Below are 72,089 nucleotides of genomic sequence, written 5' to 3'. Positions count from 1 at the left end.
ACCCTCACAGTCCCCATGTCAACACCACAACTAGACCCTCACAGTCCCCATGTCAACACCACAACCAGACCCTCACAGTCCCCATGTCAACACCACAACTAGACCCTCACAGTCCCCATGTCAATACCACAACCAGACCCTCACAGTCCCCATGTCAATACCACAACCAGACCCTCACAGTCCCCATGTCAATACCACAACCAGACCCTCACAGTCCCCATGTCAATACCACAACCAGACCCTCACAGTCCCCATGTCAATACCACAACTAGACCCTCACAGTCCCCATGTCAATACCACACAACTGGACCTGGAGAGAGACCAATACATTATCCATGTTAAAACCACAATGAGAGGTCAACAACAGTGTGTATAGATATACAATGCATAGATATAGATATGCATGTGTAGAGATATGAGATATGATAGGAGTGTGTATATATATAGATATATATTTAGAGATATGATAGGAGTGTGTATATATATAGATATATATTTAGAGATATGATAGGAGTGTGTATATATATATATATATATATATATTTAGAGATATGATAGGAGTGTGTATATATATAGATATATATTTAGAGATATGATAGGAGTGTGTATATATATATATATATATATATATTTAGAGATATGATAGGAGTGTGTATATATATATATATATATATATTTAGAGATATGATAGGAGTGTGTATATATATATAGGAGTGTGTGTGTGTGTATATATATATATAGGAGTGTGTATATATATATATAGGAGTGTGTATATATATATATGATTGTGTATATATATATATATAGGAGTGTGTGTGTGTGTATATATATATATGATTGTGTATATATATATAGGAGTGTGTATATATATAGGAGTGTGTATATATATATATAGGAGTGTGTATATATATATATATAGGAGTGTGTATATATATATATATATATGAGTGTGTATATATATATAAGAGTGTTTATATATATAGGAGTGTGTATATATATATATATAGGAGTGTGTATATATATATATAGGAGTGTGTATATATATATATAGGAGTGTGTATATATATATATAGGAGTGTGTATATATATATATATATTTAGAGATATGATAGGAGATATGATAGTGTGTGTGTGTGTGTGCGTGCGTGTGTGTGTGTGTGTGTGTGTGTGTGCGCGTGCGTGCGTGTGTGTGTGTGTGTGCGTGTGTGTGCGCGTGCGTGCGTGTGTGCGTACGTGCGTGTGTGTGTGTGTGTGTGTGTGTGTATATATATATATAGGAGTGTGTATATATATATATATTTAGAGATATGATAGGAGATATGATAGTGTGTGTGTGTGTGTGTGTGTGCGTGTGTGTGTGTGTTACCAGTATTCTGAGAGCAGACCTGCTCTTGGTGTGACTGGTAGTCCATGCAGCCTGCCTGCTCCTCCAGATTGGGACAGGGCTCTCCACTGTTCTTGGGCTCCTGCACAATGTGGCGCTGCCTTGAAAGATTGATTGAGTGATGAATTTTGGGTTAAAAAACAAACAATTTAATTGTATCCTTTAAAACATTTAAAAATTAGGACACTAACACATCTAACACAGGAATCACCTGTTCCTCCTGGGCCCTATGGCACACTATTCCCTATGTAGTGCACTACTTTAGACCAGGACCCTATGGCACACTATTCCCTATGTAGTGCACTACTTTAGACCAGGACCGCTCCAGTGACTCCACGCAGTCACCACACACGACTGGGCTGGACAAAGAGACAACATAGATGCACTGGGTCACTCCCCAATGGCACCCTATTCCCTATGTAGTGCACTACTTTAGACCAGGACCCTATGGCACATTATTCCCTATGTAGTGCACTACTTTATACCAGGACCCTATGGCACCCTATTCCCTATGTAGTGCACTACTTTAGACCACAACTCTATGGCACCCTATTCCCTATTTAGTGCACTACTTTAGACCAGGGCCCTATGGCACCCTATTACCTATTTAGTGCACTCTTTTAGACCAGGACCCTATGGTGCCCTATTCCCTATGTAGTGCACTACTTTCTATGGCACCCTATTCCCTATTTAGTGCACTACTTTAGACCAGGACCCGATGGCGCTCTATTCCCTATTTAGTGCACTACTTTTGAACACTCCTTCTTCACTCCTGGATCTGCAGATTGGCTGGGTGAGCAGCAGTGGAGGCTCCTCAGAGGATAATGGGGAGGACCATCCTCCTCAGTGAAGTTCATAAAAATAAAAGTCGTAAAACATTTAATTTTTTAGATAAAACTATACTAAATATAATCACGTCATCAAATAATTGATTAAAACACTCTGTTTTGCAATGAAGGTCTACAGTAGCCTCAACACTACTCTGTAGGGCAGCACCACGGTGTAGCCGGAGGACAGCTAGCTTCCATCCTCCTCTGGGTACAGTGAATTCAATACAAAACCTAGGAGGCTCATGGTTGTCACCCCCCTTCCTTAGACTTACACAATAATTATGAAAACTTCTAGAAGACGTCCTCCAACCTATCAGAGCTCTTGCAGCATGAACTGACATGTTGTCCACCCAATCAAAGGATCAGATAATAAACATATTACTGAAAGCATAAGCTATGGCTAGCTAGCACTGCAGTGCATGACATGCGATGAGTAGTTGACTCAAAGAGATAGAAAGACAATAGTTTAATAGTTTTGAAGGAATTAATTTCTTCCAAAATGAAGGAGAAGCAAAAGAGAAATAGAGAGAGAGATTCCTTCATGTTTGTTTTTTCATTTTCAGTTTCACTTAACGTTACTTATCTAGGAAATGCAGCTAGCTAGTTTATCCTACTGAAACAACCTACTCAAACAGAGGGATGCTATGTTAGCTAGCTGGCTATAACAGAGGGATGCTATGTTAGCTAGCTGGCTATAACAGAGGGATGCTATGTTAGCTAGCTGGCTATAACAGGGGGATGCTATGTTAGCTAGCTGGCTATAACAGAGGGATGCTATGTTAGCTAGCTGGCTATAACAGGGGGATGCTATGTTAGCTAGCTGGCTATAACAGAGGGATGCTATGTTAGCTAGCTGGCTATAACAGAGGGATCCTATGTTAGCTAGCTGGCTATAACAGAGGGATGCTATGTTAGCTAGCTGGCTATAACAGAGGGATGCTATGTTAGCTAGCTGGCTATACCAGAAGGATGCTATGTTAGCTAGCTGGCTATAACAGGGGGATGCTATGTTAGCTAGCTGGCTATACCAGAGGGATGCTATGTTAGCTAGCTGGCTATAACAGAGGGATGCTATGTTAGCTAGCTGGCTATAACAGAGGGATGCTATGTTAGCTAGCTGGCTATGACTATCCAAAACAACACTGGAACTTCCAAGTCAAGGTAAGGCTTTAGGTTTTACTAATGTATTGCCACCAGGGCCCACTATTGTAACTGCTTACTGACAGTACACTGTAACGTTACTGCATGATTGTAGTGGGTTTACTAACACATTAGATCTATTAGCTATGCTGACTATGATGTTACTTTAGCAAATATGGTGAGAACTATGTAGGCTGTTTGTCTTGGAAAGGTTTTCCGCCTGGTCACATACAGCTGATGTGTTGTGTATTGTAGTCCACAAGTGAAGGGAAGAGGTGATAGGAGGAGAGAGCATGGATGCAAGAAGGAATACAACGTGGCTGCTATGAAATTGAACTGTGTTTACGCGTGATCAGGGGTGTATTCATTCCGCCGATTCTGTTGAAAAACGTTTATTAAACGGAAGCAAACGGAACAAAACGGAAATAACCATACCTGAATTTGTTCAATAGAAACTCTTGTTTGTAAATGTTGGACGAACGATAGGGAACATTAGAGTATCATGTAGTATCCTAAACCTATTGATGTTACATTGAACTGGGTGAATGGAATATGTCATTACATTTTCTGTAATAGAAATTGTCCTCCCACCAGTGGCGCCACTGACCGCCACTGTTGTGCAGGCTTGTGTTCCAGCCGAGCACTAACACACCTGCCTGATTCAACTCAGCAACAAATCACCAAGGCTTTGATTCGCTGAATCGGGTTTGTTCGTGTGGTAGGTTGGAACAAAAGATTTCACACCCTGTAGTTGAAAACCCCTGAGGTGAAAACATAGACGACCAGGGGTCTGGAACTCACTAAACTATCCCTGTTTGACAACCAGGGGTCTATAACTTACTAAACTATCTCTGTTTGACGACCAGGGGTCTATAATTTACTAAACTATCCCTGTTTGACGACCAGGGGTCTATAACTCACTAAACTATCCCTGTTTGACGACCAGGGGTCTATAAACTATCTTTGTTTGACGACCAGGGGTCTATAACTTACTAAACTATTGACGACCAGGGGTCTATAACTTACTAAACTATTGATGACCAGGGGTCTGTAACGTACTAAACTATCCCTGTTTGACGACCAGGGGTCTATAACTTACTAAACTATTGACGATCAGGGGTCTATAACTTACTAAACTATTGACGACCAGGGATCTGTAACTTACTAAACTATCCCTGTTTGACGACCAGGGGTCTATAACTTACTAAACTATTGACGACCAGGGGTCTGTAACGTACTAAACTATTGACGACCAGGGGTCTATAACTTACTAAACTATCCCTGTTTAACGACCAGGGTCTGTAACTTACTAAACTATCCCTGTTTGACGACCAGGGGTCTATAACTTACTAAACTATTGACGACCAGGGGTCTGTAACGTACTAAACTATTGAAGACCAGGGGTCTATAACTTACTAAACTATCCCTGTTTAACGACCAGGGGTCTGTAACTTACTAAACTATCCCTGTTTGACGACCAGGGTCTATAACTTACTAAACTATCCCTGTTTGACGACCAGGGGTCTATAACTTACTAAACTATCCCTGTTTAACGACCAGGGGTCTATAACTTACTAAACTATCCCTGTTTGACGACCAGGGGTCTATAACTTACTAAACTATTGACGACCAGGGGTCTATAACATACTAAACTATCCCTGTTTGACGACCAGGGGTCTATAACTTACTAAACTATTGACGACCAGGGGTCTATAACTTACTAAACTATTGACGACCAGGGGTCTATAACTTACTAAACTATACTCTTAAGACTGAAGAATGTAAACCAGGGGTGTGTACAGTTCGCTCATCCAACTGCTCAATATTCTAGAAATGACACTCAATCAATGAGAGAATGATTTGGGGAGAGTCCCAAATGGCACCCTAGTCCCTGTATAGTGCACTACATTTGACCAGAGGATTAGTGTTCTGAACAGCGTCGAGTGGTCTAAATGTAACTAAGGCTGAATGTAACTAAGGCTGAATGTAACTAAGGCTTAATGTAACTAAGGCTGAATGTAACTAAGGCTGAATATAACTAAGGCTGAATATAACTAAGGCTGAATGTAACTAAGGCTGAATGTAACTAAGGCTGAATATAACTAAGGCTGAATGTAACTAAGGCTGAATGTAACTAAGGCTGAATGTAACTAAGGCTGAATGTAACTAAGGCTGAATGTAACTAAGGCTGAATGTAACTAAGGCTGAATGTACCTAAGGCTGAATATAACTAAGGCTGAATGTAACTAAGGCTGAATGTAACTAAGGCTGAATGTAACCTAGGCTGAATGTAACTAAGGCTGAATGTAACTAAGGCTGAATATAACTAAGGCTGAATATAACTAAGGCTGAATATAACTAAGGCTGAATGTAACTAAGGCTGAATGTAACTAAGGCTGAATGTAACTAAGGCTGAATGTAACTAAGGCTGAATATAACTAAGGCTGAATGTAACTAAGGCTGAATATAACTAAGGCTGAATGTAACTAAGGCTGAATGTAACCTAGGCTGAATGTAACCTAGGCTGAATCCAGTCATCGACCCATTTAGTCCGTTCTCTTTTCAATGCTCTCCTCACGCTCTCTGAGTACTGGGTCTTTGATGTTGGCCGTGTGTGTGTGCGTGTGTGCGTGCGTGTGTGTGTGTGTTAGTGTGTGTGTGTCAGGTATCAGGTACACTCAGCTTGTCCGACCCCGACTCCTACAGCACATGCTGTTTGTAAATGTATAACGATGTGTCCCAAATGGTACCCTAATAAGTGCACTACTTTTGACCCGGGACCCATAGGGATATGGTCAAAAGCAGTGCACTACATAGGGAATAGGGTGCCATTTGGGATGCAAACACTCTCTGGCCAAGTACATTACATGAACTATTAGAGGACAGAGGTGAAGGGTAAATGGTAAGTGGAATTAGAGTCTGTAGTGTCCAAACGGTTCGATCTACAGACCACTGAATGGAAAGGGGAGATTCTCACAAACACATTGGTGTTCTCCGTTGTGCTCTACGGCCCCTACAAGAGTCACGGGACCCGTCTGAAGTTAACTGGTAACCCGTTAAAAATTTTAAAAAATGGAAGTGTAGAGGTAGTTTTGTGCCACAAAAAAAGAACTTAAATATGTGTAAAAGAAAAAGTATAATATAAACATACATACATTCAAGGGTTTGCTACATTGTAGAATAATAGTGAAGACATCAAAACTATGAAATAACACATATGGAATCATGTAGTAACCAAAAAGTGTTAAACAAATAAAAACATGTTTAATCATTTAGATTCTTCCAAGTAGCCACACTTTGCCTTTATGACAGCTTTGCACACTCTTGGCATTCTCTCAACCAGCTTCACCTGGAATGATTTTGCAACAGTCTTGAAGGAGTTCCCACATATGCTGAACACTTGTTGGCTGCTGTCCCTTCACTCTGCGGTACAACTCATCCCAAACCATCTCAATTGGGCTAAGGTCGGGTGATTGTGGAGGCCAGGTCATCTGGTGTAGCACCCTATCATTCTCCTTCCTGGTCAAATAGCCCATACACAGCCTGGAGGTGTGTTGGGTCATTGTCCTGTTGGAAAACAAATGATAGTTCCACTAAGCACAAACCAGATGGGATGGTGTATCGGTGCAGAATGCTATGGTAGCCAAGCTGGTTAAGTGTGCCTTGAATTCTAAAGAAATCACAGACAGTGTCACCAGCAAAGCACCCCCACACATCACACCTCCTCCTCCATGCTTCACGGTGGGAACCACACATACAGAGATCATGCGTTCACCTAAGACGGTTGAAACCAAAAATCTCAAATTTGGACTCATCAGACCAAATGACAGATTTCCACCGGTCTAATGTCCATTTCTCATGTTTCTTGGCCCAAGCAAGTCTCTTCTTCTTATTGGTGTCCTTTACTAGTAGTTCCTTTGCAGCAATTTGACCATGAAGGCCTGATTCACGCAGCCTCCTCTGAACAGTTGATGTTGAGATGTGTCTGTTTCTTTAACTCTGTGAAGCATTTATTTGGGCTGCAATTTCTGAGGCTGGTAACTCTAATGAACTTATTCTCTGCAGCAGAGGTAACTCTGGGTCTTCCTTTCCTGTGGCGGTCCTCATGAGAGCCAGTTAACTCTAATGAACTAATCCTCTGCAGCAGAGGTAACTCTGGGTCTTCCTTTCCTGTGGCGGTCCTCATGAGGGCCAGTTAACTCTAATGAACTAATCCTCTGCAGCAGAGGTAACTCTGGGTCTTCCTTGCCTGTGGCGGTCCTCATGAGAGCCAGTTAACTCTAATGAACTAATCCTCTGCAGCAGAGGTAACTCTGGGTCTTCCTTTACTGTGGTGGTCCTCATGAGAGCCAGTTAACTCTAATGAACTTATCCTCTGCAGCAGAGGTAACTCTGGGTCTTCCTTTACTGTGGTGGTCCTCATGAGAGCCAGTTAACTCTAATGAACTTATCCTCTGCAGCAGAGGTAACTCTGGGTCTTCCTTTACTGTGGTGGTCCTCATGAGAGCCAGTTAACTCTAATGAACTAATCCTCTGCAGCAGAGGTAACTCTGGGTCTTCCTTTCCTGTGGTGGTCCTCATGAGAGCCAGTTAACTCTAATGAACTTATCCTCTGCAGCAGAGGTAACTCTGGGTCTTCCTTTCCTGTGGTGGTCCTCATGAGAGACAGTTAACTCTAATGAACTTATCCTCTGCAGCAGAGGTAACTCTGGGTCTTTCATTCCTGTGGCGGTCCTCATGAGAGACAGTTAACTCTAATGAACTTATCCTCTGCAGCAGAGGTAACTCTGGGTCTTCCTTTCCTGTGGTGGTCCTCATGAGAGCCAGTTAACTCTAATGAACTTATCCTCTGCAGCAGAGGTAACTCTGGGTCTTCCTTTCCTGTGGTGGTCCTCATGAGAGCCAGTTAACTCTAATGAACTTATCCTCTGCAGCAGAGGTAACTCTGGGTCTTTCATTCCTGTGGCGGTCCTCATGAGAGACAGTTAACTCTAATGAACTTATCCTCTGCAGCAGAGGTAACTCTGGGTCTTTCATTCCTGTGGCGGTCCTCATGAGAGCCAGGTAACTCTAATGAACTTACCCTCTGCAGCAGAGGTAACTCTGGGTCTTCCTTTCCTGTGGTGGTCCTCATGAGAGACAGTTAACTCTAATGAACTTATCCTCTGCAGCAGAGGTAACTCTGGGTCTTCATTCCTGTGGCGGTCCTCATGAGAGACAGTTAACTCTAATGAACTTATCCTCTGAAGCAGAGGAATGAGTAGGTGTATCCAAACTTTTGACTGGTACTGTATATATAAATACTGTATATGTATATGTACTCAATTTGATAGTAGTAAAGGCCAAATTCAATATTTTATCAAATTTGTATGTATTTTTTTGTACCTAAAAGGGTCCTAAAGTTATAAATCAGACTTAGACGTACAGTGGGTATATAGGGAATAGGGTGCAATTTGGGACGCAGCATAATGATGACAATTACTACTGTCCTGACCCCATCCAACCTCCTTACCTGTCCTGACCCCATCCAACCTCCTTACCTGTCCTGACCCCATCCAACCTCCTTACCTGTCCTGACCCCATCCAACCTCCTTACCTGTCCTGACCCCATCCAACCTCCTTACCTGTCCTGACCCCATCCAACCTCCTTACCTGTCCTGACCCCATCCAACCTCCTTACCTGTCCTGATCGCATCCGTCCTTACCTGGGCACTCGGTGGGGTAGTCATAGCAACAGTCTTTGGTCCTGAGGCAGCCCTCGTCGCAGTAGCAGGCTCTGTATACCCGGTCCATCCTCCAGTCTGTCGTTACACAGGTGATGTCAGAACCTCCGCAGCACTTCCCAGCACACCCCCCTTCCACCAAGATGTGGTACAGTCCCAGCACGACAGCAGCCACCAGCAACAACACATAAGCCACAGACGATGCCATCATCAGCACAGAGATACGGGGGGATTCCCCAAGAGGTCAATATCGTCTCGACACAATTAGGATGTGTGTGTGTCGTCTCCTCGGTGTGTGTGCATCCTTTCCACAGTATGTGTGTGTGTGTGTGTGTGTGTGTGTGTGTGTGTGTGTGTGTGTGTGTGTGTGTGTGTGTGTGTGTGTGTGTGTGTGTGTGTGTGTGTGTTCTCTACTAGTGTGTTTTCAGATCGCAGCTCTTCCACGCTGTCAATGTGGAGGGCACAGATCTCAGTCCTCACCAGTCCAGCCAGACCAGTGAAACCCAGTCCAGCCCCAGACCAGAAACCCAGTGAAGCCCCAGACCAGTGAAACCCAGTCCAGCCCCAGACCAGTGAAACCCAGTCCAGCCCCAGACCAGTGAAACCCATGTCCCCAGACCAGCTCTCAGAAACCCAGTCCAGCCCCAGACCAGTGAAACCCAGTCCAGCCCCAGACCAGTGAAACCCAGTCCAGCCCCAGACCAGTGAAACCCAGTCCAGCCCCAGACCAGTGAAACCCAGTCCAGCCCCAGACCAGTGAAACCCAGTCCAGCCCCAGACCAGTGAAACCCAGTCCAGCCCCAGACCAGTGAAACCCAGTCCAGCCCCAGACCAGTGAAACCCAGTCCAGCCCCAGACCAGTGACCCAGTCCAGCCTCCAGACCAGTGAAACCCAGTCCAGCCCCAGACCAGTGAAACCCAGTCCAGCCCCAGACCAGTGAAAGCCCAGTCCAGCCCCAGACCAGTGAAACCCAGTCCAGCCCCAGACCAGTGAAACCCAGTCCAGCCCCAGACCAGTGAAACCCAGTCCAGCCCCAGACCAGTGAAACCCAGTCCAGCCCCAGACCAGTGAAACCCAGTCCAGCCCCAGACCAGTGAAACCCAGTCCAGCCCCAGACCAGTGAAACCCAGTCCAGCCCCAGACCAGTGAAACCCAGTCCAGCCCCACACCAGTGAAACCCAAGCCCCACAGTAACACACAGCTCACAGTAATACCCACACACACAGCTCACAGTAACACACACAGCTCACAGTAATACACACAGCTCACAGTAACACACACACAGCTCACAGTAATACACACACAGCTCACAGTAATACACACAGCTCAGCTCACAGTAATACACACAGCTCACAGTAACACACACACAGCTCACAGTAATACACACACAGCTCACAGTAATACACACAGCTCACAGTAATACACACAGCTCACAGTAATACACACACAGCTCACAGTAATACACACACAGCTCACAGTAATACACACAGCTCACAGTAATACACACAGCTCACAGTAATACACACAGCTCACAGTAATACACACAGCTCACAGTAACACACACACAGCTCACAGTAATACACACAGCTCACAGTAATACACACAGCTCACAGTAATACACACACAGCTCACAGTAACACACACAGCTCACAGTAGCACACACAGCTCACAGTAATACACACAGCTCACAGTAACACAGTAACACAGCTCACAGTAACACACACACAGCTCACAGTAACACACACACAGCTCACAGTAACACACACACACGGTCGACTCTGCCTGCTCCAAACACACAGTTCCCACATCAGTCAGTCACTCACAGCTCCGGATTGTCTGGTGTCTTTTTCTGCCCCAACCGCTCAAAGACTCACCACAGAACTCTTGAGAACTTGCTTTTCTCTCTGCATCATCCACTGAGTCCCTCCCTCTCTCTGTCCCTCTCTCTGTCCCTCCCTCTGTCTCTCTTTCTATTTCTCTCTCTCTCTTTTGCTCACTTGCTTTTATCTTCTCTCTGTCTTACTTTCACACCCTTTGTTCTCTAGTTTCTATCAGAGTGAAAGAGGCTGTGTCCCTCTCTCTCTCTCTCTCTCTGTCTCTCTGTCTCTCTCTCTGTCTCTCTCTCTCTCTCTCTCTTTCCCTCTCTCTCTGTCTCTCTGTCTCTCTGTCTCTCTCTCTCTCTTTCTTTCTCTCTCTCTGTGTATCTGTCTCTCTCTCTCTCTTTCTTTCTCTCTCTCTCTGTGTATCTGTCTCTCTCTCTGTCTCTCTGTCTCTCTGTCTCTCTCTCTCTCTCTCTCTCTCTCTCTCTCTCTGTCTCTCTGTCTCTCTGTCTCTCTGTCTCTCTTTCTTTCTCCTCTTTCTCTCTCTCTGTGTATCTGTCTCTCTCTCTCTCTCTCTTTCTCTCTTTTCTCTCTCTCTGTAAACCTATAATTGTTTGTGTTATTAGTTTAATCAGACTATGTTTGTCTATTGTTGTGTTAGATGAAAATCAGGTCAAATTGACCAGTTTATTCAGATATCCAGGTAATTCCAAAGGGTTCACCAACTTTTTCTTGCTGATGTATATACCAGGCGGTGTCAGAGGAAAGTACATCACCGGGGTCAAGCTTCCTGCCATCCTGACCTCTATACCAGGCGGTGTCAGAGGAAAGCCCCAAAACTTGTCAAAGACTCCAGTCACCCAAGTCATAGACGGTTCTCTCTGCTACCGCACGACAAGAGGTACCGGAGCACCAAGTCTAGGTAGGTCCAAGAGGCTTCAAAACAGCTTCTACCCCCAAGCCATAAGACTGCTGAACAATTTATCAAATGGCCACCCAGACTATTTACAATTACCCCCACCACTTGTTTTTACACTGCTGCTACTCGCTGTTTATTATCTATGCATAGTCGCCTTACCCCTATGTATAAATTACTTAGACTAACCTGTACCCCCTGCACATTGACTCGGTACCGGTACCCCCTGTATATAGTCATTATTGTTATTTGATTCTTTTATTTTTTTAATACTATCGTTTTTTAAAAAGTAAATATTATATGAACTCGATTTTCTTAAAACTGCATTGTTGGTTAAGGGCTTTTGTAAGGGAGCATTTCACATTAAGTTCTACACCCGTTGCATGTGACAAATAACAGTTCATTTTATGTAGATGTTTTTTCGCCACTATTATGATGTCATGTCCTGTGTGCGTGGACGCGTTTATCTCTGGTCCCAGAAGAATAGTAAACGGACGGAAATTGGACCAACTGGAGACATTTTTGTTAGTCCCCGCGAGGTCAAATGCTATTTTCTAGGTGGTTTAGGGTTAAGGTTAGAATTAGTGTTAGGGTTAAGGTTAGGAGCTAGGGTCAGTTTTAGGGTTAGAGATAGGAGCTGGGGTCAGTTTTAGGGTTAGAGATAGGAGCTAGGGTCAGTTTTAGGGTTAGGGTTAGGAGCTAGGGTCAGTTTTAAGGTTAGGAGCTATGGTTAGGTTTAGGGTTAAGGTCAGTGAAAATAGGATTCTGAATGGGACTGTGTTGTACCAAGCTGGTAAACATGTTCTCTAGACATAGAGGACATGCAATATACCTCTCTCTCTGCTCTAGCTCCTCTCTCGTTGTGCTCAGATGGTCTCTGAGGTCAACAGTTGTCTGACTCAGTTTGTCCATTCTGCTTTATCATTTAGCAATAGATGCTCTGCTCTCCTCAGAACTGTTTCTTATAGTTTCTGGACAGTGTCCTCCTCTTGAAGCTTGTTCTCTCTGAGTTCTATGACCTCTGCTTCGACTAGACAGAGGGTGTTGTGAAATTGTTGCATAGCAGGTGTTCTTGGTGTTGTCGACATGTCCTTGGCTCTGTCTGCTGCAGGTGAGGTAGGTAGAGGGACACTGAGGGCTTCTTGCTGGGTCACAGAGACTGTTGAGGCCTGCTTTTCTCCATCATCTCCCTCCTTGACTTTTTATTTATTTTTAACTTAACACTTGCACCATATCATTTATGAATTAGCAGTAAGCTGTATGTGTTGTTGTTGGCATTTTATAATCTCTATATTTTCTAATCACCAATTTGGGGATGTATTTGGGGATGTATTGTTTGGGAGATGAGTTACATTCTATTCTCTTTTCTGCAGGTTTAGAATGCAAAAAAAAGTTTTTCTTTGTCATTATCGGGTATAGTGATGTCATTATGGGGCATAGTGATGTCATTATGGAGTATAGTGATGTCATTATGTGGTATAGTGATGTCATTATGGAGTATAGTGATGTCATTATGGGGTATAGTGATGTCATTATGGGGTATAGTGATGTCATTATGGGGTATAGTGATGTCATTATCGGGTATAGTGATGTCATTATGGGGTATAGTGATGTCATTATGGGGTATAGTGATGTCATTATGGGGTATAGTGATGTCATTATGGGGCATAGTGATGTCATTATGGGGTATAGTGATGTCATTATGGGGTATAGTGATGTCATTATGGGGTATAGTGATGTCATTATGGGGTATAGTGATGTCATTATGGGGTATAGTGATGTCATTATGGGGTATAGTGATGTCATTATGGGGTATAGTGATGTCATTATGGGGTATAGTGATGTCATTATGGGGTATAGTGATGTCATTATGGGGTATAGTGATGTCATTATGGGGTATAGTGATGTCATTATGTGGTATAGTGATGTCATTATGGGGTATAGTGATGTCATTATGGGGTATAGTGATGTCATTATGGAGTATAGTGATGTCATTATGGGGTACAGTGATGTCATTATGGAGTATAGTGATGTCATTATGGGGTATAGTGATGTCATTATGGAGTATAGTGATGTCATTATGGGGTATAGTGATGTCATTATCGGGTATAGTGATGTCATTATGGGGTATAGTGATGTCATTATCGGGTATAGTGATGTCATTATGGGGTATAGTGATGTCATTATGGGGTATAGTGATGTCATTATGGGGTATAGTGATGTCATTATGGGTTATAGTGATGTCATTATGGGGTATAGTGATGTCATTATGGGGTATAGTGATGTCATCATGGAGTATAGTGATGTCATTATGGAGTATAGTGATGTCATTATGGGGTATAGTGATGTCATCATGGAGTATAGTGATGTCATTATGGGAGTATAGTGATGTCATTATGGGTATAGTGATGTCATTATGGGGTATAGTGATGTCATTATGGGGTATAGTGATGTCATTATGGGGTATAGTGATGTCATTATGGGGTATAGTGATGTCATTATGGGGTATAGTGATGTCATTATGGGGTATAGTGATGTCATTATGGGGTATAGTGATGTCATTATGGGGTATAGTGATGTCATTATGTGGTATAGTGATGTCTTTATGGAGTATAGTGATGTCATTATGGAGTATAGTGATGTCATCATGTGGTATAGTGATGTCATTATGGGGTATGGTGATGTCATTATGGAGTATAGTGATGTCATTATGGGGTATAGTGATGTCATTATGGAGTATAGTGATGTCATTATGGGGTATAGTGATGTCATTATGGAGTATAGTGATGTCATTATGGAATATAGTGATGTCATTATGGGGTATAGTGATGTCATTATGGGGTATAGTGATGGCATTATGGAGTATAATGAAGTCATTATGTGGTATAGTGATGTCATTATGGGGTATAGTGATGTCATTGTGTGGTATAGTGATGTCATTATGGGGTATAGCGATGTCATTATGGGGTATAGTGATGTCATTATGGGGTATAGTGATGTCATTATGGGGTATAGTGATGTCATTATGGGGTATAGTGATGTCATTATGGGGTATAGCGATGTCTTTATGTGGTATAGCGATGTCTTTATGTTGTATAGTGATGTCATTATGGGGTATAGCGATGTCTTTATATAGTATAGTGATGTCATTATGGGGTATAGTGATGTCATTATGGGGTATAGTGATGTCATTTTGGGGTATAGTGATGTCATTATGGGGTATAGTGTCTAGATTGATGGGGGGGGGGATGATTGAATCCACATAAACGCTGGAATCAACATTACTCTAAATTCATCCAGTAAGTCCCGGATGTTAAATCCACGTTCCCCCATCACCTCAGCCACATCACAGACTCCACAAGAGGCAACAGCCACTAGATATTCTACAGTTTTGCATAATAGTGGCTGTAAGTGTAAGGTCAGGAGAGTGATGGGTGTGGAGTCAGGAGAGTGATGGGTGTGGAGTCAGGAGAGTGACGGGTGTGGAGTCAGGAGAGTGACGGGTGTGGAGTCAGGAGAGTGACGGGTGTGGAGTCAGGAGAGTGACGGGTGTGGTGTCAGGAGAGTGGAGTCAGGGTGTGGGAGTCAGGAGAGTGACGGGTGTGGAGTCAGGAGAGTGATGGGTGTGGAGTCAGGAGAGTGATGGGTGTGGAGTCAGGAGTGATGGGTGTGGAGTCAGGAGAGTGATGGGTGTGGAGTCAGGAGAGTGATGGGTGTGGAGTCAGGAGAGTGATGGGTGGGTGTGGGGTGTGGAGTCAGGAGAGTGATGGGTGTGGAGTCAGGAGAGTGATGGGTGTGGAGTCAGGAGAGTGATGGGTGTGGAGTCAGGAGAGTGATGGGTGTGGAGTCAGGAGAGTGATGGGTGTGGAGTCAGGAGAGTGATGGGTGTGGAGTCAGGAGTGATGGGTGTGGAGTCAGGAGAGTGAGTGGGTGTGGAGTCAGGAGAGTGATGGGTGTGGAGTCAGGAGAGTGATGGGTGTGGAGTCAGGAGAGTGAGTCAGGAGAGTGATGGGTGTGGAGTGTGGAGTCAGGAGAGTGATGGGTGTGGAGTCAGGAGAGTGACGGGTGTGGAGTCAGGAGAGTGGGTGTGGAGTCAGGTGTGGAGTCAGGAGTGACGGGTGTGGAGTCAGGAGTGACGGGTGGAGTCAGGAGAGTGACGGGTGTGGGTCAGGAGAGTGACGGGTGGGAGTCAGGAGAGTGATGGGAGTCAGGAGAGTGGGGTGTGGAGTCAGGAGAGTGATGGGTGTGGAGTCAGGAGAGTGATGGGTGTCAGGGAGTCAGGAGAGTGATGGGTGTGGAGTCAGGAGAGTGATGGGTGGGAGTCAGGAGAGTGATGGGTGTGGAGTCAGGAGAGTGGGTGTGGAGTGGGTGATGGGTGTGGAGTCAGGAGAGTGATGGGTGTGGAGTCAGGGTGATGGGTGTGGAGTCAGGAGAGTGATGGGTGTGGAGTCAGGAGAGTGATGGGTGTGGAGTCAGGAGAGTGATGGGTGTGGAGTCAGGAGAGTGATGGGTGTGGAGTCAGGAGAGTGATGGGTGTGGAGTCAGGAGAGTGATGGGTGTGGAGTCAGGCGCAGAGAGCAGAAGTTTCACAGGAAAACAACGCTTTAATGTCCACAGATAACAGGAACAGGTACGAACATGAAGCCAAAACACAGGCACAACAAACCCCAAAGACCACTGTTACCAAGATACCGGACAGCGAAAACCCAACCTGAACCATACACCTCTTACGTACAACGACAACAAGCACAAACACCAGCAGGCTAAACCAACTTAAATAACACCCATCCCAAAACCCCAACAAGGAACAGGTGAAAACAATTAGACAGAAACCAACGAAAAGGAAAAAGGGATCGGTGGCAGCTAGTAGACCGGCGACGACGACCGCCGAGCGCCACCCGAACAGGAAGAACAGTGAAGAACAGCTCCCGCACCGCTCGGGGACGACCCGGGGGGCGAGGCGCAGGGCAATCCGGATGGAGGCGATGGGACTCCCTCAGCATAGGTGGATCCAATATGTCCCCCACCGGGACCCAGCACCTCTCCTCCGGCCCGTACCCCTCCCAGTCCATGAGGTACTGCAGGCCCCTCACCCGGCGTCTCGAGTCCAGAATGGCCCGTATCGTGTACGCCGGGGACCCCTCGATGTCCAGAGGGGGCGGAGGGACCTCCGGAACCTCACCTTCCTGCAGGGAAGCTCTGAGCTCAAAGCCATAACAAAGCCTATTGCCTCACCTGGCTTTTTAAGCAGGTGTCTGTGCCTCAGCCTATCGTTCAGCTGTCTCCTGAAACAATTTTATACAATCTGAAACTTCTTCGTTTTGAGACATTCATATACTAAACTTCTTGAAAAATCTAGAAAGTTAATTTATTTGGTTCTCATGCGGTATCTTGCTAGCAGCTGCAAATGAAGATGTTGGCTGTCAAAAGTAATTAGCTGTTATTGACAGAGAGAAGGTGATGGTTGTCTTGGTAATTAGCTGTTATTGACAGACAGAAGGTGATGGTTGTCTTTGTAATTAGCTGTTATTGACAGACAGAAGGTGATGGTTGTCTTGGTAATTAGCTGTTATTGACAGACAGAATGTGATGGTTGTCTTGGTAATTAGCTGTTATTGACAGACAGAATGTGATGGTTGTCTTGGTAATTAGCTGTTATTGACAGACAGAAGGTGATGGTTGTCTTGGTAATCAGCTGTAATCAGCTGTTATTGACAGACAGAAGGTGATGGTTGTCTTGGTAATTAGCTGTTATTGACAGACAGAATGTGATGGTTGTCTTGGTAATTAGCTGTTATTGACAGACAGAATGTGATGGTTGTCTTGGTAATTAGATGTTATTGACAGACAGAATGTGATGGTTGTCTTGGTAATTAGCTGTTATTGACAGACAGAATGTGATGGTGGTCTTGGTAATTAGATATTATTGACAGACAGAGCTGTTGGTTGTCTTGGTAATTAGCTGTTATTGACAAACAGAAAGTGATGGTTGTCTTGGTAATTAGCTGTTATTGACAGACAGAGCTGTTGGTTGTCTTGGTAATTGACAGACAGAAGCTGATGGTTGTCTTGGTAATTAGCTGTTATTGACAAACAGAAAGTGATGGTTGTCTTGGTAATTAGCTGTTATTGACAGACAGAGCTGTTGGTTGTCTTGGTAATTAGCTGTTATTGACAGACAGAGCTGATGGTTGTCTTGGTAATTAGCTGTTATTGACAGACAGAGCTGATGGTTGTCTTGGTAATTAGCTGTTATTGACAGACAGAGCTGATGGTTGTCTTGGTAATTAGCTGTTATTGACAGACAGAGCTGTTGGTTGTCTTTTTCCCAACAACAAACAAAAACATGAATCAGAAACAGTAAATCTGATTTACTACCAATCCCTCCTCAATTACTACCAACCTCCTCCTCAATTACTACCAACCTCCTCCTCAATTACTACCAACCTCCTCCTCAATTACTACCAACCTCCTCCTCAATTACTACCAACCTCCTCCTCAATTACTACCAACCTCCTCCTCAATTACTACCAACCTCCTCCTCAATTACTACCAACCTCCTCCTCAATTACTACCAACCTCCTCCTCAATTACTACCAACCTCCTCTTCAATTACTACCAACCTCCTCATTAAAACTCCTTTTTCAACCACTCTGCAAATGTCTTGTTAACAAACTAGTCGGTTAGGACATCTACTTTGTGCATGACACAAGTCATTTTTCCAACAATTGTTAACAGACAGATTATTTCACTTATAATTCACTGTGTCACAATTCCAGTGGGTCAGAAGTTTACATACACTAAGTTGGCTGTGCCTTTAAACAGCTTGGAAAATTCCAGGAAATTATGTCATGGCTTTAGAAGCTTCTGACATCATTTGAGTCAAATGGAGGTGTACCTGTGGATGTATTTCAAGGCCTACCTTCAAACTCAGTGCCTATTTGCTTGACATCATGGGAAAATCAAACTAAGTCAGCCAAGTCCTCCAAAAAAATTGTGGACCACCACAAGTCAGGTTGGGAGCAATTTCCAAATTCCTGAAGGTACCATGTTCATCTGTACAAACAATAGTAAGTATAAACATCATGGGACCACGCAGACGTTATATCGCTCAGGTCTGTCTCCTAGAGATTAACATACTTTGGTGCGAAAAGTGCAAATCAATCCCAGAACAACAGCAAAGGACCTTGTGAAGATGCTGGAGGAAACGGGTACAAAAGTATCTATATCCACAGAAAAACGAGTCCTATATCGACATAACCTGCAAGGCCGCTCAGCAAGGAAGAAGCCACTACTTCAAAACCGCCATTAAAAGCCAGACTACGGTTTGCAACTGCACATGGGGACAAAGATCATACTTGTTGGAGAAATGTCCTCTGGTCTGATGAAACAAAAACAGAACTGTTTGGCCATAATGACCATCGTTATGTTTGGAGGAAAAAGGGGGAGGATTGCAAGCCGAAGAACACCATCCCAACCGTGAAGCACGGGGGTGGCAGCATCAAGTAGTGGGGGTGCTTTGCTGCAGGAGGGACTGGTGCACTTCACAAAAGAGATGGCATCATGAGGTAGGAAAATTATGTGGCTATATTGAAGCAACATCTCAAGACATCCATCAGGAAGTTAAAGCTTGGTTGCAAATGGACAATGACCCCAAGCATACTTCCAAAGTTGTGGCAAAATGGCTTAAGGACAACAAAGTCAGGATATTGGAGTGGCAATCACCAAGCCCTGACCTCAATCCTATAGACAATTTGTGGGCAGAACTGAAAAAGTGTGTGAGCAAGGAGGCCTACAAACCTGACTCAGTTACACCAGCTCTGTCAGGAGGAAGGGGCCAAAATTCACCCAAATTACTGTGGGAAGCTTGTGAAAGGCTACCCAAAACGTTTGACCCAAGTTAAACAATTTAAAGGCAATGCTACCAAATAGTAATTGAGTGTATGTAAACTGCTGAACCACTGGGAATGTGATGAAAGAAATAAAAGCTGAAATAAATCATTCTCTCTACTATTATTCTGACATTTCACATTCTTAAAATAATGCGGTGATCCTAACTGACCTAAGACAGGGAATGTTCACAAAGATTAAATGTCAGGATGTGACTGAATGACTGCCAACCCCCTCCTTCCTTTAGAGACAGAACCTATGTGACTGAATTTGGCATCTCAGTGATGAACCAAGCATCAGTGTTTAGCTCCTGATGAATGCATACACAATCAATATATAGCTGGCAGGCTAAGCAGTTCATTATAGTGTATTGAGACCCTGTAGACTGGCAGGCTAAGCAGTTCATTATAGTGTATTGAGACCCTGTGGTCTGACAGGCTAAGCAGTTCATTATAGTGTATTGAGACCCTGTGGTCTGACAGGCTAAGCAGTTCATTATAGTGTATTGAGACCCTGTGGTCTGACAGGCTAAGCAGTTCATTGTGGCTTTTTGAGACCATGTGGACTGGCAGGCTAAGCAGTTCATTATAGTGTATTGAGACCCTGTGGTCTGGCAGGCTAAGCAGTTCATTATAGTGTATTGAGACCCTGTAGACTGGCAGGCTAAGCAGTTCATTGTAGTGTATTGAGACCCTGTGGTCTGACAGGCTAAGCAGTTCATTATAGTGTATTGAGACCCTGTGGTCTGACAGGCTAAGCAGTTCATTATAGTGTATTGAGACCCTGTGGTCTGACAGGCTAAGCAGTTCATTGTGGCTTTTTGAGACCATGTGGACTGGCAGGCTAAGCAGTTCATTATAGTGTATTGAGACCCTGTGGTCTGACAGGCTAAGCAGTTCATTGTGGCTTTTTGAGACCATGTGGACTGACAGGCTAAGCAGTTCATTATAGTGTATTGAGACCCTGTGGTCTGGCAGGCTAAGCAGTTCATTATAGTGTATTGAGACCCTGTGGTCTGGCAGGCTAAGCAGTTCATTATAGTGTATTGAGACCCTGTGGTCTGACAGGCTAAGCAGTTCATTATAGTGTATTGAGACCCTGTGGTCTGACAGGCTAAGCAGTTCATTGTGGCTTTTTGAGACCATGTGGACTGGCAGGCTAAGCAGTTCATTATAGTGTATTGAGACCCTGTAGACTGGCAGGCTAAGCAGTTCATTATAGTGTATTGAGACCCTGTAGACTGGCAGGCTAAGCAGTTCATTATAGTGTATTGAGACCCTGTGGTATCTGGCAGGCTAAGCAGTTCATTATAGTGTATTGAGACCCTGTGGTCTGGCAGGCTAAGCAGTTCATTATAGTGTATTGAGACCCTGTAGACTGGCAGGCTAAGCAGTTCATTGTAGTGTATTGAGACCCTGTGGTCTGACAGGCTAAGCAGTTCATTGTGGCTTTTTGAGACCATGTGGACTGGCAGGCTAAGCAGTTCATTATAGTGTATTGAGACCCTGTAGACTGGCAGGCTAAGCAGTTCATTATAGTGTATTGAGACCCTGTAGACTGGCAGGCTAAGCAGTTCATTATAGTGTATTGAGACCCTGTGGTCTGGCAGGCTAAGCAGTTCATTATAGTGTATTGAGACCCTGTGGTCTGGCAGGCTAAGCAGTTCATTATAGTGTATTGAGACCCTGTGGTCTGACAGGCTAAGCAGTTCATTATAGTGTATTGAGACCCTGTGGTCTGACAGGCTAAGCAGTTCATTGTGGCTTTTTGAGACCATGTGGACTGGCAGGCTAAGCAGTTCATTATAGTGTATTGAGACCCTGTAGACTGGCAGGCTAAGCAGTTCATTATAGTGTATTGAGACCCTGTAGACTGGCAGGCTAAGCAGTTCATTATAGTGTATTGAGACCCTGTGGTCTGGCAGGCTAAGCAGTTCATTATAGTGTATTGAGACCCTGTGGTCTGACAGGCTAAGCAGTTCATTATAGTGTATTGAGACCCTGTGGTCTGACAGGCTAAGCAGTTCATTGTGGCTTTTTGAGACCATGTGGACTGGCAGGCTAAGCAGTTCATTGTAGTGTATTGAGACCCTGTGGTCTGACAGGCTAAGCAGTTCATTGTAGTGTATTGAGACCCTGTGGTCTGGCAGGCTAAGCAGTTCATTATAGTGTATTGAGACCCTGGGGTCTGGCAGGCTAAGCAGTTCATTGTAGTGTATTGAGACCCTGTGGTCTGGCAGGCTAAGCAGTTCATTGTAGTGTATTGAGACCCTGGGGTCTGGCAGGCTAAGCAGTTCATTGTAGTGTATTGAGACCCTGTGGTCTGGCAGGCTAAGCAGTTCATTGTAGTGTATTGAGACCCTGTAGACTGGCAGGATAAGCAGTTAATTGTAGTGTATTGAGACCCTGTAGACTGGCAGGATAAGCAGTTCATTGTAGTGTATTGAGACCCTGTGGTCTGGCAGGCTTCGCTGCTAGTCCTGTGCAGTATTTAGTTTATGTATTACTTCTTACATTTTTTGCCAAGAAAACCTTAAGTGTTATTACATACAGCCGGGAAGAACTATTGGATATCAGACCGACGTCAATTTACCAACACAACCAGCACTACGACCAGGAATACGACTTTCCCAGGGCGGATCCTTTGTCTGCACCTCCCAGGGCATTTGAACTGATTCCAGAGGCCGACCCAAAACAACACCGTCGGAGGAGAGAGCGCCAGAGCGTTCTTCTAGTGAGGCTTCGGATGCGCACACACCACCCACCACCTCAGAGTATATTACTCGCTAATGTCCAGTCTCTAGTTAACAAAGTCGACGAAATCAGGACAAGAATTTCTTTCCAAAGAGATATCCGGGATTGTAACATACAGTTTCACAGAAAGATGTCGGTGCAGCCAACGGGATTTTCATCGCATCGCGCCAACAGGAATAAACATCTCTCCGGTAAGAAGAAGAAGGGGATAGATGTTTCATGATTAACAACTCATGGTGTAATTGTAACATACAGGAAATCAAGTCCTTTTGTTCACCTGATCTAGAATTCCTCACAATCAAATGCCGATCGTATTATCTCCCAAGAGAACTCTTCTCGGTTATTGTCACAGCCGTGTATATCCCCCCGACCTCACTAATGCTCTTGTGGCTGAATGAAAGCAAGTCCCTGCAGCAATGTTCCAACATCTAGTGGAAAGCCTTCCCAGAAGAGTGGAGGCTGTTATAGCAGCAATGTTCCAACATCTAGTGGAAAGCCTTCCCAGAAGAGTGGAGGCTGTTGTAGCAGCAATGTTCCAACATCTAGTGGAAAGCCTTCCCAGAAAAGTGGAGGCTGTTATAGCAGCAATGTCCCAACATCTAGTGGAAAGCCTTCCCAGAAGAGTGGAGGCTGTTATAGCAGCAATGTTCCAACATCTAGTGGAAAGCCTTCCCAGAAGAGTGGAGGCTGTTATAGCAGCAATGTTCCAACATCTAGTGGAAAGCCTTCCCAGAAGAGTGGAGGCTGTTATAGCAGCAATGTTCCAACATCTAGTGGAAAGCCTTCCCAGAAGAGTGGAGGCTGTTATAGCAGCAATGTTCCAACATCTTCCCAGAAGAGTGGAGGCTGTTATAGCAGCAATGTTCCAACATCTAGTGGAAAGCCTTCCCAGAAGAGTGGAGGCTGTTGTAGCAGCAATGTTCCAACATCTTCCCAGAAGAGTGGAGGCTGTTATAGCAGCAATGTTCCAACATCTAGTGGAAAGCCTTCCCAGAAGAGTGGAGGCTGTTATAGCAGCAATGTTCCAACATCTAGTGGAAAGCCTTCCCAGAAGAGTGGGGGCTGTTATAGCAGCAATGTTCCAACATCTAGTGGAAAGCCTTCCCAGAAGAGTGGGGGCTGTTATAGCAGCAATGTTCCAACATCTAGTGGAAAGCCTTCCCAGAAGAGTGGGGGCTGTTATAGCAGCAATGTTCCAACATCTAGTGGAAAGCATTCCCAGAAGAGTGGAGGCTGTTATAGCAGCAATGTTCCAACATCTAGTGGAAAGCCTTCCCAGAAGAGTGGAGGCTGTTGTAGCAGCAATGTTCCAACATCTTCCCAGAAGAGTGGAGGCTGTTGTAGCAGCAATGTTCCAACATCTAGTGGAAAGCCTTCCCAGAAGAGTGGAGGCTGTTATAGCAGCAATGTTCCAACATCTAGTGGAAAGCCTTCCCAGAAGAGTGGGGGCTGTTATAGCAGCAAAGGGGGGGGACCAACTCCATATTAAAGCCAATGATTTTGGAATGAGATGTTCGACAAGCAGGTGTCCACGTACTATTGAATAGCACCAACAAGCATTTACAAACGTACAGATTATTTCAAACAAGAAAAAAGGTAGTATTTGTTTTATTTTGTTCAGGTGGCTTTGGCACTGCATATATTGGGGTCACAGCTTTTATAAATGGTGACCCGGTGTTCTGCTCTCTGATTGGCTGATCTTGACCTTCTCCTGACAGTTTCTGGGTGAAGGCGGCCAATAGGGCTCGGCTTACTAGGTCTGGGTACGACTGGGCTGGAAGGATGAACAGAGAGCAGATGAGAGGTAGGAACGCCAAGTGGTATGTAAATGTGGCACTCCTGAAAACCTTGAGCAGGTGAACAAAGACATTTTGTGATATGGGGAGCATTGGACTAGAACCAAAAGTGTGAGAAACCTTCATTATCCAACTGGACTGGAGGAGGGACATAGAGCAAAGTCTAAGGATACAAATGAAAAAAGAGAGAGTGTTTGGAAAACAGGGAGGAAGACTGTGTTAGGAAGCCACACAGCTTCGAGGTAGCTAGAAAACCACAAGTAAGAGCTCAAAACTAAAAACTTACTTACACATGACAGATTGACAGGAGGAAGCGCTGCACCGCACTTAACCTCCAGTTCTCTCTCTCACATACACGTACCCCCACAGTCCAGTGTTTGAGCCCTGCAGTCTAGTGTTTCACCCCCCAGTCCAGTGTTTGAGCCCCCAGTCCAGTGTTTGAGCCCCCAGTCCAGTGTTTCAGCCCCCCAGTCCAGTGTTTCAGCCCCCCAGTCCAGTGTTTCAGCCCCCGCCCCAGTCCAGTGTTTCACCCCCAATCCAGTGTTTCAGCCCCCCAGTCCAGTGTTTCAGCCCCCCAGTCCAGTGTTTCAGCCCCCCCCAGTCCAGTGTTTCAGCCCCTCCCCCAGTCCAGTGTTTCAGCCCCCCAGTCCAGTGTTTCAGCCCCCCAGTCCAGTGTTTCACCCCCAGTCCAGTGTTTCAGCCCCCAGTCCAGTGTTTCAGCCCCCCAGTCCAGTGTTTGAGGCTTCAGTCTGTTTGTTAGCGCTTACATCCCTGTTGTAAAAGCCTGGTTGAACAGTGGTAGGCCAATCAGCTGTCTCCAGGTTGAACTGCGATAGGCCAATCAGCTGTCTCCAGACACACACACACCAACGACCGGTCTCCCGAGCAGCAGACAGGTGTCCGGACTGACAGGCTAAGCTCTCATCAAATACACATAGCAGGGACGTACCATATACTCCGAATGAGTCCCTTGGGGCACCCTGTTCCCTATTTAGTGCACTACTTTTGACCCAGGGCCAGTAGAACTCTGGTAGAAAGTGATGTCCTATATCGGGAATAAGGCCCCATTTGGGATGCATTATAAGGGCACTAGGTTCATGGAAGGTACACAGGTAGTCTATGGGTCTTCCCTTTTACAGACACTAACAGTCTTTTCATAGCGGTCTTATTCAAACATTTGACTATTTTAAAGAGAGAAGAATTAAGACAATAGCTACAGGTTAGATAACGTTAGATCTTCACTTGATTTAATGCTACAGATTAGCCTGTATTGTTTATCAATGCAGGAATTGAAACGTCAAATACAGTTGATGAAATATGTCATAATCGACCCCGAAGTACATTCTGATTAGTTTCTGTTATTTACTCTTGGTCTGAGAACAGAATGATCAGAAACACCTGTTACCACCAAAACTAGTCAAATGTCATGCTACATACGTCACTAGCATACTCTATTACTGTAAATATGCATCCCAAATGGCAATCTATTCCCTATATACTGCAGTACGTTTGACCAGAGCCCTTATGGTGTGTCATTTGGCCCTTGGTCAAAAGTAGTTTACTATATAGGTAGTCAAGTTGTATTTGGGACACCGAGTTACTGTTGCTATGATACTGGAACGGTGTCACAATAACTGTACTCTGGTAGCTGTTTTTGTAGCCTTCGGTTGAAAAGGGCTTTCTTCCTTCCTTTCTTTTCTTCAGCTGGCAGCAGGAACTGACGTCAGGTCGTACCCCACATAGGAGCTGGAGGGCAGCTTGCAGCAGGAACTGACGTCAGGTCGTATCCCACATAGGAGCTGGAGGGCAGCTGGTAACAGGAACTGACGTTAGGTCGTACCCCACATAGGAGCTGGAGGGCAGCTGGCAGCAGGAACTGACGTTAGGTCATACCCCACATAGGAGCTGGAGGGCAGCTGGTAGCAGGAACTGACGTTAGGTCGTACCCCACATAGGAGCTGGTGGGCAGCTGGTAGCAGGAACTGACGTTAGGTCGTACCCCACATAGGAGCTGGAGGGCAGCTTGCAGCAGGAACTGACGTTAGGTCGTACCCCACATAGGAGCTGGAGGGCAGCTTGCAGCAGGAACTGACGTCAGGTCGTATCCCACATAGGAGCTGGAGGGCAGCTTGCAGCAGGAACTGACGTTAGGTCGTACCCCACATAGGAGCTGGAGGGCAGCTGGCAGCAGGAACTGACGTTAGGTCGTACCCCACATAGGAGCTGGAGGGCAGCTTGCAGCAGGAACTGACGTTAGGCCGTACCCCACATAGGAGCTGGAGGGCAGCTGTCAGCAGGAACTGACGTTAGGTCGTACCCCACATAGGAGCTGGAGGGCAGCTGGCAGCAGGAACTGACGTTAGGTCGTACCCCACATAGGAGCTGGTGGGCAGCTGGTAACAGGAACTGACGTTACGTCGTACCCCACATAGGAGCTGGAGGGCAGCTTGCACCAGGAACTGACGTTAGGTCGTACCCCACATAGGAGCTGGAGGGCAGCTGGCAGCAGGAACTGACGTTAGGTCGTACCCCACATAGGAGCTGGAGGGCAGCTGGTAGCAGGAACTGACGTTAGGTCGTACCCCACATAGGAGCTGGAGGGCAGCTGGCAGCAGGAACTGACGTTAGGTCATACCCCACATAGGAGCTGCAGGGCAGCTGGTAGCAGGAACTGACGTTAGGTCATACCCCACATAGGAGCTGGAGGGCAGCTGGCAGCAGGAACTGACGTTAGGTCATACCCCACATAGGAGCTGGAGGGCAGAGATACACACCAACTATGAGCTCTGATCTGAGGGGGTTCAGCTCCTATTATCTGAAGCTCCGTCCAGAATGGTACCCTATTTCCTATATAGTGCACTACTTTTTTACCAGGTCTCATAGGTTATATGGATAATGTGTCATTTGGGACGTAAACAGCGTGGACTGTAACCTACCGTCTAGTCTCCCTCAGTGTAATCAGAGTTATGCCAGGGAAGACATTTGGGGGCCCGTTTCAAAATGGTACCAGGGGGCCCCCTACCCCCAAAAAGAGAAATATTTCCCCATACATGAAGTGTAATGATAATTAATAACCTGGTACTAAAAATACCTCTTCAGTTCTTGTGTTTCAGTCCGACTCCGGCGTTATGGACAGTACAGTTGGACCCTGAGTAGTGAGGCTGAAATATTCCTGATAAACTGCTTAGTTACCCGAAGGCCCAGCCGTGAGGGTGGGCCGCTGACCCGAAGGCCCAGCCGTGAGGGGGAGCCGCTGACCCGAAGGCCCAGCCGTGAGGGTGGGCCGCTGACCCGAAGGCCCAGCCGTGAGGGGGAGCCGCTGACTCGAAGGCCCAGCCGTGAGGGGGAGCTGCTGACCCAAAGGCCCAGCCGTGAGGGGGATCTGCTGACCCAAAGGCCCAGCCGTGAGGGGGAGCATGGGATAGCTCCTTGCGGATGTGGCCCAACCGGTGGGCCTGATAGTCCCTGGGAGGGGGAGGGATGGCGTCACAGGGCCTGATGGTCCCTGGGAGGGCGAGGGCTGGCGTCACGGGGCCTGATATTCCCCGGGAGGGCGAGGGATGGCATCACGGGGCCTGATAGTCCCTGGGAGGGCGAGGGATGGCATCACGGGGCCTGATAGTCCCTGGGAGTGGGAGGGAGGGGAGGGATGGCACCGCTGAGCTTCAGGGGATGCTCATCTGGGGGAAAATATCCTAATCCTTAACAAGATTGTGTGGAAAACAATGTTGGCTCAGATAATAGAAGGTAAAGCCCCAGTTTAATGTGTTGCAGGTCCACACAACTGTGGAAAGGTTAACACACAATAAACAACTGCTGCTAAATTACCACGTTATGTTCTTATTCTAATAGCAGACCAGACAATCAAGCACGAACAAGCCTTAACAATTGCAATAGCTTGGCCCTGGGAAAATACAAATGCTCAGGTCGCCATCTACTGGTGACATTCTGTAGTCACACCCTCCTAATGGTTCCTGACGTTTTACATTGCATGTTAAAAGGCTGGTGGTGTCCTCAGTGTCATATAGTGGTTAGAATCTTATCTCCTACACCCCATGGCATGAGTCAGTAACAAACATTACCTCTAAAAATGAATCCTGCTGTCGTTCTTCCATTTCTGATGGAACAGAAAGTGTCTCCCACGGACGGTTACTCTCTGAGGTGCCCAGCCTAGACAAAATAGACACCTCTCTGCCCAGGAAAGAGGACATAGACCTGTACAACACGTAAATAACATTCAATATATGAGGCCAACATTAATATGCCTTCAACTGAATGGAGTGGTACCTAATAACATAACAGTGCACTACTTCCATAGGGTTTATAGTAATGCACTATAATGGGGAATATGGCGTCATTCGTGACGGCAACATTCTCTGTTATACTCACTTCCCCCTCGACAAAAACATTGGAATCCTTGCCATCCCTTGAGTCGAGAATTTCAAATAAAAAGGCATGTCTTTGGAAAGGTAGGAAGAGGAGTAGGAAGAGGAGTATTCAGCTGATACAGTAAGGTAGGAATAGGAATATTCAGCTGATACAGTAAGGTAGGAAGAGGAGTAGGAAGAGGAATATTCAGCTGATACAGTAAGGTAGGAAGAGGAGTAGGAAGAGGAATATTCAGCTGATACAGTAAGGTAGGAAGAGGAATATTCAGCTGATACAGTAAGGTAGGAAGAGGAGTAGGAAGAGGAATATTCAGCTGATACAGTAAGGTAGGAAGAGGAATATTCAGCTGATACAGTAAGGTAGGAAGAGGAATATTCAGCTGATACAGTAAGGTAGGAAGAGGAATATTCAGCTGATACAGTAAGGTAGGAAGAGGAGTAGGAAGAGGAATATTCAGCTGATACAGTAAGGTAGGAATAGGAATATTCAGCTGATACAGTAAGGTAGGAAGAGGAGTAGGAAGAGGAATATTCAGCTGATACAGTAAGGTAGGAAGAGGAATATTCAGCTGATACAGTAAGGTAGGAAGAGGAGTAGGAAGAGGAATATTCAGCTGATACAGTAAGGTAGGAAGAGGAATATTCAGCTGATACAGTAAGGTAGGAAGAGGAGTAGGAAGAGGAATATTCAGCTGATACAGTAAGGTAGGAAGAGGAATATTCAGCTGATACAGTAAGGTAGGAAGAGGAATATTCAGCTGATACAGTAAGGTAGGAAGAGGAATATTCAGCTGATACAGTAAGGTAGGAAGAGGAATATTCAGCTGATACAGTAAGGTAGGAAGAGGAATATTCAGCTGATACAGTAAGGTAGGAAGAGGAGTAGGAAGAGGAATATTCAGCTGATACAGTAAGGTAGGAATAGGAATATTCAGCTGATACAGTAAGGTAGGAAGAGGAGTAGGAAGAGGAATATTCAGCTGATACAGTAAGGTAGGAAGAGGAATATTCAGCTGATACAGTAAGGTAGGAAGAGGAGTAGGAAGAGGAATATTCAGCTGATACAGTAAGGTAGGAAGAGGAATATTCAGCTGATACAGTAAGGTAGGAAGAGGAATATTCAGCTGATACAGTAAGGTAGGAAGAGGAATATTCAGCTGATACAGTAAGGTAGGAAGAGGAGTAGGAAGAGGAGTAGGAAGAGAAATATTCAGCTGATACAGTAAGGTAGGAAGAGGAGTAGGAAGAGGAGTAGGAAGAGCAAAACAGTCCTGTGGCATAGCATCCGCGTCATCTGACCACTTCCGTACTGAGCGAGTCACTGGTACTTCCTGCTTTAGTTTTTGCTTGTAAGCAAGAATCAGGAGGATAATATTATGGTCAGATTTTCCAAATGGGGGGCGAAGGAGAGCTTTGTACGCGTCTGTGTGGAGTAAAGATGGTCTAGTTTTTTTTCCTCTTGTTGCCCGTGACATTCTGGTAGAAATGAGGTAAAACGGATTTAAGTTTCCCTGCATTTAAGTCTCCGACCACAATGAACTCCGCTTCTGGGTGAGAATTTTCTTGTTTGCTTATGGCCTTACACAGCTGGTTGAGTGCGGTCTTAGTTCCAGCATCGGCCTGTGGTGGTAAATAGATGGCTACGAATAATATAGATGAAAACTCTCTTGGTAGATAGTGTGGTCTACAGCTTATCATGAGGTACTCTACCTCGGGCGAGCAAAAACCTTGACTACCTTAGACACCCCCACACCCCTCGTCTTAGCAGACGTAGCTGTTCTGTCCTGCCGATACACGGAAAACCAACTGTATATTATCATTGTCGTTTAGCCACGACTCTGTGAAACATAAGATATAGGTTTTAGGGGGGCGCTCAAGATGCCGACATGAGAGGGTGTAACATTTCTTGCTGATTTACAATTTCAGGGTTTTCTCACAAAGTTTATAGTTTTAGACTGCAGTTGAATTATTATATGTAGCTATTTTGATTTTTTTTGTAATGAATTAACAATTTCCAACGAACAAGCTAGCTATCTTACAGTTTCAGCGTGTGTAGTTAAGTTATCCTGCTAGCGTCTTCATAGCTCGTAGCATGTCATCAGGACATGACCAAACTTTTGCTGAGATAATGGATGTTGAAACTTCCAAGGAGAAAAGAGGCATTGTTGAAACTCACTCATATTCTTGCAGTGTAAAAAAGGGGGGTGAATGCGATTCATACCCGAATACCCCAACCAAGGAGCAACTTCCAAAGAAGCTGAGAAGTGAACCATCAATGAGCCAGCTACAGGACAACATCGTCCGCATCCTCACGGCTAAAATCAAAGAGAACGCAGAAGACATCATGAATTTGGTGTAAAATAACACTACCAGTATTTTTAACCTGAAGAAATTGATTGATTTCAATGCTGAGGAAGTAAAAACTCTGAAGCAGCAGAACGCAACATTGAACATTCAGGTTGCAAAGCAGGAGAAGAAACTCACTGAAATGGAGTCAAAGGTCAACGAGAATGACTGGCATAGTCGGAGATGGAATCTTCAAATTTTTAGAATAGCAGAAAAATCTGTCGAGAACATCAAAGCAAGAGTGAAGGACATTTGCAGGGCAATAGGAGGAGCGAAATGTTGTTGCAGGTTCTCTGGATGTAGTGCACCGCCTGGGTAGGCTGAGAGATGGGGAAAACAACCAGCCACCACGACCAGTGATCATGAGATTCATCTCCAGGACAGCGAGGGACATGATATGTAAAAGTGCCAAGAAAAGTGACTTTTTAAAGAAGAACAACCTGAGGTTCAAGGAGGATCTGACAGCATTTGACAAAGAAGCTCGGGATCGTCTGTGGCCGATGATTGAGAGAGCAAGGAAGGAAGGGAAAAGTGCATGCTTTGCGGGAGCCAAGGCTTTTGTTAATGGAAAGGAAATTCACGCTTACGCCTAGTTTGTTGACTGCTGGATTTATCAAGTGAGTTGTGCAGGACTGAGTTTTATTTGCATCTGATAAAACTTTATATTTTTTTGAGGAAAGAGCATCTGACACTTAATGTTAGCTTGATGACTATTTGTTTATACCAATCTATGGTATGTTATTTGTAATTGTATAAAAATATAATTTAGGTCAACCACTTGCGTGGTGGTGCAAAATTTCTTACTATTTGCAACTAGTAAGAACTTTTATTTTTGATTCAAGTTTAATATTCTTCATCTAGTCACTCTAATAGTAAATGTCCATTTCTGTTTTTCTATTAATGCCAGGGGAATCCGTAATATTTTGAAAAGGAAATCTTTAATTTTGTATTGTAAAGGGTAAGAGTGCCGACTTTTATTTAATTCAAGAAACTCATGCCTGTTCCACAGATACTGCGTTTTGGAAGAGTCAATTGGGGGAATGATATTTGGTTTTCGTTTGGTATTAATCGGCCAGCAGGTGTCGCTATTTAAAAGGCAACTTTAAGGGTCATATACTGAGTCAAGAAGCAGATAATACAGGGAGATGGATTATACGATTGGTAGATGTCAACCACGTTCAATTCATTGTTGTGAATACTTATGCTACCGATAACAAGTCAAGTAACTGTATTGTATTTAGAGACAATGAGAGGAAAATAAATAAAATTATGTCTAAATTTCCATTGGCCAAAGTAATATGGGGTGGAGATGTTTTTCCTGCATTTATAGTATAACTTTTATAGTATAACTTTTATAGTATAACTTTTTTCCTGTATTTATAGTATAACTTTTATAGTATAACTTTTATAGTATAACCTTTATAGTATAACTTTTATAGTATAACTTTTATAGTATAACCTTTTTCCTGTATTTATAGTATAACCTTTATAGTATAACCTTTATAGTATAACTTTTATAGTATAACTTTTGGGATTGACATACAGAACTTTGTTACATAAAAAACAATTTGGACCGGTTGTACTATTTAATGGGTTTGATGTAATGATTTATTTCAGAAATTCTGACATAAAAGATGTAGTTAATTATAATTTAATTCGACTGCTAACAATACCAGATAAATGTCATATTTGCAAATAGTCTAATTCAAAACCTGTTTTCACTTTGAGTTTAAACAATATGGCACTACTTTAACTAAAAATTAAAAACAATAAAAACTTGTATTATTAATGAATATGATTTGTTTAGGATTCCTGGCTATAGTTTGTTTGTATGCTTGTTTACACGTGCCTATTTCTCTTTGTTAATATTTGCTAAGAAAAAAAAATAAGATATTTGTTTTTAATGTCCCCTTGGTAGAACAGTCAGTGATTGCACATTGACTAATAGAACAGATGGTAGAGACAGGTTATCCACCAGACTAACTCTCACAAGGCACCCTGATCTCCACCCCCTGTATTTCCTTCATGTGAATGATGGGGATTTGGGCCAGGTCTGGGGGCAACATGACATCCTTAAAGAATTTTTTTTCTCTTCCTTTGTCTCGTTAAGAGTAATCGCTGTTCTGATGTCCAGAAGCGTTTTTCAGTCATTAAAAACATTATGTTCAGAATAAGTTACAATGTGAAACACCACAAAATTGGTTAGGAGCCCCTAAAACAGCAGTCATCCCCACTGGTGTCATTGTGTTGTGACACTGCTGATGACCCGAGGCCACATCTGTTGTATTTTTACCGTTCAGTTAGGTATATACTTTGGGCACCATGTTTCAATAAACAGCTTTGCATTCAAGCCTTAGTTTTGGATCATTTTTCACACGGGGGTCTCTCTTCTACAAAACCACACATTTTAAAGTGACACCCCCCCCCAGCACAAGGTGCACCTATGTAAGGATTGTGTTTAATCAGCTTCTTGATATGCCACACCTTTCAGGTGGATGGATTATATTGGCAAAGGAGAAATGCTCACTTACAGGAATGTAAACAAATGCGTGCACTACATTTGAGTAATACGGTTTTTGTGCACTTGGAAAAAATGTCTGGGATTTTTTAAACATTTTGGCTCATGAAAACCCAACACTTTACATGTTGCAATAATATTTGTGGTCAGTCTTAACACACCTCATGTTAAAATTAAACTTTGACCCAAAAAAACACAAAATACATTTGAAATGTGGTTTGATTGTACAGCATCAAAATGTACTTGAATTCCAGGTCCATCTACAAATATATTTATCTAATATAATTGCAGAATTAATATTGATAAAAATCATAGAGCACAGTGGATTCAAGCTTATTTATTTTTTACAGTTGGATGCTCCAACATTCCACACTAGATGGCAGCAGCACCACAACCACAAAATAATGATTTCAGAGTTCGACAAATACGTTTCTTTTGATATTTTTTTATTTATTGTACAGAGCTCAGAATCCCGTGGAAAAACCTGAAAGAAAGAAATTCACAACATGAATAACAGAAGAAAAAAAAAGTTTTTTGTTAATTTACAACAAATAAACATTTCCAATAGTTTGTGTAGTCAGATTTACACCCGTAAAAATACTTAAGACGTCAGAAATCTCGTCTCGGTTTCCTTGACGCCACGCAATAACAAAAATAATTATATTCCCAGTTTCACTTTTAGGATATTGATTCATCTTAAACTAGTGTGCCGTAAACCAGCTGCTTTTTGTAGGACTGAAACCAAGGTAACATCCCAAAGGGCACCTAAATGCCATAGAGAGGGCCAAATAGGGAGCCCATAGGAGACACCGCCTGGGATGCTGGGAAATAAACAGGACAAACTGCTCGACAATAAATAATGTGCGGTTGAAAAACACAATGGATTTTTTATTGTTTTTTAAAAATGATTTCAACACTGAGCCTGGCCGTTTAAACCAGAGAATTCATAATAGTTCCCCATCAAAATAGGAAATGGGATCTCGGTGGAATTACAACCGGGTCCAGAATTACCAGGTTTTCACTTCACATTTGGAATGCCAGTAGTTCACTTTGTGGTTTCAGACAAAATTGGCTAATTTTTTCAGACTGGTTTCACCAGAGTCGATAAGATGGGGAAAAAAGTTGAGCATCATTAACCACATTCCGTAAACTAGAAACTGGACACTTAAGTAGAAAATAATGACTTCCAAAATGATTTTTTGGGGGGATTGAATTGGACCGAGCTGAGAAACTGTCCCCTGAGACTGTCCTGATGCTGGAGCGACACTGAAACACCCAATTCAGCCAATCCAGATCTTGCCGATTCCATAAAACTTAAGGTGGAAATTGTCTCGCCTACTCATCTTCAGGACCTGCGTTTACTGGCATCAGGGTTGCGTCCCAACACTAGATCATTTTAATAATTAACTGGTTGATAAGCCGAAATCAGGTTTTGCTAGAACACATAGAGGTGGGTAGCTCCCCAGGAACGGGAGTTGAGAGCCCCCCCTGGAACAAATGTCTCACCATCACTTCTCTAGTTCATCCTCCTGACGAGTCTGTTGATCTGGTCTTCCCTGTTTCCAGCGTCTCCTCCCTCCACAAAGTGAGTCGTCTTCTTGTTCATGCCGCCGCGGGGTGTAGACAGTTTGAAGGGCCACAGGAAGTTGTTGGCAGGCTTGAAGTTCTTTCCAACCGTGTAGATCTCGTGGATCAGGTCCTCCACACAGATGATGCCGTATTTACCTGAGGGAGGGAGGGAGAGAGAGAGGGAGGGAAGAGGACAACGCCAGAGTGAAGAGACGGCACGATTCTTTTGAGGCAATCTGCAGCTCAAACTACTAAACCTCCACCCCGTCACTGTTTTAGTAAACAGCCGAGGGATGGAGAAATGTAACGACTCAAATGACCCCTCTAATGGACAACGGTCTGTGTAGACTACCCCTTTAATGGACAACGGTCTGTGTAGACTACCCCTCTAATGGACAACGGTCTGTGTAGACTACCCCTTTAAATGGACAACGGTCTGTGTAGACTACCCCTCTAATGGACAACGGTCTGTGTAGACTACCCCTCTAATGGACAACGGTCTGTGTAGACTACCCCTTTAATGGACAACGGTCTGTGTAGACTACCCCTTTAATGGACAACGGTCTGTGTAGACTACCCCTTTAATGGACAACGGTCTGTGTAGACTACCCCTTTAATGGACAACGGTCTGTGTAGACTACCCCTTTAATGGACAACGGTCTGTGTAGACTACCCCTTTAATGGACAACGGTCTGTGTAGACTACCCCTTTAATGGACAACGGTCTGTGTAGACTACCCCTTTAATGGACAACGGTCTGTGTAGACTACCCCTTTAATGGACAACGGTCTGTGTAGACTACCCCTTTAATGGACAACGGTCTGTGTAGACTACCCCTTTAAATGGACAACGGTCTGTGTAGACTACCCCTTTAATGGACAACGGTCTGTGTAGACTACCCCTTTAATGGACAACGGTCTGTGTAGACTACCCCTTTAATGGACAACGGTCTGTGTAGACTACCCCTTTAATGGACAACGGTCTGTGTAGACTACCCCTTTAATGGACAACGGTCTGTGTAGACTACCCCTCTAATGGACAACGGTCTGTGTAGACTACCCCTCTAATGGACAACGGTCTGTGTAGACTACCCCTCTAATGGACAACGGTCTGTGTAGACTACCCCTCTAATGGACAACGGTCTGTGTAGACTACCCCTTTAATGGACAACGGTCTGTGTAGACTACCCCTTTAAATGGACAACGGTCTGTGTAGACTACCCCTCTAATGGACAACGGTCTGTGTAGACTACCCCTCTAATGGACAACGGTCTGTGTAGACTACCCCTTTAATGGACAACGGTCTGTGTAGACTACCCCTTTAATGGACAACGGTCTGTGTAGACTACCCCTCTAATGGACAACGGTCTGTGTAGACTACCCCTCTAATGGACAACGGTCTGTGTAGACTACCCCTCTAATGGACAACGGTCTGTGTAGACTACCCCTCTAATGGACAACGGTCTGTGTAGACTACCCCTCTAATGGACAACGGTCTGTGTAGACTACCCCTCTAATGGACAACGGTCTGTGTAGACTACCCCTTTAAATGGACAACGGTCTGTGTAGACTACCCCTCTAATGGACAATGGTCTGTGTAGACTACCCCTTTAAATGGACAACGGTCTGTGTAGACTACCCCTTTAAATGGACAACGGTCTGTGTACAGTAAATGGGATATCTAGGTCCATTAATTTAAACATTATCCAAATGCAGTTGGTTTTTCAATGTGGTTTCAGACAAATTGGCTTATTTTTTTTCAGACTGGTTTCACCAGAGTCGATAAGATGGGGAAAAAAGTTGAGCATCATTAACCACATTGTGTATAAGTTTATAAGATGGGAGTAAAGAGGCTTCCTGCCCTAGCTTAGTATTTAAAACTGGCCTTCACTTCTCAGAGATAGAGATGTAGATAGATCTATCCATCCAGTCGCATACAGTACCGGCAGCCCAAATCAGATCTTTGTCCACCGATTGACCTTTTAACCAACCAGATGAGTTCTTTGCCAATAATTGGACAAAAGATCAGAATTGGACTGCCTGTGGAAAAAAAAACAGCCGTAAAGAAGTAGCGGAAAAATATACCCAGGGCCTTCTCGATCAGGGCGTTGTCCGTGAGGGCGATGCGCTGCTTGGTCATCCTGCCATGGCCACGCTTGTAGATCAGCTCGCGCACAGACTTCAGGTTGGGGTACCTGGGAGACACGACCACAAACACGATCAGTTATGTACTTAACACCTAGCTTATGGTTGCCATTTTACCCAGCTTCATTCAATATATATATATATTATTTTCTATTTTTCGGGGAGCTTTGAGAACTGAAAAGCGTTAAACTAATGACATGTATTTGCCACCACATAGCAAAGCCTCATCAAACCAGCGAAAAATTCCTGCACCCAAACAAAAAAACATCAATGGGTAATTTATACCAGGCATGCCACAGAAGTGTGTGACTGGTTGACTGCAGTTAGAGAGTGCCATTAGTAATATCTCAATGTGGTTTCAGACAAATTGGCTTTTTTTTCTTTTCAGGCTGGGTTTCACCAGAGTCGATAAGACGGGGAAAAAAGTTGTGCATCATTAACCACATTGTGTAAAACCTCTGGGAAAATGACAGCAGTTTTCAAATTGTACCATCTTAGATGGCCCTCATTACATATTCGTCGCCAGACCCACTGGCTCCAGGTCATCTACAAGTCCATGCTAGGTAAAGCTCCGCCTTATCTCAGTTCACTGGTCACGATTTCAACACCCATCCGTAGCACGCGCTCCAGCAGGTGTATCTCACTGATCATCCCTAAAGCCAACACCTCATTTGGCCGCCTTTCGTTCCAGTACTCTGCTGCCTGTGACTGGAACGAATTGCAAAAATCGCTGAAGTTGGAGACTTTTATCTCCCTCACCAACTTCAAACATCTGCTATCTGAGCAGCTAACCGATCGCTGCAGCTGTACATAGTCTATTGGTAAATAGCCCACCCAAATTTACCTACCTCATTCCCATACTGTTTATATTTATTTACTTTTCTGCTCTTTTGCACACCAATATCTCTACCTGTACATGATCATCTGATCATTTATCACTCCAGTGTTAATCTGCTAAATTGTAATTATTCGCCTACCTCCTCATGCCTTTTGCACACATTGTATATAGACTCCCCCTTTGTTTTCTACTGTGTTATTGACTTGTTAATTGTTTATTCCATGTGTAACTCTGTGTTGTCTGCTCACACTGCTATGCTTTATCTTGGCCAGGTCGCAGTTGCAAATGAGAACTTGTTCTCAACTGGCCTACCTGGTTAAATAAAGGTGTTCTCTACTAGCCTACCTGGTTAAATAAAGGTGTTCTCAACTAGCCTACCTGGTTAAATAAAGGTGTTCTCAACTAGCCTACCTGGTTAAATAAAGGTGTTCTCAACTAGCCTACCTGGTTAAATAAAGGTGTTCTCTACTAGCCAACCTGGTTAAATAAAGGTGAAATAAAAAATTTAAAAATCTTAACTTAATCACTGGCAAATAAATCGATATATACACACGAAACAGAACCCATAAAATAGGGAAGGGGTATTCAAATCCAAGCCCAGAGGTCCAGAGTGTTGCTGGTTCTGTTCTACCGGAATTAAAACGCACCTACTATGTGTCCCGGGTCTAAATCAGTCCCTGATTAGAGAGGGGGGGGGGTTAAAATGAGTGGCACTGGACTTGTTACCCCCCTGGAAATGGGTGTCCACATTCAAGCAGATGGTCACGGCAGCCTTACCCCCAAGCGATGTAGGGCTCGGCGATCCTCAACATGTTGATGGAAGCCTTGTTCAGTTTGACGAAGACTCCGTTGAAGATCTGACGCAGACGCATGAGCTGGAGGACCTTGCGCACCTTGGGACTGACACCGTTGATACTGGGAGGGACAGGGAAAGGTAGTTACACTTGTGTTTTCAGAACCGTACCAATAATCCATTTTTCAGTCCGCTTTAGTTTACACTCAGTGTGGTTTCAGACAAATTGGCTTATTTTTTTTTCAGACTGGTTTCACCAGAGTCGATAAGACGGGGAAAAAAAGTTGTGCATCATTAACCACATTGTGTATACACGAGGTACCTATTACCCTTCGAGATCTTGAGCCTGTCTGGTGTTCTGTTCTACCTCATAATTAATTGCATATCCTTGTGTACTAGATCTAAATCATGATCCTGATTTAGAAAAACCCCAGTGGAACTGGCTTAGAGACCCAGAGTTGAGTTTAAGATAACAAAGGAAGACAGGATATACAAAACAACTATGTGACCGTAGATTTAATATTACTATTATTATTAGTAATTATTAATATCTTTTTACCCAGCACCTGAGTGAAAATGGTGAACAAGCCACTGAGATAAGAGGCCATTCTGACAATGTCATTTAGCAGACACTTTCAGCCCCCCCAAAAAATAAACTTACCCCCTGATCCTGATGACGAAGGCCAGCTTGGGCTCAGCTGGGACGTAGAAGTTCCCAACCTTGCGGGCTGTCCGCCCCATGCGGATCTCACGTCGGTACATCTCCCTGTACTCCTTGTGGTACTTCTCAGCCCTCTTGTAGATCAGGTGCCTGGTCACCTTGCGAGTCTGGGGATACAAAACATCAAGTATGAACCAGAGCACTAAAGCTGGGGGGGGTGTAACACGTGGAGTTAACTTCACAAGTTGTTTTATGCTTGATGCAAATGTTTAATCTGATAGTGGATAGCTAAATATTACGACTGGGGGGCATATTTAGGACATCGCCAGTAGTTTTTTTTCAATGTGGTTTCAGACAAATTGGCTTTATTTTTTCAGACTGGTTTCACCAGAGTCGATAAGATGGGGAAAAAAGTTGAGCATCATTAACCACATTGTAATAGAAGTTTGAATTTACAGGGCATCCTTAAAACCAGTTAAGGTTAAGCCATTTTCCCCAACAACCAGCAGTGGGCCAATGCCAGTACATCAACTACATATTCTAAAACAGAGTCAACGTGGAAACCTGCTAGTTATCTAACTAAAATAAAAATAAATAAAAAAACTTACTTTTTTTTCGGCAAGCATCTTCTTGATGCGCAAGGCCTTCATAGTGGCGAAGGCCTTCCGCCTTTTCAAAAGGCTCTCCGGGACCGCCGGAACCTTCTTTCTGCAACACACATTCAGAGGAACCGGAACCGGAACGTTTTTAATACGGTATCCACATGGCAGTGTAATAGTTTTTCATTTTACAAAAAAAAAAGAAGAGAAAACTCATCATGTCAAGACTGCTTGCAACATCACCGCTAACTTGCCATTTCTCTCGAAACGTGAACCTGACTTGGTTAACTAGTTAACGTAAATCAGACAACGGACGGGGACAAATGCATTTTGTAGTATTGTGGTGGAACAAACAGCAAAATAGTCAGAAAACATTCGCTACACCCATCGATAATATATCCGTAACACTAAAGAGCCATGCATAATAACGTTAGCGTGAAACGTGCAGATGCCTTCGCAAACCGGACGTGTTTTTTCTGCCCACATCCAATCATCCAAATAAACACAAATATCGTAGAGCAGAAAAACGAAATGCTCAACACTACTGATACGAACAACACGTTTGTTAAAAAGTAGGTACACCATTTTATGTCAAATAACTTATGATATGTGTTAAATCGGTAGATGGACTTAGATTCTGGCAGAGCACAAATCACTCACTCTGCGTCCGCCATTGTGTCCACCGAGAAAGAGAATGTCTCTGGTGCGCATGTGCGAGTTAAAGGTTGAAGGACACCGGTGGTTGTCTATTAAACTGCCTGAACAGAATTAGCACCTGCCATTGATAGAGAAGACTGTATCCACTATATCACAGATAGAAGGATTAGTTAGACATATATTTTAGTACATCTTCCAGTATATTTGATGATTTTTTTTAAATTAATTTTTAATCTATTTTTTTAAATCTATAAATATTGTTTTATTTTACAATAAAAAAATAACATTTTTTTTCTCAATAATATTAATTTACCAGAAATATATAGTTATTGAATGTAATTAGAACTGATGTGTACATGGTTTTATAGGATTTTGGATAACTTCACTTTAGTTTCATAGCTTTAAATCAAACTGGCATTTTTGTTGATGTAATTAACAAAAACAATACAATCTTCATCAGCTCTTGTACAGGTACCACTTTTACAGCTAAGTTATCTTTACAAGTCTTTATTTAACTAGGCAAGTCAGTTAAGAACAAATTCTTATTTACAATGACAGCCTAGGAACAGTGGGTTAACTGCCTTGCTCAGGGGCAGAAAGACAGATTTTTACCTTGTCCCCTTGGGATTCGATCTAGCAACCTTTCAGTTACTGGCCAAACGCTCTAACCACTAGACTACCTGCCTCCTCTAACCACTAGGCTACCTGTCTCCTCTAACCACTAGGCTACCTGCCTCCTCTAACCACTAGGCTACCTGCCTCCTCTAACCACTAGACTACCTGCCTCCTCTAACCACTAGGCTACCTGCCTCCTCTAACCACTAGGCTACCTGCCTCCTCTAACCACTAGACTAACTGCCTCCTCTAACCACTAGGCTACCTGCCTCCCTCCTCTAACCACTAGGCTACCTGCCTCCTCTAACCACTAGACTACCTGCCTCCTCTAACCACTAGGCTACCTGCCTCCTCTAACCACTAGGCTACCTGTCTCCTCTAACCACGAGACTACCTGCCTCCTCTAACCACTAGGCTACCTGCCTCCTCTAACCACTAGACTACCTGCCTCCTCTAACCACTAGGCTACCTGCCTCCTCTAACCACTAGTCTACCTGCCTCCTCTAACCACTAGGCTACCTGCCTCCTCTAACCACTAGGCTACCTGCCTCCTCTAACCACTAGACTACCTGCCTCCTCTAACCACTAGACTACCTGCCTCCTCTAACCACTAGGCTACCTGCCTCCTCTAACCACTAGGCTACCTGCCTCCTCTAACCACTAGGCTACCTGTCTCCTCTAACCACTAGACTAACTGCCTCCTCTAACCACTAGGCTACCTGCCTCCCTACTCTAACCACTAGGCTACCTGTCTCCTCTAAGCACTAGACTACCTGCCTCCTCTAACCACTAGGCTACCTGCCTCCTCTAACGACTAGGCCACCTGCCTCCTCTAACCACTAGACTAACTGCCTCCTCTAACCACTAGGCTACCTGCCTCCCTCCTCTAACCACTAGGCTACCTTCTTCCTCTAACCACTAGACTACCCGCCTCCTCTAACCACTAGGCTACCTGCCTCCTCTAACCACTAGGCTACCTGCCTCCTCTAACCACTAGGCTACCCGCCTCCTCTAACCACTAGGCTACCTGCCTCCTCTAACCACTGGACTAACTGCCTCCTCTAACCACTAGGCTACCTGCCTCCTCTAACCACTAGGCTACCCGCCTCCTCTAACCACTAGACTACCCGCCTCCTCTAACCACTAGGCTACCTGCCTCCTCTAACCACTAGGCTACCTGCCTCCTCTAACCACTGGACTAACTGCCTCCTCTAACCACTAGGCTACCTGCCTCCTCTAACCACTAGACTACCTGCCACCTCTATACTCTAACCACTAGGCTACCTGCCACCTCTAATTACTAGGCTACCTGCCACCTCTACTCTCTAACCACTAGGCTACCTGCCTCCTCTAACCACTAGGCTACCTGCCTCCTCTAACCACTAGACTACCTGCCTCTAACCACTAGACTACATGCCTCCCTCCTCTAACCACTAGACTACCTGCCACCTCTATACTCTAACCACTAGGCTACCTGCCACCTCTAATTACTAGGCTACCTGCCACCTCTACACTCTAACCACTAGACTCCCTACCTCCTCTACACTCTAACCACTAGACTACCTGCCAGCTCTACACTCTAACCACTAGGCTACCTGCCACCTCTACACTCTAACCACTAGGCTACCTGCCACCTCTACACTCTAACCACTAGGCTACCTGCCACCTCAACACTCTAACCACTAGGCTACCTGCCACCTCTACACTCTAACCACTAGGCTACCTGCCTCCTCGACACTCTAACCACTAGACTACCTGCCGCCTCTACACTCTAACCACTAGGCTACCTGCCGCCTCTACACTCTAACCACTAGGCTACCTGCCTCCTCTAACCACTAGGCTACCTACCGCCTCTACACTCTAACCACTAGGCTACCTGCCACCTCTACACTCTAACCACTAGGCTACCCTGCCACCTCTATACTCTAACCACTAGGCTACCTCCCTCCTCTAACCACTAGGCCTCCCTGCCACCTCTACAATCTAACCACTAGGCTACCTGCCTCCTCTATACTCTAACCACTAGGCTACCTGCCTCCTCTACACTCTAACCACTAGGCTACCTGCCGCCTCTACACTCTAACCACTAGGCTACCTGCCACCTCTACACTCTAACCACTAGGCTACCTGCCACCTCTACACTCTAACCACTAGGCCTCCTGCCACCTCTACACTCTAACCACTAGGCTACCTGCCACCTCTACACTCTAACCACTAGGCTACCTGCCACCTCTACACTCTAACCACTAGCCAACCTGCCACCTCTACACTCTAACCACTAGGCTACCTGCCTCCTCTACACTCTAACCACTAGTGTACCTACCTCCTCTACACTCTAACCACTAGGCTACCTGCCACCTCTAAACTCTAACCACTAGGCCTCCCTGCCACCTCTACACTCTAACCACTAGGCTACCTGCCACCTCTACACTCTAACCACTAGACTACCTGCCACCTCTACACTCTAACCACTAGTGTACCTACCTCCTCTACACTCTAACCACTAGGCTACCTGCCTCCTCTAACCACTGGACTAACTGCCTCCTCTAACCACTAGGCTACCTTCTTCCTCTAACCACTAGACTACCCGCCTCCTCTAACCACTAGGCTACCTGCCTCCTCTAACCACTAGACTACCTGCCACCTCTATACTCTAACCACTAGGCTACCTGCCACCTATAATTACTAGGCTACCTGCCACCTCTACTCTCTAACCACTAGACTACCTGCCTCCTCTACACTCTAACCACTAGGCTACCCTGCCTCCTCTAACCACTAGACTACCTGCCTCCTCTACACTCTAACCACTAGGCTACCCTGCCTCCTCTAACCACTAGACTACCTGCCTCCTCTAACCACTAGGCTACCTGTCTCCTCTAACCACTAGGCTACCTGCCTCCTCTAACCACTAGACTAACTGCCTCCTCTAACCACTAGGCTACCTGCCTCCCTCCTCTAACCACTAGGCTACCTGCCTCCTCTAACCACTAGACTACCTGCCTCCTCTAACCACTAGGCTACCTGCCTCCTCTAACCACTAGGCTACCTGTCTCCTCTAACCACGAGACTACCTGCCTCCTCTAACCACTAGGCTACCTGCCTCCTCTAACCACTAGACTACCTGCCTCCTCTAACCACTAGGCTACCTGCCTCCTCTAACCACTAGTCTACCTGCCTCCTCTAACCACTAGGCTACCTGCCTCCTCTAACCACTAGGCTACCTGCCTCCTCTAACCACTAGACTACCTGCCTCCTCTAACCACTAGACTACCTGCCTCCTCTAACCACTAGGCTAACTGCCTCCTCTAACCACTAGACTAACTGCCTCCTCTAACCACTAGGCTACCTGCCTCCCTACTCTAACCACTAGGCTACCTGTCTCCTCTAAGCACTAGACTACCTGCCTCCTCTAACCACTAGGCTACCTGCCTCCTCTAACGACTAGGCCACCTGCCTCCTCTAACCACTAGACTAACTGCCTCCTCTAACCACTAGGCTACCTGCCTCCTCCTCTAACCACTAGGCTACCCGCCTCCTCTAACCACTAGGCTACCTGCCTCCTCTAACCACTGGACTAACTGCCTCCTCTAACCACTAGGCTACCTGCCTCCTCTAACCACTAGGCTACCCGCCTCCTCTAACCACTAGACTACCCGCCTCCTCTAACCACTAGGCTACCTGCCTCCTCTAACCACTAGGCTACCTGCCTCCTCTAACCACTGGACTAACTGCCTCCTCTAACCACTAGGCTACCTGCCTCCCTCCTCTAACCACTAGGCTACCTTCTTCCTCTAACCACTAGACTACCCGCCTCCTCTAACCACTAGGCTACCTGCCTCCTCTAACCACTAGACTACCTGCCACCTCTACACTCTAACCACTAGGCTACCTGCCACCTCTACACTCTAACCACTAGACTACCTGCCACCTCTACACTCTAACCACTAGGCTACCTGCCTCCTCTAACCACTAGGCTACCTGCCTCCTCTAACCACTAGACTACCTGCCTCTAACCACTAGACTACATGCCTCCCTCCTCTAACCACTAGACTACCTGCCACCTCTATACTCTAACCACTAGGCTACCTGCCACCTCTAATTACTAGGCTACCTGCCACCTCTACACTCTAACCACTAGACTCCCTACCTCCTCTACACTCTAACCACTAGACTACCTGCCAGCTCTACACTCTAACCACTAGGCTACCTGCCACCTCTACACTCTAACCACTAGGCTACCTGCCACCTCTACACTCTAACCACTAGGCTACCTGCCACCTCAACACTCTAACCACTAGGCTACCTGCCACCTCTACACTCTAACCACTAGGCTACCTGCCGCCTCGACACTCTAACCACTAGACTACCTGCCGCCTCTACACTCTAACCACTAGGCTACCTGCCGCCTCTACACTCTAACCACTAGGCTACCTGCCTCCTCTAACCACTAGGCTACCTACCGCCTCTACACTCTAACCACTAGGCTACCTGCCACCTCTACACTCTAACCACTAGGCTACCCTGCCACCTCTATACTCTAACCACTAGGCTACCTCCCTCCTCTAACCACTAGGCCTCCCTGCCACCTCTACAATCTAACCACTAGGCTACCTGCCTCCTCTACACTCTAACCACTAGGCTACCTGCCACCTCTACACTCTAACCACTAGGCTACCTGCCTCCTCTATACTCTAACCACTAGGCTACCTGCCTCCTCTACACTCTAACCACTAGGCTACCTGCCGCCTCTACACTCTAACCACTAGGCTACCTGCCACCTCTACACTCTAACCACTAGGCTACCTGCCACCTCTACACTCTAACCACTAGGCCTCCTGCCACCTCTACACTCTAACCACTAGGCTACCTGCCACCTCTACACTCTAACCACTAGGCTACCTGCCACCTCTACACTCTAACCACTAGCCAACCTGCCACCTCTACACTCTAACCACTAGGCTACCTGCCTCCTCTACACTCTAACCACTAGTGTACCTACCTCCTCTACACTCTAACCACTAGCCAACCTGCCACCTCTACACTCTAACCACTAGGCTACCTGCCTCCTCTACACTCTAACCACTAGTGTACCTACCTCCTCTACACTCTAACCACTAGGCTACCTGCCACCTCTAAACTCTAACCACTAGGCCTCCCTGCCACCTCTACACTCTAACCACTAGGCTACCTGCCACCTCTACACTCTAACCACTAGACTACCTGCCACCTCTACACTCTAACCACTAGTGTACCTACCTCCTCTACACTCTAATCACTAGGCTACCCTGCCACCTCTACACTCTAACCACTAGTGTACCTACCTCCTCTACACTCTAACCACTAGGCTACCTGCCTCCTCTACACTCTAACCACTAGTGTACCTACCTCCTCTACACTCTAACCACTAGACTACCTGCCACCTCTACACTCTAACCACTAGACTACCTGCCACCTCTACACTCTAACCACTAGGCTACCTGCCACCTCTACACTCTAACCACTAGGCCTCCCTGCCACCTCTACACTCTAACCACTAGGCTACCTGCCACCTCTACACTCTAACCACTAGGCTACCTGCCACCTCTACACTCTAACCACTAGCCAACCTGCCACCTCTACACTCTAACCACTAGGCTACCTGCCACCTCTACACTCTAACCACTAGGCTACCTGCCTCCTCTACACTCTAACCACTAGTGTACCTACCTCCTCTACACTCTAACCACTAGGCTACCTGCCACCTCTACACTCTAACCACTAGGCCTCCCTGCCACCTCTACACTCTAACCACTAGGCTACCTGCCACCTCTACACTCTAACCACTAGACTACCTGCCACCTCTACACTCTAACCACTAGTGTACCTACCTCCTCTACACTCTAACCACTAGGCTACCCTGCCACCTCTACACTCTAACCACTAGTGTACCTACCTCCTCTACACTCTAACCACTAGGCTACCTGCCTCCTCTACACTCTAACCACTAGTGTACCTACCTCCTCTACACTCTAACCACTAGACTACCTGCCACCTCTACACTCTAACACTAGACTACCTGCCACCTCTACACTCTAACCACTAGTGAACCTACCTCCTCTACACTCTAACCACTAGGCCTCCCTGCCACCTCTACACTCTAACCACTAGGCTACCTACCTCCTCTACACTCTAACCACTAGGCTACCCTGCCACCTCTACACTCTAACCACTAGTGTACCTACCTCCTCTACACTCTAACCACTAGGCTACCTGCCACCTCTACACTCTAACCACTAGGCTACCTGCCTCCTCTACACTCTAACCACTAGTGTACCTACCTCCTCTACACTCTAACCACTAGACTACCTGCCACCTCTACACTCTAACCACTAGTGTACCTACCCCCTCTACACCCTAACCACTAGGCTACCCTGCCACCTCTACACTCTAACCACTAGGCTACCTGCCACCTCTACACTCTAACCACTAGGCTACCTGCCACCTCTACACTCTAACCACTAGGCTACCTGCCACCTCTACACTCTAACCACTAGGGTACCTGCCGCCTCTACACTCTAACCACTAGGCTACCCTACCTCCTCTACACTCTAAACACTAGGTTACCTACCACCTCTACACTCTAACCACTAGGATACCCTGCCACCTCTACACTCTAACCACTAGGCTACCCTGCCACCTCTACACTCTAACCACTAGGCTACCTGCCACCTCTACACTCTAACCACTAGTGTACCTACCTCCTCTACACTCTAACCACTAGGCTACCTGCCGCCCCTACACTCTAACCACTAGGCTACCTGCCACCTCTACACTCTAACCACTAGGCCTCCCTGCCACCTCTACACTCTAACCACTAGGATACCTGCCACCTCTACACTCTAACCACTAGACTACCTGCCACCTCTACACTCTAACCACTAGTGTACCTACCTCCTCTACACTCTAACCACTAGGCTACCCTGCCACCTCTACACTCTAACCACTAGTGTACCTACCTCCTCTACACTCTAACCACTAGGCTACCTGCCTCCTCTACACTCTAACCACTAGTGTACCTACCTCCTCTACACTCTAACCACTAGACTACCTGCCACCTCTACACTCTAACCACTAGACTACCTGCCACCTCTACACTCTAACCACTAGTGTACCTACCTCCTCTACACCCTAACCACTAGGCCTCCCTGCCACCTCTACACTCTAACCACTAGGCTACCTACCTCCTCTACACTCTAACCACTAGGCTACCCTGCCACCTCTACACTCTAACCACTAGTGTACCTACCTCCTCTACACTCTAACCACTAGGCTACCTGCCACCTCTACACTCTAACCACTAGGCTACCTGCCTCCTCTACACTCTAACCACTAGTGTACCTACCTCCTCTACACTCTAACCACTAGACTACCTGCCACCTCTACACTCTAACCACTAGTGTACCTACCTCCTCTACACCCTAACCACTAGGCTACCCTGCCACCTCTACACTCTAACCACTAGGCTACCTGCCACCTCTACACTCTAACCACTAGGCTACCTGCCACCTCTACACTCTAACCACTAGGCTACCTGCCACCTCTACACTCTAACCACTAGGCTACCTGCCACCTCTACACTCTAACCACTAGGTACCTGCCGCCTCTACACTCTAACCACTAGGCTACCCTACCTCCTCTACACTCTAAACACTAGGTTACCCTGCCACCTCTACACTCTAACCACTAGGATACCTGCCACCTCTACACTCTAACCACTAGACTACCTGCCACCTCTACACTCTAACCACTAGTGTACCTACCTCCTCTACACTCTAACCACTAGGCTACCTGCCTCCTCTACACTCTAACCACTAGTGTACCTACCTCCTCTACACTCTAACCACTAGACTACCTGCCACCTCTACACTCTAACCACTAGACTACCTGCCACCTCTACACTCTAACCACTAGGCTACCTGCCACCTCTACACTCTAACCACTAGGCCTCCCTGCCACCTCTACACTCTAACCACTAGGCTACCTGCCACCTCTACACTCTAACCACTAGACTACCTGCCACCTCTACACTCTAACCACTAGACTACCTGCCTCTACACTCTCACCACTAGGCTACCTGTCACCTCTACACTCTAACCACTAGGCCTCCCTGCCACCTCTACACTCTAACCACTAGGCTACCTGCCACCTCTACACTCTAACCACTAGGCTACCTGCCACCTCTACACTCTAACCACTAGCCAACCTGCCACCTCTACACTCTAACCACTAGGCTACCTGCCACCTCTACACTCTAACCACTAGGCTACCTGCCTCCTCTACACTCTAACCACTAGTGTACCTACCTCCTCTACACTCTAACCACTAGGCTACCTGCCACCTCTACACTCTAACCACTAGGCCTCCCTGCCACCTCTACACTCTAACCACTAGGCTACCTGCCACCTCTACACTCTAACCACTAGACTACCTGCCACCTCTACACTCTAACCACTAGTGTACCTACCTCCTCTACACTCTAACCACTAGGCTACCCTGCCACCTCTACACTCTAACCACTAGTGTACCTACCTCCTCTACACTCTAACCACTAGGCTACCTGCCTCCTCTACACTCTAACCACTAGTGTACCTACCTCCTCTACACTCTAACCACTAGACTACCTGCCACCTCTACACTCTAACACTAGACTACCTGCCACCTCTACACTCTAACCACTAGTGAACCTACCTCCTCTACACTCTAACCACTAGGCCTCCCTGCCACCTCTACACTCTAACCACTAGGCTACCTACCTCCTCTACACTCTAACCACTAGGCTACCCTGCCACCTCTACACTCTAACCACTAGTGTACCTACCTCCTCTACACTCTAACCACTAGGCTACCTGCCACCTCTACACTCTAACCACTAGGCTACCTGCCTCCTCTACACTCTAACCACTAGTGTACCTACCTCCTCTACACTCTAACCACTAGACTACCTGCCACCTCTACACTCTAACCACTAGTGTACCTACCCCTCTACACCCTAACCACTAGGCTACCCTGCCACCTCTACACTCTAACCACTAGGCTACCTGCCACCTCTACACTCTAACCACTAGGCTACCTGCCGCCTCTACACTCTAACCACTAGGCTACCCTACCTCCTCTACACTCTAAACACTAGGTTACCTACCACCTCTACACTCTAACCACTAGGATACCCTGCCACCTCTACACTCTAACCACTAGGCTACCCTGCCACCTCTACACTCTAACCACTAGGCTACCTGCCACCTCTACACTCTAACCACTAGTGTACCTACCTCCTCTACACTCTAACCACTAGGCTACCTGCCGCCCCTACACTCTAACCACTAGGCTACCTGCCACCTCTACACTCTAACCACTAGGCCTCCTGCCACCTCTACACTCTAACCACTAGGCTACCTGCCACCTCTACACTCTAACCACTAGGCTACCTGCCACCTCTACACTCTAACCACTAGGCTACCTGCCTCCTCTAACCACTAGTCTACCTGCCTCCTCTACACTCTAACCACTAGACTACCTGCCACCTCTACACTCTAACCACTAGTGTACCTACCTCCTCTACACTCTAACCACTAGACTACCTGCCACCTCTACACTCTAACCACTAGACTACCTGCCACCTCTACACTCTAACCACTAGTGTACCTACCTCCTCTACACTCTAACCACTAGGCCTCCCTGCCACCTCTACACTCTAACCACTAGGCTACCTACCTCCTCTACACTCTAACCACTAGGCTACCCTGCCACCTCTACACTCTAACCACTAGTGTACCTACCTCCTCTACACTCTAACCACTAGGCTACCTGCCACCTCTACACTCTAACCACTAGGCTACCTGCCTCCTCTACACTCTAACCACTAGTGTACCTACCTCCTCTACACTCTAACCACTAGACTACCTGCCACCTCTACACTCTAACCACTAGTGTACCTACCTCCTCTACACCCTAACCACTAGGCTACCCTGCCACCTCTACACTCTAACCACTAGGCTACCTGCCACCTCTACACTCTAACCACTAGGCTACCTGCCACCTCTACACTCTAACCATTAGGCTACCTGCCTCCTCTACACTCTAACCACTAGGCTACCTGCCACCTCTACACTCTAACCACTAGGGTACCTGCCGCCTCTACACTCTAACCACTAGGCTACCCTACCTCCTCTACACTCTAAACACTAGGTTACCTACCACCTCTACACTCTAACCACTAGGATACCCTGCCACCTCTACACTCTAACCACTAGGCTACCTGCCACCTCTACACTCTAACCACTAGTGTACCTACCTCCTCTACACTCTAACCACTAGGCTACCTGCCGCCTCTACACTCTAACCACTAGGCTACCTGCCTCCTCTAACCACTAGACTACCTGCCACCTCTACACTCTAACCACTAGACTACCTGCCACCTCTACACTCTAACCACTAGGCTACCTGCCACCTCTACACTCTAACCACTAGGCCTCCCTGCCACCTCTCTACACTCTAACCACTAGGCTACCTGCCACCTCTACACTCTAACCACTAGCCAACCTGCCACCTCTACACTCTAACCACTAGGCTACCTGCCACCTCTACACTCTAACCACTAGGCTACCTGCCACCTCTACACTCTAACCACTAGGCCTCCCTGCCACCTCTACACTCTAACCACTAGGCTACCTGCCACCTCTACACTCTAACCACTAGACTACCTGCCACCTCTACACTCTAACCACTAGACTACCTGCCTCTACACTCTCACCACTAGGCTACCTGTCACCTCTACACTCTAACCACTAGGCTACCTGCCACCTCTACACTCTAACCACTAGGCCTCCCTGCCACCTCTACACTCTAACCACTAGGCTACCTGCCACCTCTACACTCTAACCACTAGGCTACCTGCCACCTCTACACTCTAACCACTAGCCAACCTGCCACCTCTACACTCTAACCACTAGGCTACCTGCCACCTCTACACTCTAACCACTAGGCTACCTGCCTCCTCTACACTCTAACCACTAGTGTACCTACCTCCTCTACACTCTAACCACTAGGCTACCTGCCACCTCTACACTCTAACCACTAGGCTACCTGCCACCTCTACACTCTAACCACTAGACTACCTGCCACCTCTACACTCTAACCACTAATGTACCTACCTCCTCTACACTCTAACCACTAGGCTACCCTGCCACCTCTACACTCTAACCACTAGTGTACCTACCTCCTCTACACTCTAACCACTAGGCTACCTGCCACCTCTACACTCTAACCACTAGGCTACCTGCCACCTCTACACTCTAACCACTAGACTACCTGCCACCTCTACACTCTAACCACTAATGTACCTACCTCCTCTACACTCTAACCACTAGGCTACCCTGCCACCTCTACACTCTAACCACTAGTGTACCTACCTCCTCTACACTCTAACCACTAGGCTACCTGCCTCCTCTACACTCTAACCACTAGGCCTCCCTGCCACCTCTACACTCTAACCACTAGGCTACCTACCTCCTCTACACTCTAACCACTAGGCTACCCTGCCACCTCTACACTCTAACCACTAGTGTACCTACCTCCTCTACATTCTAACCACTAGGCTACCTGCCACCTCTACACTCTAACCACTAGGCTACCTGCCTCCTCTACACTCTAACCACTAGTGTACCTACCTCCTCTACACTCTAACCACTAGGCTACCTGCCACCTCTAAACTCTAACCACTAGGCCTCCCTGCCACCTCTACACTCTAACCACTAGGCTACCTGCCACCTCTACACTCTAACCACTAGACTACCTGCCACCTCTACACTCTCACCACTAGTGTACCTGCCGCCTCTACACTCTAACCACTAGGCTACCTACCACCTCTACACTCTAACCACTAGGCCTCCCTGCCACCTCTACACTCTAACCACTAGGCTACCTACCTCCTCTACACTCTAACCACTAGGCTACCCTGCCACCTCTACACTCTAACCACTAGTGTACCTACCTCCTCTACACTCTAACCACTAGGCTACCTGCCACCTCTACACTCTAACCACTAGGCTACCTGCCTCCTCTACACTCTAACCACTAGACTACCTGCCACCTCTACACTCTCACCACTAGTGTACCTGCCGCCTCTACACTCTAACCACTAGGCTACCTACCACCTCTACACTCTAACCACTAGGCCTCCCTGCCACCTCTACACTCTAACCACTAGGCTACCTACCTCCTCTACACTCTAACCACTAGGCTACCCTGCCACCTCTACACTCTAACCACTAGTGTACCTACCTCCTCTACACTCTAACCACTAGGCTACCTGCCACCTCTACACTCTAACCACTAGGCTACCTGCCTCCTCTACACTCTAACCACTAGTGTACCTACCTCCTCTACACTCTAACCACTAGGCTACCTGCCGTCTATACACTCTAACCACTAGGCTACCTCCCTCCTCTAACCACTAGTGTACCTGCCGCCTCTACACTCTAACCACTAGGCTACCCTACCTCCTCTACACTCTAACCACTAGGCTACCCTGCCACCTCTACACTCTAACCACTAGGCTAGCTGCCACCTCTACACTCTAACCACTAGGCTACCTGCCACCTCTACACTCTAACCACTAGGCTACCTTGCCTCCTCTACACTCTAACCACTAGTGTACCTACCTCCTCTACACGCTAACCACTAGGCTACCCTGCCTCCTCTACACTCTAACCACTAGGCTACCCTGCCACCTCTAACCACTAGGCTACCTGCCTCCTCTACACTCTAACCACTAGGCTTCCTGCCTCCTCTACACTCTAACCACTAGGCTACCTGCCACCTCTATACTCTAACCACTAGGCTACCTGCCACCTCTACACTCTAACCACTAGGCTACCTGCCACCTCTACACTCTAACCACTAGGCTACCTTGCCTCCTCTACACTCTAACCACTAGTGTACCTACCTCCTCTACACGCTAACCACTAGGCTACTACCTACCTCCTCTACACTCTAACCACTAGGCTACCTGCCTCCTCTACACTCTAACCACTAGGCTACTACCTACCTCCTCTACACTCTAACCACTAGGCTACCTGCCTCCTCTAACCACTAGGCTACCTGCCACCTCTACACTCTAACCACTAGGCTACCTGCCTCCTCTACACTCTAACCACTAGGCTACCTGCCTCCTCTACACTCTAACCACTAGGCTACCTGCCGCCTCTACACTCTAACCACTAGGCTACCTGCCTCCTCTACACTCTAACCACTAGGCTACCTGCCGCCTCTACACTCTAACCACTAGGCTACCCTGCCACCTCTAACCACTAGGCTACCTGCCTCCTCTACACTCTAACCACTAGGCTACCTGCCTCCTCTACACTCTAACCACTAGCCTACCTGCCACCTCTAACCACTAGCCTACCTGCCACCTCTAACCACTAGGCTACCTGCCTCCTCTACACTCTAACCACTAGGCTTCCTGCCTCCTCTACACTCTAACCACTAGGCTACCTGCCTCCTCTACACTCTAACCACTAGCCTACCTGCCACCTCTAACCACTAGCCTACCTGCCACCTCTAACCACTAGGCTACCTGCCTCCTCTACACTCTAACCACTAGGCTACCTGCCTCCTCTACACTCTAACCACTAGCCTACCTGCCACCTCTAACCACTAGCCTACCTGCCACCTCTAACCACTAGGCTACGTGCCTCCTCTACACTCTAACCACTAGGCTACCTGCCTCCTCTAACCACTAGGCTACCTAACACCTCTACACTCTAACCACTAGGCTACCTGCCACCTCTAACCACTAGGCTACCTGCCTCCTCTAACCACTAGACTACCTGCCACCTCTACACTCTAACCACTAGGCTACCTGCCTCCTCTAACCACTAGGCTACCTAACACCTCTACACTCTAACCACTAGGCTACCTGCCACCTCTAACCACTAGGCTACCTGCCTCCTCTAACCACTAGCCTACCTGCCACCTCTAACCACTGACTCGCTACGTGCCTCCTCTACACTCTAATCACTAGCCTACCCTGCCTCCTCTAACCACTAGGCTACCTGCCTCCTCTACACTCTAACCACTAGGCTACCTGACACCTCTACACTCTAACCACTAGTGTACCTACCTCCTCTACACTCTAACCACTAGGCTACCCTGCCGCCCCAAAAAGTCTGACTGTTATTTTATTTGATTTAAAAAAGAAAACCAAAATGAGAAAAAAACGTCTAAAACAATGGCTAATTGTTGAATAACACATTTTGTTACAACGTTTTTCCTCTACCTTCATTCATCTGACAACACTTATGCAAAATTTCCCACAGGTGGCACAAGAGCGCTATAGTCTTCCTCCGGTTTCCACGACGCGCCTTTTGCCCTTATCTCAGTGACGATCTGACGTGTTCCGACGCGTCGTATTTCTGTCAGGCGCTCCGGACCCGGTCCTATAAGGGTCCATTGATGGGCAGACTGGTTCAGAAGCGCTTCAGCCACTGTTGTGTTCTGAGAGAGGTGAAGGGCGCAACACACTGACAGTGTGTCTATTCGCGACTCCGTCCGAGCTGAATCTTTGCGGACTTGTGAAAGCTGGGACTCTGCGCGATCGAGAAGCAACTTTTGAAAAGCAGATAGCCTACATTTTATTTGTTATTTTTTGTAGGTTTGCGTTTATTGAGTCAATTATTAGCTGATTTCTTTTGCAGTCTTGGGATAATTTATTTAAGAAAAAGCCGTCTAATCGACCTTCTTTCTATTTAAGGCGTTTTGAATTGACAGTATTCTGCCAGTTTTGTTGCAGAAACAACACAGGTTTACTTAGTTTAATTCGTTTACTAGTCAGTTCGGTACATAGCTGAACATATCACAACTTTGGCTGCTATAACTGACTTGTCATTCAAACCACAATAGGATAAAGAACTGTGCGTGCGCTTTCTATAAAAGTTTATCTCCGTTTTTAATTTATTTAATTATCTTGCTCAAGATGATGAATACGATGGTAATTCTTGCCGAGTTCTTTGTGGTCATTTTGAAAGTGCTCTGGGCTTTTGTTACCGCCGGGGCGAAATGGGTGGTGCGACCGAAGGAGAAGAGTGTAGCGGGACAGGTGTGTGTGATCACCGGGGCTGGAAGCGGTCTGGGTCGGCTGTTCGCCAAGGAGTTCGCTCGGAGACGGGCAGTATTGGTGCTGTGGGACATCAACAGCCAAAGCAACGAAGAGACGGCGGAGTTGGTACGGGAAATCTACCGAGAACTGGACAGTGAAACCCCGATGTCCAGAGACGGTGAGTTCGTTGCCTGAAAATATCTGTCACCGGATACTCGCAGCACTTATTTTTCTCCTGTAGGCTACTGTACAGAGGTCGTCAGCTTGATAAAGTCGTGTCTGGTCAGGGTCACCCTAGATGACATTGTTTATTCTATTGATCGCAACATTGTACAAGATCGTATCCTGTTTAAACATTTAATGTTTTTAAGCCAACTATTTACTCTCGACTTTAGTTTATTATAATAGCACATTGCTGTAGCCTATTAGATCGGTAGCTGGGCTGCATAATTCTGCGGAGAACTTAACTTCTTAGATCAGTAGCCTGCTCTGGCACTAAGGTCCGATAACTTTGGACAGGGAGCTATCACTCTCTCTCTCTCTCTGTCTCTCACTCTCTTTCTCTCTCTCTCTCTGTCTCTCACTCTCTTTCTCTCTCTGTCTCTCACTCTCTTTCTCACTCTCTCTCTCTCTCTCTGTCTCTCTCTCTCTCTTTCTCACTCTCTCTCTCTCTCTCTCTCTCTGTCTCTGTCTCTCACTCTCTCTCTCTCTCTGTCTCTCTGTCTCCGCGTGTGTGTGGGTCTATGCAGTATTAGTGTAAAGGACGTCACGCTGCTTGCTTAGCGAGTACCACTTCGTCCTGATTCGGATCACACAGAACCCAGTAACGTTACCTCTGCCTTGCTAGCACGTAACCGCCCTCCTGAAGCATCTTACCAGTCGGCGCAACGCGAAAAGTTATCTAGTCACTGGGGCAAGTGTGGGACACTTCGGGCAGTGCAAGTTTCACACATCCCCATAAGGATACTAGTATATCACAAGGGGATAAAATGTTTCGGGTTTTATTTTAGCCGACCTCCCACCACATGCAGTGTGTAGAGGGATGAAAATGATACATTTCAGAACTGTTGCATAGCAATCTAAAGTTATGAATTTTCCATAAACTTTTAAAATTATTTTCGATGGCTTGATTTGAAATGTTTTGTTTTTTATTACTTTGATTTTCACTGCTTTGGCTGTCTGTCTGTAGTCCAGTGCCGCTGTGCTGTCGTCCGTTCTCACACCCCCTCCCACTCTCTCTCTCCAGGCGCAGTTGGAGGGTTAGAAGAGATTCCTCCCTTCCAGCCACAGGTGTACACGTACGTGTGTGACGTGGGCAAGCGGGAGAGTGTGTACTCCACGGCGGAGAAGGTGCGTCGGGAGGTGGGCAACGTGGACATGTTGATCAACAACGCTGGAGTGGTCTCTGGTCACCATCTCCTGGAGTGTCCTGACGAGCTGATCGAACGCACCATGCGGGTCAACTGCCACGCACATTTCTGGGTGAGTCCCCCATGCCTACTGTCATCCCTGTCCCTCATACCTACTGTCATCCCTGTCCCCCATACCTACTGTACGATCATCCCTGTCCCCATACCTACTGTCATCCCTGTCCCCATACCTTCTGTCATCCCTGTCCCCCATACCTACTGTACTGTCATCCCTGTCTCCATACCTACTGTCATCCCTGTCCCCACACCTACTGTCATCCCTGTCCCCACACCTACTGTCATCCCTGTCCCCCATACCTACTGTACTGTCATCCAGGTCCCCCATACCTACTGTACTGTCATCCAGGTCCCCCATACCTACTGTACTGTCATCCCTGTCCCCCATACCATCATCCCTGTCCCCCATACCTACTGTCATCCCTGTCCCCCATACCTACTGTCATCCCTGTCCCCCATACCTGCTGTCATCCCTGTCCCCCATACCTGCTGTCATCCCTGTCCCCCATACCTACTGTCATCCCTGTCCCCATACCAACTGTCATCCCTGTCCCCCATACCTACTGTCATCCCTGTCCCCCATACCTACTGTCATCCCTGTCCCCATACCTACTGTCATCCCTGTCCCCATACCTACTGTCATCCCTGTCCCCCATACCTACTGTACTGTCATCCCTGTCCCCCATACCTACTGTCATCCCTGTCCCCATACCTACTGTCATCCCTGTCCCCCATACCTACTGTAATCCCTGTCCCCATACCTACTGTAATCCCTGTCCCCATACCTACTGTCATCCCTGTCCCCATACCTACTGTCATCCCTGTCCCCCATACCTACTGTCACCCCTGTCCCCCATACCTACTGTCATCCCTGTCCCCCATACCTACTGTCATCCCTGTCCCCATACCTACTGTCATCCCTGTCCCCCATACCTACTGTCATCCCTGTCCCCCATACCTACTGTCATCCCTGTCCCCCATACCTACTGTCATCCCTGTCCCCCATACCTACTGTCATCCCTGTCCCCATACCTACTGTCATCCCTGTCCCCATACCTACTGTCATCCCCGTCCCCATACCTACTGTCATCCCTGTCCCATACCTACTGTCATCCCTGTCCCATCCCTGGTGCATGGTAAATGACCATCAATAGTTAATCTGTATCTTCAGTCTGTGCAGACAGCTCTTCTCTCCCAACCTGAGAGAGAGAAAGAGAGAGAGAGGGGGAGATGTTGGGTTTGATGTTACAACTGAAGACAGCTGTTTGGCAGGCAGAAAAGAGGTAGTGTTCCAAAATTGCACCCTATTCCCTAGAAGTGCACTACTTCTAACCAGAGCCCTATGGACCCTGGTCAAAAGTAGTGCACTCTATAGGGAACCATTTGGAACAGAGAGACTTCTCCATTTGTTTTCCCTCTTCCTCGCCTGCCAACATGAATATTTATCTTCAAGACTAGATGAACCTCGGAGATGACGGAGAATGTCTCTGTCCTAGTTGTAGTGATGAATGGGATTTACAAAATGTACGCAGGCAAACGATCTGTACCGTCTACACACACACACACACACACACACACACACACACACACACATCTGCTTGACCAGAGTAGTTAATTAAAAGCCCATTTGAAAGGGCACATCCTGTCTGCAGGGTGGGGATGTGAGGAGGGTGGTGGGGGGGTCGCTTGTTTTTATTAGGCCCCATGACCCCCCCAACCCTCTAATTAAGCTCATGTTAGTAAACGAGTCCATTCTGAGGGGTGCGTAGAGCATTGTTGAGATGACCACCCCTGTGGTGAGGCAGTTGTGATGGGGAGGGGGGCAATTTGTTCAGAAACCTGCAGAAAGCCAACCCCTCCAAAAGAACCAGGAGGCTCTTTTATAGCACGGCTTGACTAGGTTGCGTTACAATCACAATCGGCCATATTTGTTTGTTTCACGTGGAGGCGATGAATGATGCGCTGGTTGAAGGGAGTGTTTGTTTGCCAAATGGCTTTGAGTGGAGAAACAGTCTGTTTCATTGTCAATCACCCCATATGATGTGATTCTATAAATTGAGCATGAACAGTCTCTTGTCTGTCCAATGTGCCATGTACTGTAGGAGACAGGTTATCTATGACCCACCTATTAACTTAGTGAAGATTCCCTGGGTCATGTAGGAGACAGGTTATCTATGACCCACCTATTAACTTAGTGAAGATTCCCTGGGTCATGTAGGAGACAGGTTATCTATGACCCACCTATTAACTTAGTGAAGATTCCCTGGGTCATGTAGGAGACAGGTAATCTATGACCCACCTATTAACTTAGTGAAGATTCCCTGGGTCATGTAGGAGACAGGTTATAGACTGCCTCTCCCCAGCCCCACTCCTCATCAGCTCTGTTACCGTTAGGTTATGTCTCAAATTGCACCCTATTCTCTATACATAGGGTGCACTAAAATAGGGAATAGGGTGCACTAAAATAGGGAATAGGGTGCCCTTTCGAATCCAGTGGTGGAGTAGTCTAGATTCTCATTAAGGCTTCTCCTGCTTTTGTTTTCTCTTGTTCTGTGCAGAGGGAGGGAGGAGGGAGGGAGGGAGGAGGAGGAGGGAGGGAGGAGGAGGAGGAAGAAGGAGGGAGGGTGAGGGAAGGAGAGAGGGAGGGGGAGATGAAAGCAGGGCCTAATGAATATGGACAGACCAGTATGTCAGAATGGAGGATGTGGTTCATTAAAGATGCCAGCTGGATGAATAGAGCTTTGGACCAACTTGGGAACCTGTCGTCTGAGTCCCAAATGGCCCTCTGCTCTCTATCTGGTGTACCGTAAGGTTCTCGTCAGAAGTAGTGCACTACATAGGGGATAGGGTGCCGCGTGGGACGCAGAGCTCCTCTCTTACACAAACACGTGCAAAACCGCTGCTGCCGTAGACCACCTGAATGTAGGGAGATTATCCTGTGTTGGTAGGGTACAGATTATCCTGTGTGTTGTGTTGGTAGGGTACAGATTATCCTGTGTGTTGGTAGGGTACAGATTATCCTGTGTGTTGGTAGGGTACAGATTATCCTGTGTTGGTAGGGTACAGATTATCCTGTGTGTTGGGTTGGTAGGGTACATATTATCCTGTGTTGGTAGGGTACATATTATCCTGTGTTGGTAGGGTACATATTATCCTGTGTTGGTAGGGTACATATTATCCTGTGTGTTGTGTTGGTAGGGTAGAGATTATCCTGTGTGTTGGGTTGGTAGGGTACAGATTATCCTGTGTGTTGGGTTGGTAGGGTACATATTATCCTGTGTGTTGGGTTGGTAGGGTACAGGTTATCCTGTGTGTTGGGTTGGTAGGGTACAGATTATCCTGTGTGTTGGGTTGGTAGGGTACAGATTATCCTGTGTTGGTAGGGTACAGATTATCCTGTGTTGGTAGGGTACATATTATCCTGTGTGTTGGGTTGGTAGGGTACAGATTATCCTGTGTTGGTAGGGTACAGATTATCCTGTGTTGGTAGGGTACATATTATCCTGTGTTGGTAGGGTACAGATTATCCTGTGTGTTGGGTTGGTAGGGTACAGATTATCCTGTGTGTTGGTAGGGTACAGATTATCCTGTGTTGGTAGGGTACATATTATCCTGTGTGTTGGGTTGGTAGGGTACAGATTATCCTGTGTGTTGGGTTGGTAGGGTACAGATTATCCTGTGTTGGTAGGGTACATATTATCCTGTGTGTTGGGTTGGTAGGGTACATGTATATAGGGTTCAACCATACCACGAGACAACAACTAATGTGATTTCGGGCTAGTCATATATTTATATATATATATATATTAGTCGAGTAGGACGTTAACTAGTTTGTTGCTTTTAAAACTTTAAACTCAGTGGTTCTTCTAGTGCCAGAAATAACAGATTAAAATCAGGGAAAGTGGTCCAGTTGTTGTGTCAGTTTACAGCAGGATGGAGGGAGTTTACTGCTCCACTGCTTTCTCATCTCTCTGCTTTGGTCATAAACCGCCTGTTGTCTATTCTAACTTGTTTTCTGAACAGGAAAATAATAAAGAAATTCCCCAGAAGCCTCCATTCTGTATATTTTCTTTCTACGACATTGTGCTTATTATTGAGCCAACTAATATCCTGCAGGCTGGCAGTAGCTTGGCCCACCCAGGGTAACAGTTGTGAATGATTATCAGATAACTGCTACCCCTAAAGCACATAGTCTGGGCCTCTCCTTTGTGACAGCTATCGCATCTCTGCATCTTTGCACTCTGAATGACGCTCAAGTCTGGCTCTGAGAGTGAAGTTTGAAGTCTTCCTCTCCCTCACTGGCCTCTCAACCAGCACCGACCTCCCGTCTCTTCCTCCCCTCCCGTCTCCTCCCCTCCCATCTCTTCCTCCCCTCCCCTCCCATCTCTTCCTCCCCTCCCGTCTCCTCCCCTCCCTGATCCAACGCGACCTGGCAGGTGGTTCCCTGCTCTGACTCCAACTAAAACGCTCAGAGTGTAGAAACTGTAGAGGGAGACTAAGGGGCAAGTCCAGATGGGAGAAGGAGAGGCTATTTCTTTAACGTGTGTCTGAGGGTTTGCCTGCGTGTGTTGTGGGAATGCAGCTCCGATAGTGACGCGAGCAGGAAGTGGGTGGGTTATCTAAGCATGAGTCTGCCAGACTGTTAACACGCAGTGCTCTCCTCATTGGGCCCCTGGTGGCTCCCGTTATCCCCAAGGCCTGATTCAGAGGGCCCGGCCCAGGATGGGAGTCACCGGGTCCAGCTCTGACCATTCGGTCACGGATCAGCCGGCACTGACTCAGATCTCTGGCGCTTTCACTTTCCTGTGTTGGAGGAGGAGGAGGGGTGGGGGGGTGGGGGTGGGGGGGTGTACTTCTTTATTGACTTGATGATGCCTGATAACTCAACAGCTGGCCTGGTAGTGTTAAGAAAATGGGAGTAGATGGACACACACACACACACACACACACACACACACACACACACACACACACACACACACACACACACACAGAGTAAGTGGATATGGAATGTTCTGGCTGGAGTACAGAGAGGAGGTACAGAGTTTTCCGCCTTGATTCATTCTTCTTGTGAATTAAGTTTAAGTAGTGAAAAATAACTATAGATATCACTGTACTATATATATATATATATATATATATATACTATAGATATAGTATAACTGACACGATCTTAATCAGGGTATTCAGTGTGTGTGTGTGATGCAGTGTCCCTCCTATCTCAGTACCCATGTCGTGGGACGTTCCGTGGAGAATGGCATGGGGGGAAACCAAAAGGAGCGGGACAGGAAAAGGAAGGTCGTCACTTCCTCCAGGCTAGATTAGACGAGAGGCTAATGGTCAGCTGCTGTCTGAACCACTTAATGTGACAATTGGTTTATTGTCTAAGGATAATGGGCTTGACGTGATGCCAAGTGGCAGGAGCCAAGTCCCCCCTCCCTGCATTCCTGCCCGGCCCAGAGAAAGGAGGCAGCCAGGCAGAAGGGTCATACTTGACTGGTTTTATATGAGCCCCCTTGGGCCCAGGGCACCTGTAGGCTGGCTGGCTGGCTGGGCTAGGCTGGGCTATGCTAGGCTAGGCTGGGCTACGCTGGCTGGGCTAGGCTGGGCTACGCTACACTGGCTAGGCTGGGCTACGCTACACTGGCTAGGCTAGGCTGGGCTACGCTGGCTAGGCTGGGCTACGCTATGCTGGCTGGCTGGCTGGGCTGTCCTATTCTGGAAGGGAAGAGTACTGCTCTCCTATTCTGGAAGGGAAGAGTACTGCTCTCCTATTCTGGAAGGGAAGAGTACTGCTCTCCTATTCTGGAAGGGAAGAGTACTGCTCTCCTATTCTGGAAGGGAAGAGTACTGCTCTCCTATTCTGGAAGGGAAGAGTACTGCTCTCCTATTCTGGAAGGGAAGAGTACTGCTCTCCTATTCAGGAAGAGTACTGCTCTCCTATTCAGGAAGAGTACTGCTCTCCTATTCAGGAAGAGTACTGCTCTCCTATTCAGGAAGAGTACTGCTCTCCTATTCAGGAAGAGTACTGCTCTCCTATTCAGGAAGAGTACTGCTCTCCTATTCAGGAAGAGTACTGCTCTCCTATTCAGGAAGAGTACTGCTCTCCTATTCAGGAAGAGTACTGCTCTCCTATTCAGGAAGAGTACTGCTCTCCTATTCAGGAAGAGTACTGCTCTCCTATTCAGGAAGAGTACTGCTCTCCTATTCAGGAAGAGTACTGCTCTCCTATTCAGGAAGAGTACTGCTCTCCTATTCAGGAAGGGAAGAGTACTGCTCTCCTATTCAGGAAGGGAAGAGTACTGCTCTCCTATTCAGGAAGGGAAGAGTACTGCTCTCCTATTCAGGAAGGGAAGAGTACTGCTCTCCTATTCAGGAAGGGAAGAGTACTGCTCTCCTATTCAGGAAGGGAAGAGTACTGCTCTCCTATTCAGGGGTCTGTGCTGGAAGGGAAGTTGCCTTGAGGTTTTTGTCGTGGAGTTTCAGGGAAAGAGAATGGACTATGGCCCTACTAAGGGTTTTATGATGTGATAATGAAGCAAATCAAGGATGATGACCTTTTTTGGATGACCGTTGTAATAATGCACATCCCATGATGCCCTCACCCTATAGACACAACACCTGACTGTGTGCTTCTTCTCCTCGCAACCTCTTCAAGAATCCGCTTTTGTCGCTATGACGACACAAACCCTCCACTTCCTCAAGCCGCAATCAATGCAGCAATGTCCTTATGTTTTTTAAATTTATTTATTTATTTTTAAACCAAGGACATTGTGGTTCTGTCTCCAGCCTCCGGTTAAGGTTGGTCCTTCTAATTAAATCACCATCTGGCCTTTCTCTAACATTTGTTCATATTCCTGTTGGTCAGACGCTAGCACTAATGCACTCTGACACCCCAGCTGAGAGCAGCTTTGTGTGGGCAGGATTGTCTTCGAGGTATGTAGCAATTAGAGACAGGCAACGGGCTAAGGGGCCCGGGAGGCCGAGTGGCTCTGTTGGTGGGGGTAATTAAGCGGAACTGAGAGCGTTGAGGCCCAATTACGGACCTCTCTGATGTAAGACATGAGCCCCTGGTCGCTTTCACACGTTTCGTGTCAGAGGTCGATGGAGGTCGCGGCCGACACTCCTGAGAAGCAGGGCATCATGGGAGGGCTGGGGGGTTTGGGCGTAGAGTGGTCACTGTTTTGCCTGCTATACGTATAGCCAGGAGGTTTGCCTTCATGCCCATTTTAACCTAACTAGATATAGAATCACAAGTCTTGGAACTATCAATGACGGTCAACTCAGGACGACTTCACGTTAGCTCGTCTAACTTACATCTCTGACCTCACAGTTCGGCCATGAAAGACAGATCTTTTACAATATTAGTTTCCCAGTCATGTGTGATTTACCTGTCCTGATGACAGGTAGGCCCAGTCATGTGTGATTTACCTGTCCTGATGACAGGTAGGCCCAGTCATGTCTGAATCACCTGTCCTGGTGACAGGTAGGCCCAGTCATGTCTGATATACCTGTCCTGATGACAGGTAGGCCCAGTCATGTCTGATCTACCTGTCCTGATGACAGGTGGTAGGCCCAGTCATGTCTGATCTACCTGTCCTGATGACAGGTGGTAGGCCCAGTCATGTCTGATCTACCTGTCCTGATGACAGGTGGTAGGCCCAGTCATGTCTGATCTACCTGTCCTGATGACAGGTGGTAGGCCCAGTCATGTCTGAGCTACCTGTCCTGATGACAGGTGGTAGGCCCAGTCATTGTACTGCTGGACCATAATCAAAAGGAGCCTCCCTTCCCCCTGGATGTGGAAATGGGTTCTGGGTTGAGTTGGCTGGACCAGGTATAAGCATCTCTCTGCCAATGCTCCATTTGCACGCATAGCCCTACTCACCCACCGCCATCTTGGCACGGAGAAGCCTGTCTCCACTCCTTGCCTGGCCTGCTGAGGAAACCGCGATGGTTCTACCTCAACTACTACTCAATCTTAGGATTGCATCCCAAATAGCACCCTACTCCCTATATATAGTGCAACTACTGTTGAGCAGGGCCCGTTGGGCTCTGAAAGAAACCGGATGCTATTTGAGTCTAGGACCTCCCAGTCTCCTCTAGTGTTACGTTTTTAAATCTAGGATCAGTTTAAATCCTTAAATCCTAACCTTAGACGTTAGAGGGAAGTCTCAAAAAACGGACCTGAGATCAGCTTTCTAGGGGGCAACTTCGCCCTACTCCCCATCTCAGCACCTCTCTGACTGTTGTTGAATTAGCTGCCGTACCTACTGAGACCTTGACGTGGCAATAGTCTGTCCTCTCTCTGTCCCCTATCGCTCTGAGTATTGTTCCCCCGGACCACTGCAGAGTGTGGACAGAGGTTGAATTGCATTGTGGTCCTTGGTGAGTGAACAGGGGGAGGGCTGTGATTGGTTCTGTCAGCGAGGTTTTTAAAGCTGGGCACAGCGTTGGGTACTGGATCTGTGTGGGAAAAGAACAGACTCGTACAGTAAACCATCTCTCTTCTCTTGTCTCTCTCTCTCCACTGTGGGTGTGTGATCTCTCCTCTGTGGGTGTGTGATCTCTCCTCTGTGGGTGTGTGATCTCTCCTCTGTGGGTGTGTGATCTGTCTCTCTCCTTGTCCTTGAATATCTGTTTCTTTCTACATTAAATTCACAGGGAAGCCGTTAATACCCAAACTCACTAAGTTACAGCTCTAGTAACATCGCTCTGCCTGTTTTATGAAAGTCAATTCAAAAAGTCTCTCTTTCTCTGATCACCACAGGGAGAGTATGGTAGAGAGGTAGAGAAGTAGAGGTAGAGAGAGAGGATCAAAAGGCTTTGGCAGAGACAAACGGCAACAGTAAACTAACCTTCCCTCTTCCCTCTCTCCTCCCCTCTCTCTCCTTCCCTCTCCCCTCTCTCTCCTTCCCTCTCCCCTCTCCCTCCTTCCCCCTCCCCTCTCCCTCCTTCCCTCTCCCCTCTCTCTCCTTCCCTCTCCCCTCTCTCTCCTTCCCTCTCCCCTCTCCCTCCTTCCCCCTCCCCTCTCCCTCCTTCCCCTCCCCGATGCAGACCACCAAGGCCTTCCTTCCCAAGATGTTGGAGCTGAACCACGGCCACATTGTGACGGTTGCCAGCTCTCTGGGGCTATTCAGCACAGCTGGTGTGGAGGTGAGTTACTACCCGTGATGGAGCCTCTCTCTGCAGTTACACTATGTAGTGCCATCTACAGCTCTAGTCTACACAACCAGGGACCCGGGTGGAAAACACACTATGTAGTGCCATCTACAGCTCTAGTCTACACAACCAGGGACCCGGGTGGAAAACACACTATGTAGTGCCATCTACAGCTCTAGTCTACACAACCAGGGACCCGGGTGGAAAACACACACACTTTGGACACTCCGTATCCTAGCTGGCGCAGTTTGGCGAGCAGATTCAATTACATGCGCAAATGCTGACACACACACACACACACACACTGACACTCACACAGGGAGATTTGCCTTTCTCGTAGCATCCCCCAACTCCTGAAAATAAAGTAACAGATGAGCCCCCTGGGGGTCTGGGGGCCTGTTACGGGGCCCTCTGTCTGTAGCTGGGGGGGTCTGGGGGCCTGTTACGGGGCCCTCTGTCTGTAGCTGGGGGGCCCTTGGCTCTGAGGGAAGAACAGGCTGACAGGTCTCTGCGGGAGAGAGACATCTTCATCAGGCTCTTTGTGAAACCATCACAGCTCTCTCAGAAATCACGTCAATTCACTGTAAATGGAGGTGATTTTGTTTTCGCTTTAAAAAAAATAATTTTTAAATAAGATTTTTTTTTCCGGTCCTCTTTCGTCCAGGCCCCTCACCGTTTTCTTTTTGTGTGTTATCTGAGTCAGTGTTAAAAGGATTTTCTGTGGTCATTTGTCCTGGGGACAATAAGAAGAGTGGCTGTAGCTGTCACTCTCTGTTGTGTGTTCCAGAGAAGCCTTCTAGAATGCTTTTTAATATTCTAGAACACATGGACTTCCTCTTTAATGTGTGGGCAGGCACTCATTCTTAATGATTTAGTTGTTCTACAAAGGGACTGGAACACCTGGACTCCCTCTTTAATGCGTGGGCAGGCACTCATTCTTAATGATTTAGTTGTTCTACAAAGGGACTGGAACACCTGGACTCCCTCTTTAATGCGTGGGCAGGCACTCATTCTTAATGATTTAGTTGTTCTACAAAGGGACTGGAACACCTGGACTCCCTCTTTAATGCATGGGCAGGCACTCATTCTTAATGATTTAGTTGTTCTACAAAGGGACTGGAACACATGGACTCCCTCTTTAATGCGTGGGCAGGCACTCATTCTTAATGATTTAGTTGTTCTACAAAGGGACTGGAACACCTGGACTCCCTCTTTAATGCGTGGGCAGGCACTCATTCTTAATGATTTAGTTGTTCTACAAAGGGACTGGAACACAGTCCAGGTTCTTGCTACCCTATTATACTTCCTATAAATGTCTTGAATGTGATTATTTTGTGGCAGGAGGGAGTATTTATTTAGGAGCCATAGTCTGCCAGGCTTGTCTCGTGGGCACAGTCACCATCTCCTTTATCCTCTCTCTGTTTCTCCACAATGCATCTGTGTTGGCCCAAGCTGGGGTTTTATTTTTTTAAAGATTAGTTCCTGGGTGAACCACATCAAACCTTCCCAGCCCAGCGCCTGCAGGGCCCGTACCCTCCCTCCTTCCCTCCCTCCCTCCCTCCCATGACTCTACCCAACACTGGTCTGTCTGATGAAGGGTGACAGAATGCTAAATAAACTGTAAAAGGGAGGACTGTAGAGATTTGGAGGAGTGGGGAGTGTTTTTGTGGTGTGTTTTCAAATGCCATTATATTTCCTATATAGTGCACTACTTTTGACTAGGGCCCCATAGGGAGTCCCAATAGGTTTCTGATCAAAAGTAGTGCACTATAAAGGGACTAGGGCGCCCTTTGGGACGTATCTGTGTAGCTAACAGGAAGTAGAACCCAGCCTGCGAGGGAGCTGGTGATAATGTTCCGTCATTACTGCAGTGCGGTCAGGTGTTAAACACACTCTGTCTAAAAGCAGAGGGACCCGTGGAGCTATAACCCACTGGGTACTGACGTCAGTTCAATGTCTAACGTGAAACTAACCTGAAATGTTATTGGATTTAGGTACAAAAGTTGGGTCAATTTTTATTTATTTTAAATAATGTTTTTTTTCCCCAAATTAGTTTTCCAAAGTCAGATTTTGTTCTTGTTGGGGGGGGCGGGGGGTTGAAATGACGTGGAAACAACGTTGATTCAACCAGTTTAGGCCCAATGGGAAGAACCTAGCCAGACAACCACTCACAGCACGATCGGCCACAATGGAAGCCAAGCAGTCGCTGCAGGGGTTTTAAAGGGGGTACCCGTTGTGTCCATAGAGAGAGAATGAAATACAACGGACTAGGAACCTCTGACCTTGGCAATTGGACTAGTAAACCCATATGGACAGTCAGAATGGCCGCCAGTCCACTCATTATGGCGCCATTGACCTAAAACGGTGACGCCTGTTCTATTCCGGTGTAGCTCTACGGTTGTGTCTTTACTCCAGTGTGATCGCTACACAGGAGTTAACACCTTTTCCTCTCATGACCCCCTATAGGATTACTGCGCCAGTAAGTTCGGGGCCATCGGCTTCCACGAGTCGCTGAGCCACGAGATCAAGGCTTCGGATAAGGACGGCATTAAGATGACGCTGGTGTGTCCCTACCTGGTGGACACGGGCATGTTCAAAGGCTGCAGGATAAGGTGAGTCATCAATCAACCAATCAGACAGACGTGATCCATTATGTTTTACATCCATCAACCAATCAGACAGACGTGATCCATTATGTTTTACATCCATCAACCAATCAGACAGACAGACCTTGTGTACTGGGACTGTACAGGGAGAGAGATGCCCTGGTGTACTGGGACTGTACAGGGAGAGAGATGACCTGGTGTACTGGGACTGTACAGGGAGAGAGATGACCTGGTGTACTGGGACTGTACAGGGAGAGAGATGACCTGGTGTACTGGGACTGTACAGGGAGAGAGATGACCTGGTGTACTGGGACTGTACAGGGAGAGAGATGACCTGGTGTACTGGGACTGTACAGGGAGAGAGATGACCTGGTGTACTGGGACTGTACAGGGAGAGAGATGACCTGGTGTACTGGGACTGTACAGGGAGAGAGATGACCTGGTGTACTGGGACTGTACAGGGAGAGAGATGACCTGGTGTACTGGGACTGTACAGGGAGAGAGATGACCTGGTGTACTGGGACTGTACAGTGTTTTAATGTCAGTGTTTCACCTAAACAATGAGTGGTTTACAAAGCTCCACTTTCACAAGGAATCCCCTCCCTCTGCTAAACAGGTGCACCCTGGTTATTGTTCCCCTCCTCAGTTTCAATGCCCCCCCACTGTGTCTGTGTGTCTGTGTGTGTGTGCGTGTCTGCCCGTGTGTGTGTGTATGTGTCTGCCCGTGTGTGTGTGTGTGTCTGTGCGTGTCTGCCCGTCTGTGTGTGTGTCTGCGTGTGTGTGTGTGCGTGTCTGCCTGTGTGTGTGTGTGTCTGTGTGTGTGTCTGCTGTGTCTCTGCTGCCCTGCTCTAGGAGCTTGTATAGATCGAAATGATCAGACATGATTGTCAAGTTGACAACCTTAACCCTGTTCGTTGTGCGCCACCGAATACCACCCTGGATATCTTTCCCTGTGTGAGTGTGTATTCTGATCGGTCTGTGCTCGCCTCGTCTCCAACTTAAGGTCACTTTCTATCTGTACAGGAAAGAGATTGAGCCTTTCCTGCCTCCCCTGAAGCCAGAGTTCTGCGTAACACAGTCTATGAGGGCCATTCTCACGGATCAGGCTATGATCTGCACCCCTCGAATCGTATATATGGTCAACATCATGAAAAGGTCAGTCCTTCTTTCTACGAATGGACTGATTCTCTCTCTCTCTCCTTTCTCCAATGTGTTGTGAATGAACTGTGTGGATATAAACCCTGACCTCTGACCTCTGTTTTCTCTCTCTCTCTCTCTCTCTCTCTCTCTCTACAGCATCCTGCCCTTTGAGGCCATCGTTTGTATGTACAGGTTCCTGGGTGCTGATAAGTGTATGTACCCCTTCCTTGCCCAGAGGAAGGAGCTGATGAACAACAACGAGGCTAAAGAGGATATCTAACAGGAGGACCAGGGCGAAGGCACATGGCCTGGAGGCACCAGGATAGACCACTGAGGGAGCATGGATGAAGAGAAATAAGACTGAATCTAGACTGGTGCACTTTGCATTGAGCGGATACAAAAAGGTTGACCGTATCGTTCTTCTGGAACGATGCCAAGCTGTGTACAAAAACACAAAGGATTTATTTCTGACGGTTGTTTAAAAGAAACCAATCATCTATATACTGTGTCAATAGTTTATTTTTTAATTTTTAATTTTTAAAGGTATTCAGTAATTAACTATTTACATAATGTAGTCACCGGCTTTTTATGTAGTGCCTCGGCGGAAAATATACAGTATGTTACTGTACAGTACAATCTTGTTACTTTTAGTTATTTTAATATGTAGACATGCACTGTAATACTGACTTTCTCTGTATGGCCAAGTCTCTATGTCGAAACTACAGTTCAACGTGGCATTTCCAGAATTATATTACCCAGCAAACCCCTGAGGCTCAGCCTAACCAATCACAACATGATGCTCCAAATGGCTATCCAATCATACTGTTAGCGATCTTAGCTTGCCTTCATTGTATTTTACTTCTGCAGATCACTTGAAGATTTTCTGATTATTCCGTTTATTTCAAACCCGTTCATTTTAACGTTATTTTAAGTTTACAACATTTTAACGTTATCCTAAGTTTACAAAAAAAATTGTATTTCACTTCTTAATTTTTTTTGTCATCATGGAAGATCCAAAACAGCAAATCATTGAATTGTAGAAGCATGTTATTATCGTTTTTCTCCCCCAGAGAAGGTTTCTATTCATCTTTCCAGCGGAATACTCCATTTCTCTCCTGTTAGAATAGTGGTACAGAATATTGGAATATTAGTTCGCATATTGGCTGACCTACCTAAGGCTTATCCAATCGGGTGACCTACCTGAGGCTTATCCAATCGGGTGACCTACCTGAGGCTTA

General features: G+C 46.5%; 3 protein-coding genes, 2 non-coding genes and 3 pseudogenes across 5 annotated transcripts in view; 1 reads left to right on the top strand and 7 right to left on the bottom strand.

The window, feature by feature from the left end:
* Positions 1–9,417, bottom strand: part of LOC121839566 (somatomedin-B and thrombospondin type-1 domain-containing protein-like) — a 20,351-nt gene extending 10,934 nt beyond the window's left edge. The window contains exons 1-2 of the mRNA XM_042298623.1: positions 9,035–9,417; positions 1,367–1,485 (exon numbers count right to left, since the gene is read on the bottom strand). Of these exons, the coding sequence (XP_042154557.1) occupies positions 1,367–1,485; positions 9,035–9,288 (373 nt within the window). The 5' untranslated portion in view covers positions 9,289–9,417. The remainder of the gene's footprint in view (positions 1–1,366; positions 1,486–9,034) is intronic.
* Positions 9,418–33,930: 24,513 nt separating this feature from the next.
* LOC112215280 (60S ribosomal protein L7-like) lies at positions 33,931–40,899 on the bottom strand. The gene is made up of 7 exons (XM_042298688.1): positions 40,769–40,899; positions 40,118–40,217; positions 39,510–39,676; positions 38,833–38,970; positions 37,158–37,267; positions 35,012–35,230; positions 33,931–33,989 (listed from the first exon to the last, which is right to left on the bottom strand). Exons 1-6 carry the CDS (start codon positions 40,780–40,782, stop codon positions 35,022–35,024), a joined length of 738 nt encoding a protein of 245 aa, XP_042154622.1. The 5' UTR covers positions 40,783–40,899; the 3' UTR covers positions 33,931–33,989; positions 35,012–35,021.
* Positions 34,555–34,648, bottom strand: LOC112216652. The gene has a single exon (XR_002948378.1). It is a non-coding gene; the product is annotated as a small nucleolar SNORD12/SNORD106 (small nucleolar RNA).
* On the bottom strand, positions 36,799–36,893 carry LOC112216651 (annotated as a pseudogene).
* On the bottom strand, positions 37,567–37,664 carry LOC112216655 (annotated as a pseudogene).
* On the bottom strand, positions 39,057–39,153 carry LOC112216654 (annotated as a pseudogene).
* On the bottom strand, positions 39,851–39,944 carry LOC112216650. Its single transcript, XR_002948377.1, has one exon. It is a non-coding gene; the product is annotated as a small nucleolar SNORD12/SNORD106 (small nucleolar RNA).
* Positions 40,900–55,830: 14,931 nt separating the features above from the next.
* The window catches only part of LOC121838723 (retinol dehydrogenase 10-A), an 18,233-nt gene continuing 1,974 nt past the window's right edge, over positions 55,831–72,089 (top strand). Inside the window, exons 1-6 of the mRNA XM_042298687.1 lie at positions 55,831–56,694; positions 57,763–57,998; positions 67,001–67,099; positions 69,572–69,717; positions 70,735–70,866; positions 71,008–72,089. The exon at positions 71,008–72,089 is cut by the window's right edge and continues 1,974 nt beyond it. Of these exons, the coding sequence (XP_042154621.1) occupies positions 56,394–56,694; positions 57,763–57,998; positions 67,001–67,099; positions 69,572–69,717; positions 70,735–70,866; positions 71,008–71,131 (1,038 nt within the window). The 5' untranslated portion in view covers positions 55,831–56,393 and the 3' untranslated portion in view covers positions 71,132–72,089. The remainder of the gene's footprint in view (positions 56,695–57,762; positions 57,999–67,000; positions 67,100–69,571; positions 69,718–70,734; positions 70,867–71,007) is intronic.

Source organism: Oncorhynchus tshawytscha, linkage group LG16 (assembly GCF_018296145.1).
Source record: "Oncorhynchus tshawytscha isolate Ot180627B linkage group LG16, Otsh_v2.0, whole genome shotgun sequence".
NCBI lineage: Eukaryota > Metazoa > Chordata > Actinopteri > Salmoniformes > Salmonidae > Oncorhynchus > Oncorhynchus tshawytscha.
Note: the sequence above shows the minus strand (reverse complement) of the source record. Positions and strands in the feature narration are given on the sequence as shown.

Coding starts and splice junctions, on each gene's coding strand:
- LOC112215280 (XM_042298688.1), bottom strand. Junction 37,268..38,832: donor GAGCCCTACATCGCTTGGGG/GTAAGGCTGCCG, acceptor CGTGTCTCCCAG/GTACCCCAACCTGAAGTCTG. Junction 35,231..37,157: donor CCTGATCGAGAAGGCCCTGG/GTATATTTTTCC, acceptor TCCCTCCCTCAG/GTAAATACGGCATCATCTGT.